Source organism: Brachionichthys hirsutus, chromosome 8 (assembly GCF_040956055.1).
Source record: "Brachionichthys hirsutus isolate HB-005 chromosome 8, CSIRO-AGI_Bhir_v1, whole genome shotgun sequence".
Classification (NCBI taxonomy): Eukaryota; Metazoa; Chordata; class Actinopteri; order Lophiiformes; family Brachionichthyidae; genus Brachionichthys; species Brachionichthys hirsutus.
The window spans coordinates 442,256-494,755 of record NC_090904.1 but is presented as its reverse complement, the minus strand read 5'-3'; the positions used below and the strand labels follow the sequence as shown (position 1 = coordinate 494,755).

The following is a 52,500-nucleotide window of genomic DNA, read 5'->3' as shown; positions in this document are numbered from 1 at the left end:
ACACGTACACACATTAACACATGCACACATGCACACATGCACACGTACACACATTAACACATGCACACGTGCACACGTGCACACATGCACACGTGCACACATTAACACATGCACACATGCACACTTACACACATACACACATGCACACGTGCACACATTTTCTGAATCTATGGTTTCTTTATTTATTTATCGATTTTTCTCACGCCTAAATGTTCCCAGGCATGATTTGACACTAAAATGATCATCTATATTTTTTGTTAGACGTTCCGGGAGTGACGGGCGTATCTCACTTCCCCGTGTAACGACTAACCGGTCACTTCCCCGTGTAACGACTAACCGGTCCTCCTCCCTCTCTCTGACAGTGGCACGCTTTTTCTGTCCCTGAGCTACAAAACTTCCTGGTAATCCTGGGGAAAGAGGAAGCGGAGCGTGTGCGGGCGGTGGAACAAAAATACACCATGTACCGACAGCAAGTACAACAGGCCCTACGACAACATGACCCCTGACCCCTCACCTGTTTCCTTATGACCTCAGCCCAGGGAAAGACTATACCCTTCAATCCCTAAGGACCTACAGTCTCTTCCAAGACCCGAGTACTTGTCCCCACGCTTGATATTTGCCCTAACATGCAGTACATTAACACCCAATCTCAGGACACCCCCCCCCCCAACCTATACACTTCCTGAGGAGAGACATGTGGAGTCTGGGCTTTTATTGTCGAGCACAAACAAACAGAAAGATCATAGCAAGATGTAAAACTCCAGCTCTCTTTTGGGTTGATACCATCCAGTGGTGAGTTTTTGGGTCGATACCATCCAGTGGTGAGTTTTTGGGTCGATACCATCCAGTGGTGATTTCAACCATCGCCCCCTCCTCTGCCGCCGCCGCCGCTACTGCAAGCGTTACTTCTGCTCATTCACATGCACACAGAGTTCGAAGTTCAGCACCTCCTTGGGACGGACAATCACACTGATTCTTGTTTTATACTTGGATGCGTGTATAAAGTACCGTACCTTTTGCTTTGGATGCAAGAACCAGACGGAATGGAGAGGCAAATGAAGTCAAGGGGAAACATTCACGAAACCCGGGTCGTGCTGGAGCCTATCCCAGCAGTGTACGAGTGAGAGCTGCCAGGTCATCGCAGGTCACACACAGACAGACAATCATTCACACACGCACACACACACACACACAAACACACACACACACCTACGGACAACTTAGTGTAACCAATTCACCTACTCTGGATATTTCTGGAGGTGGGAGGAAGCCGGAGAACCCGGAGAGAACCCACGCAGACACGGAGAGAACATCCTCACAGAAAGGCCCCAAGTTGGATTTGAACCCGTGACCTTCTAGGGCACCAGCGCTAACCACTGCGCCTTGCCTTCAGCGGAACATGAACTTGAATTACTCCCATCTGAGCGCACTTTGACCTAAATCTCAGCCTGTTTTTGAACATTCCATTTGCTTCCTGCGACGCCATGTGAAACTGTGTACCCCCCCCCCCCCCCCAGATCTAAACTTTCACCGACTTTAAATTCTATTCTCAGAGGGATCTTGCGTTTCTGTTTTTTATATATGGGATGCATTTGAATGTGAGATTATTACACCAAAGCTTAGAAAGACAGATCTATGGAGAGGATTTCAAAGGATTTAAAAAGTAACTCTCCTGTTTGAACACATTTAGCTTCAGCTCCCTGAATGGTCCCCCCCCCCCGTCCGTATGGTAATGGCCGTGATCTACCACAGACATGTTTGCAATGTATCACAAAGACACTGGAAACAGACGTGGACTTTGTTGTTCCATGAATTCTTTTGGTTTTCTACCTGCTGGTCGGTGTGCGTGTGCGTGTGCGTGTGCGTGAGGACAATGTGAGCAGTGATTTTTAACAAGTGTTTTATCAGCGCTCCCTCATTGGCCTCGCTTAACCAGTTTTGAGACATGCATGTCGTGCACATGTAATATAACACAACTGCTAATTAGGTTGTAAAAAATGTGCAGCATGCAGGACCTTAAGATGTGTTCAACCAAAGCTTCTCCATCGTCGCTTTCACTTTGATGTGACAGATAAATGAGGCCCGATGTCGATAAGCACATCTGTCCTCGTCGAGTCGCACCATTTCATCTCCAACGCCCCCACCTGACGTCCTAGCTGTCCCTGCTAGCAGTGCCTTTTGCTTTATGTGTGTCTGTGGCGTGTGTGTGTGGCGTGTGTCTGTGGCGTGTGTGCGTGGCGTGTGTCTGTGGCGTGTGTCTGTGGCGTGTGTCTGTGGCGTGTGTCTGTGGCGTGTGTCTGTGGCGTGTGTGCGTGGCGTGTGTCTGTGGTGTGTGTCTGTGGCGTGTGTCTGTGGCGTGTGTCTGTGGTGTGTGTCTGTGGCGTGTGTCTGTGGTGTGTGTCTGTGGCGTGTGTCTGTGGTGTGTGTCTGGCGTGTGTCTGTGGCGTGTGTCTGTGGCGTGTGTCTGTGGCGTGTGTCTGTGGCGTGTGTCTGTGGCGTGTCTGTGGCGTGTGTCTGTGGCGTGTGTCTGTGGCGTGTGTCTGTGGCGTGTCTGTGGCGTGTGTCTGTGGCGTGTGTCTGTGGCGTGTGTCTGTGGCGTGTGTCTGTGGCGTGTGTCTGTGGCGTGTGTCTGTGGCGTGTGTCTGTGGCGTGTGTCTGTGGCGTGTCTGTGGCGTGTGTCTGTGGCGTGTGTCTGTGGCGTGTGTCTGTGGCGTGTGTCTGTGGCGTGTGTCTGTGGCGTGTGTCTGTGGCGTGTGTCTGTGGTGTGTCTGCACACACGTGGCTGAGCGCATGTATGGATGGATATTATTCTGTCTTCTTCCCACCCTCAGCACATCGGTCTGTCTGACAGACACTGTGCGTGTGCGTGTGCATGTGCGTGTTTGTGTGTTATTTATTTCATGGTCCACTCCATCCATGCGATGCCATTTTAAGGAGGTTGAGACTTAATGCTGTTTTGCAATTTATTTTGTTTTAATTGAATATATCGGTAGAACTGTACAGAATATCAAAATGAAATAAATAAAAAAAGGTCATCCCTTTATTGAAATGTTCCTTTGACCTTGTGTCTCTCTCTCGCTTTGACGGCAGTATTAAAACAGCATTACAGCCGCTGCAAACATCCAGAGCGGAAAATCACTTCATATATCGCATGAACTATGTGCACGCACACACACACACCATCGTTCTATTATAAACCACACATTTAGTGCATCAGCGACTTGAACAGAAGCCGTGACCCAAACGCGTCTGGATAACGACACGTTGCTCTGCTGCTTGTTTGGGACTCAAAGCACCAGCAGGTGGCGATACCTCATCTGAGCTGCAGGTATGATCAAAGCTGCTGGCTGACGTGTGTTATGTGTGTCATTCAGTGTTTTTCATATGCTTGACGTGATAAACCGTTCGGGTTCTGATATAATCATTTTCAGGTTGATTCTCTTTCAATGGGATTTACAGACCTGTTCCTGTTGGGCCAGGTGTCAGTGTCTGTCACAAACGCAGGCCAAATACAGCCAGGACCCCCCCCCCCCCCCGGACCTAGAGGTAGCTTTGCTCCTGCTCCCGTTTCTAGAGCTCAGCTTGGTCCACAGACTCTCACCTGGAACGCTTTTGGGAGGAAAGCGCAATAAGCAGGTGAGTTTATAGCTTTTGCCTCCTTAGTCTCTCTCTCACCACCATCTATGAATAATCAGCATGCCCAGCTGGCCGGGGGGGGGGGGGGGGGGGGTGTCTGAAACTGTGTCAGGATGCTTATTTATAGACAGACCCTCTTCTCACCTCTGAGAAGGAGCTAAGATTAGCATCAACATGTATCACTGTCTGGATTCAGCTTGCCCCCCCCCCCGCTCACTCCTCTATATCGAGCCCTCTCGGGTTTCAGTCCAAAGCTCCGCCTTACCCAACAGGTCGACGAGGTGAATGGCCAAAGGTCGAGCCTTTGTGGCCTCCATTTGCAAATGGGGGTTATTATCGCTTCATTGACCCAAAGCTGCATTTACTGTCTCACAATGACTTCCTTCACCTTCACCTAATAAATATATTCATCATCATCATCATCAGAAACCCGAGACCACCGAGCGACCCGCCATCAAAGGTACATTCAGAAGAATTCTATTTTGCCACTTCACATCTCAAATATGTATTCACCCAAATGAACACACAGACGACCATTCACGCACACGCACACGCACGAGGAATACACACAAACTGGAAGCCGGTGCCTGCTGCTGTAAGGCGACAGCGCTAACCACTGCGCCACCGCGTGGGTTCTAGTACCTGAACTACACGCTGATCTCGGGTCCCACGCGGTGACATCGTTTGGCCGCTATGGGGCGCCTTCTCCCGCAGCTTTCTAAGCCCCGCCCCGCTCCTCCCCCCCCGCTCCTCCCCCCCTCCCTCCGGGCTCGGTGAAGCCGCCCTTAGCAACAGCGCTGCCGCTTTGCTCCGCTTTGCAGGTGAAGCTTCGCCGCGAGGACGACGCGCCGCTGTTCCGGGGCTCAATGCGGGGCTCAATGTGGGGCTTAAAATGGGGCTTAAAATGGGGCTTAAAATGGGGCTTGGCTACAGCTAGCGAGCTAGTCTGCGTCGGCTAGCCTCCCGGAAGACGAAGGAAACCGCCACAAGCTGTCCCGAAGGAAGGCAACATCCCGGGGGGGGGGGGGGTCGGCGAGTGTTCGCTCTCTACTCCCGACGAACCCGGAATAAGAACGGGAATGGTGCTGGGTCGGCTCACACCACCAAGCTGGACTAAACTAGTACCGGACTCTAAACTAGTACCCGGACTCTAAACTAGTACCGGACTCTAAACTAGTACCCGGACTCTAAACTAGTACCCGGACTCTAAACTAGTACCGGACTCTTATTCTTTTTCGTGTGTTTTTCGTGTGGCCGTGCGAGCTAGCTGCTAGCTGGCTAGCTTAGTTAGGGGAACGACCCCCAACGCTTGCTCAGGGTTTTCGAACCGCAGCCGGGGCTAATGATAGCCGGGGCTAATGATAGCCGGGGCTAATGATAGCCGGGGCTAATGATAGCCAGCCTGACTATACAGTAAATAAGGACCAATTACAGCGTGAAACCGGAGGAGGCCACTTTGTTCCTGTTGCTTTTAGAAGGATATAAATGCTGCTAGCGAGCCCGACGCCTTCTTTCTCACTTTTGTTAGAGGATCTTTTTTCACGTCGGATGCTGGAATCACGTATTAATATCAATCATGATGATTATAAGCAGGAAGCCGGAGGGCCCGATAGTCGCAGGTAAGCTGTCGCTGCATCGTTTCCGAAATGTTTCCTTGCTTTATTCTTATTTTTTTGTAGATCTAATGTCAAGGTGTGGATGGAGGACAGGTAGCTCTAATGTCAAGGTGTGTGGACGGAGGACAGGTAGCTCTAATGTCAAGGTGTGTGGACGGAGGACAGGTAGCTGTAATGTCAAGGTGTGTGGATGGAGGACAGGTAGCTGTAATGTCAAGGTGTGTGGATGGAGGGCGGGCAGGTAAACTTTGTTCTGTTGAGCTTTGTCTGAAGTAGAAATACTTTATTGCATAGTGGATACACAACGATATCAGGACGTGGTCGTATTTGTGGCAGGTACTTTTCCGAACGCGTGTTTCGCACCTTGTCACTGCTGTGGGTTCATTGGCCCGTCGGCCATCTTTGTTGTGTATTTAAGGAGTATTCTCTGGAGGGAGGACACAGAGCTCTGACTTTGCCCCACGAGCACGTTTTATGACCTGTGAGCTCGAACCCTGGTCCTCCTTTTGCTACCGCCGGATGCCGCTGCTCTTCTTCCAGGTCTCGTCTCTGGTAACTTGCGCCGTCCTGAGACGCACCTGAGCGATTAGGGATGTGCGTCTGTGCACGGAGCTAATGCTTCCGTTTGCTGTGCTGTGCAGGCAGCATGGCTAATCTGTCCCGGAGCCGTGACGCACCTGAGCGTGGCCACGATGCTCCCAGGAAGAGAACGCCAGCAAGCCACCGGTCTGTCCTGTTAGTGAGCTAACCCAGCGCACTGGTGGCTAATGCTAACTGGGGGCAAGCTAAATGACCGTCGAGGTGATGGGGTTTGTCATTTGAGTACCTCATCGGCTTCCGCCTGCAATCCCAAATGCTCCGCTCATTCGTCTCGCGTTATGTCTTTGGCTTGATGCCCAGGAGGCGAGGTCTATTGAACGACACGTGCCCTTCCCAGCGAGCACTATTTCTGAGCACACCTGGCGTGTGCGCTGCGTGACTCGGCCTGAACGGACAGATGGAAAGATGCTGTCGTCACAGAGGCGTCTGTTACCCCCATTAGGCCAATAATACCGCTGCAGCGCTAGCTAGCTAGCTCTCCGGACCCTAAGCCCCGTCTGAGCTGAGCAGGTCGGCGCTCTGGCCTGGGATCGAGCCGGTCCGGTAATAATGGTCTGATTGCAGGACGTGTGGCAGGCGAGGTGCCTTCCCACAGATTGATGGGGCTCCAGTGTGTTCTCATTGGAACCGGTAGATTGGTTGATCGCGTAACCAATGAGGAGATGGAGGGTTACACAGGAAGCACACCTGGAGCTGCGTGTCCAGGTGTGCCTCAGATGGAATGATGTTGTTTGTCTCTGCTTCAGCACGGCACGGTGATGGTCTCTACGACTCCTACATGAGGACAGACCACGTCCTGAAGGACGACGCTGGTACCAACAGCCCGTCTGGACTGCCCCCCATGCCCAAACACACTGTGAGTACACGGATCCCCGCAGCCCCCCCTTTCCCTCTCAGTCTTATTCCTGAGGCTGGGGAGCCCAGCGCTGGTTAGATCAGTCTCTGTACTTCAGTCGAGTTTCTGCACCATTCAGTGGAAGTAGTATGTGATCATGTGATGCGTATTACTCCAGTAGGCAGTTCTCAGTGGATTTTCAGCCGTTGAGCGTAGGCAGTGTTAACCTCTTGCATGCCGAGGGAACAGCACAAATGTCCGCTGCAGCCTCAGTGACGTACCGTCGTGGTAAGGCTGCTCCGCTTCAAAGCCCTTCGGCCAGGAAACGCACATGCGCAGACAAAAGGTCACCACCGGGGGGAAAAGGGCTACTTTGAATTGATTGTAAAGATTGATTGGGCTTGAAAACGTGACCCACAAACGGATTGACCAACCCGCCGTCAGCGGTCAGGCCGAGTTTCCTCTCCTAGCCTTGTTTCCTTTCCTTTCGTGCGTCGTGTCGTGTCGCTCTCCTCTGGTGCTCGGCCGGAGCTCGGCCGGAGCTCGGATCCTTTCCCTGTGGTCGGTTGGAGCAGGAGAAAGTCGGTTGTTGTTGTGGGACGTAATAAAAGGCTCGATGGGTGTGCGTCTCTGATCCGGCCCACGTTGCTGTGACTGATTGGGCTCTCCGCCCACGCTGCAGCCTGCTGGTGAATTAGAACCAGAACCAGAATTAGAACCGCTGTCTGCTGCACAGGACCCCAGGTCAGCAGCAGGGCTAGACCCTTGCATGTACGGGAACCCGTCCAGCATTCCAGCTCTATTTTAGGACTCGAGCCCAATACACAAACAGCCCATCCTCTTTCATTGGAACGTGTAAACACGTACTTGTATTGTGCGTTTCCTTGTTGCATTGTCGTCATCGGCGGACATTGTTTTAGAGCTGTGCGGCGTAGCGACCTGACGGGACAAAAGGAGAAACCCCCCCACCTTTGAAACAATGTCCCAGACACTGCCCCTCAGTGTGTGCTGAGTTCTTATTGGGAGCCATGCTGCTTCTGGAGTGTGCTCTACATTTAATGACTGCTGTTTCCCTCCGAGGTTTGTGTGGCTTTTTCTGTGAGAAGAGGAGGGCTGAATTCCTGGGGTTGAGGGAGGATGGCTTTGCTGAAACTGTTTGAGGGAGAATGTGAATAAAAGAGATCCCAAAACGAACGGCTGCATACATTCTAATCCGGAACAAAGGAGGTAAAGCGTCCGACGGACGCACTGCTGCCGCTAGCCGTGCGGGGGTCATCTCGCTTTGGTTGTGCGTGCGCTGATCCGGTTGCTCTCCTACCGGTCCTGCCACATTGGCTCCAGATCGTGTTGTACTGGTTCGGCGGCTGCCCGAGGGCTCATCGCCGTGCCGGTCATGTGTCAGGCGACACCCAGTGACAGTGCACGTTGTTAAACTCATGATGTCATCTGCAGCCTCTCTGTGCACGCTTCTGATGCCGTAGTCTGCAAATGTCTGGATACCCAAAGGGAGCCGGTCGTTACCTGTAGCCTCACAGCAAAGCCTGATGGCTCGAGTCTCAGCCGTTGTCTTTGTGTCCCCCAATAGGCTGTCAGTAACAAGACAGTAATGAGGGATCAGGTGAGTGTCCGAGGTGGCCAGCTGAAGGTCAAATACCTGTATGAGGACTCCACCAACAACCGAAAGGTGAATGCCATACCGACGGCGAGCACGCTGAACAGCGGGACCGCTGGTCAGACACCCACCAAACCTGCCCTCGTGTCCAGCCTGTCCAAGGAGCGCAGCGTCGACAGGTGAGACGGACACGCCCACCCAAAAGCAGCTGCTCATCATTCACCATGAATGAATCCATCCGCAGCACGGAATCCGGTGGGAAACTGTGTGGCCCCCTCAGCCCAGACCAGGCTGTGAGGCTGTACCAATCACAGCTGACCCCCCTGGAGCAGACGGAGATCCACTCCTACCCAGACGTCTACTTTGTGGGACCCGGTGCTAAGAAGAGGCCCGCCGTAGCAGGAGGCAGCAACAACTGTGGCTACGATGATGAGCAGGGGGGTTATGTTCACGTCCCCCACGACCACCTGGCGTACCGCTACGAGTTCCTCAAGGTCAGAGCGATGCGGCCGAGTGCCGCTAGGAACCCTGCTTCCGTCTCGTCTGTATCTGACCTGCTCGTGTCCCCCCCCTCTCGTCTTCAGATTATAGGTAAAGGTAGCTTTGGCCAGGTGGCTAAGGTGTACGACCACAAGCTGCAGCAGCACCTGGCTCTGAAGATGGTGCGCAACGAGAAGCGCTTCCACCGGCAGGCGCAGGAGGAGATCCGCATCCTGGAGCACCTGCGGAAGCAGGATCGCAGCGGCACCATGAACGCCGTGCACATGCTGGAGAACTTCACCTTCCGCAGCCACATCTGCATGACCTTTGAGCTGCTGAGCATGAACCTGTACGAGCTCATCAAGCGCAACAAGTTCCAGGGCTTCAGCCTGCCGCTGGTCAGGAAGTTTGCACACTCCATCCTGCAGTGCCTGGAGGCCCTGAGCCGGCACAGGATCATCCACTGTGACCTCAAGCCGGAGAACATCCTGCTCAAGCAGCAGGGCCGCAGCGGCATCAAGGTAGGACCCCCGCCGGCCTGCGCCTTGGAACGTCCGCTCACGGCCTGTTCTCCTGCCCCCCCCCCCCCCCCTCCAGGTGATTGACTTTGGCTCCAGCTGTTTCGAGCACCAGCGGGTCTACACCTACATCCAGTCCCGGTTCTACCGCGCTCCAGAGGTGATCCTGGGCTCGCGCTACGGCCTCGCCATTGACATGTGGAGCTTTGGCTGCATACTGGCGGAGCTGCTGACCGGCTACCCCCTGTTCCCTGGGGAGGACGAGGGAGACCAGCTGGCCTGTGTCATGGAGCTGTTGGGTATGCCCCCCCAGAAGGTCCTGGAGCAGGCCAAGAGGGCGAAGAACTTCATCAACTCCAAGGGCCACCCTCGATACTGCGGAGCCAACATCCTCCCTACGGGGGCTACTGTTCTGACGGGGTCTCGTTCTCGTCGTGGTAAGATGAGAGGCCCCCCCGGCAGCAAGGAGTGGACCGCGGCGCTCAAGGGCTGTGAGGACCCCACCTTTACTGACTTCATAAAGAGGTGTTTGGACTGGGATCCCTCGTCCCGTCTCACCCCCAGCCAGGCCCTCAGACACCCTTGGCTGTATCGACGCCTGCCCAAGCCCCTCCCTGGGACTGATAAGAGCCCGGGGGCCACGGTGAAACGGCTCTCTGAGCACCACAGCACCTCCTTCCCCTCCATCCTGGCCAAGGGCGGGGGCTTAGGCTCCACTGTGGCCAGCAGCAAACTGAGGAGTAACATGATGGGAGATTCTGGGGAGGCCGTAGCGCTGCGTACCGTCCTCCCCAAACTCGTCTCTTAGAGAGAGAGAGAGAGAGAGAGACCTCCTCTCAGCTCCTCGGGAGGAGTCGGACTGGGTTTTAAAACTCATCGGTTGTTCTGTTACTTGTTTTTTACTTAGAGGTTTCCTGGTTTTTAATATTAGCTGAAGACGCTTTTATACAGAGACTGTCCTTGTAGCCGTGGCGCTGCTACGTACAGCCAGGTGTTTGATCTGTGTGTGTTTTAGGAGAACACACTCGGGCGCACCTGCTCGCCCCCCCACACGCTTTCTTAACGGCACACTTTCTTGGGACTGTTTGAGTGAAACTTAAAGGGCTACAGAGGATTGGGATTAGAACACACTGTAGTTTCAGAGGAGCATGGATCACGCTCCAGCGTTTGGGCCCTGAACACACAAAGTTCAAACACGGAGCCTTTTTACGGGTGTGAGGTATCGTCAATGCACAGTGAAAAAGCATCTTTTTAGCAATAAGAGTTTTCTTTTTTCTTTTTTCTGACCGTGGTGGAAGAATGTCGCGAGCTGAGCGGTGGGATGCTTGATGTAAGTCAGGGGCGTGTCGAAGAGGCAGGATGGGCCAATGACGGAGAAGCGTTTCTCAGGGAGTCGTATCTTAGTCTCATATCACCTGTCCCCGCCTCCCGCCTCCCGAGGACGGAGGTGTGTGCGTGCAGCTCCGCTGGGGGCGAGCGAGAGAACGCGTATACGAGGGCCTGACCTAGATCTCCCCCCCCCCCCCCCCCCCCATCGCAGTCTCATGTAGGGCAGGGAACCTCTTCAACTCGCACACGTAATGATGGTGCTGTCCAAATCACACGCACACACACACACACACACACACACACACAGACGTGTCGGGTGCATGTTGTATGGACCACGCCTCTCACTTCTTTTCTCATCCCTCGTTTCTGAAGTGAAAACGTCAGGGATTTCTACGACTCTGTCTCGGTTGTTTTTAAAATAGAAGTGGTTTCTGCTGCGATTCGTTAAATAGAGCGTGAGAGGAAGGATTTCGTCGTCTTGGTTACTAGTCGTGTGCGTTAGGAGTGTTTGGTGTTCCAGCATGAAACAAACTGTACAATAACCAAATTAACTTGTGATAGTTTCTTTTTTAAATGAAATAAAATGTTATAAACTTGTACGTGCTGCTGTGGACTGATTTCCCATCACGCGCACACACACACACACACACACACACACACACAGGTGAGGTTGCACTAAAAGTCCAAGCCAGATTGAGATTTCATCATAACCGAACGTTCCTCGTTGGTTGCACAGCCGCCAGCCTCGGGTTCTTGCTGTTGGGCGCCGGGGGCGTGTGCTAAGACGCCCTCCTGCGTTTCACGCGTGTGATGAATCACGATAAAACGAGTTCTGGTTCATCCGGTCAGACACGGATGAGTCGGACTCCTCGATGGTGGCGTGTATTAAAAAACCCTCAAAGGCCGAGTGCAGTCTGAGGGGGCCGGTCCGGACCTCCAGAAAGGCCTCTAGCGTCCCAACGACGCCGTCTCTCAGGCGCTGCTCCGGACGTGGCGCTGGTGCAGACGTTGCGTTCTCTTTATAGGGATTAGCTTTTGTCCAGTCTAAATCGTCTGAAATCTCCAGAGTGAATATATTTGCTTGCGCTTGAACCGACTGGACTTCCTTTCCCACGTCTGTCTGGGGCGGGCTCAGGCTCGTTTCTCCTGCTGTTGGGTGAGTCATGGTCCCAGGAAGTGAGACCAGGTGTCACAACATTGTCAAGTCTGGCATCGACTGACAGTTCTGCTCCCTGAACGCTTCCTCAATGCGTCAACGATGAGCATGCAGGGAATGGAACCTCAAACGGCGGTTTCACCTCCCTCCTCCGCGTTCTGTCACATCCTCGTCCTGTGCTGGACTTATCTCGCTTGTTTACATGTGTCTATGAAAATAGGCGGTTCTGCCCTTCCTACCTTCCTACCTCAGTCAGGTTAAGGGTAGACTGGTCATCTCCCGTTTCACCGATGACTCATTGATGTTTGCATGTGGAGAGGGAAGGGAATGTCACGCATCCAGAGGGGAACCAGCAACCGGTTTTGGGGGGGTGTCTGGAGAAGGTCTGAGTATGCGACAGCTGATGTGAGAACTTAACGGACGTCTGGGTGACGTGGAAATAACGACTTTCTTACCTGCACCAAGGAGGCACACTCGCGTTATCCTCCGCTGACTGTTGGGTGTTGTAATCGAGAGAACGGGGTCATATTTCATTACATCATCGTGTTTGTGGCGTGACTGTGAGAACCATCTTCAGCCTTATGACGCTCAATTAGCTTTAAATTTGTTCCCCTGAAAGGAACAGCCGATTCTTCCGTTTATAAAATCTACATTTGAAATCACAATTTTTTTCTTTTAAGAAAATTAATTTTTTGCTTCTGGAGGGACGTAGAAAAATGTCACCTGAAAAGTAGCCTACAAAAGCAGGAGAGTACCGGTTCCTCCTTTAAGCACTGAGATGTAGTGAATCATCTTAAAACTTTCAGGTGTTTTTTACTCAACAATGTCGTCACTATTTTATAATCCCAGAACACGCTTATTTTCTTTCCTAACTTCTGACAAAGCAGGTAAACCCGAACGACAGAAGACGCCGTTTAAATCTAAATGAAGGCGTGTCTTTGTCTCCCTTTCTATTAATGTCCAAGCAGATTACATCAATCCCATTAGACAGCAATCCAGTTACCTACTGGCCATATGGCGCATGCCCCCCCCCCCCCCCCCCCCGGAGTGAGCAGCTAAATCTTCAGGCCGATCAAGCTGAACGGAAACATTTCCTGCAGACCTGCTCAGCCTGTCGTTTAGCATTTGACTACTGACAACCTCTTCCTGGCTTGTTCAAATATTTGCACGACATAAGAATATTTTTGCGTTTCTAATGTCAGTACGAACTCTGTTGTGATCCAGCGGTGGCCTGAAGCATCACGGGGGGGGGGGGCATCACGTCTATAAACAGGCTGGCTGAAACTTGATCTGCCCGTCTCTTCCTGCTGCCGCCTCAGTTTCTGTCACATGATTTGTCTGAGCATGAATTTTAATTTGCAGCTTGTGTCATTTATCAGGAACTAAGATTTTCACGTCATCAGCAGTTAGCGCTACTTTTTGGTAAACAGTGTATTTATAGTTGATCACATACCGTCCTCGTTCTCTGGGTATTTGGTAAATCAATTGATCGGGTTTGAAGTTGCAACACTGCGTCCATTGAAGTGTTCCCTCAGATTATTCAACAATATATTATGAGGTGATGTTTGCAGGCCACGCTGGCAGCAGCAGAGTACACAGCCAGTGTCTCTGTACTGTGTATATGTATATGGTGTGTAGGGACAGCCCCACTGGCCTCGGCCTCGACAACGTCCTCTTCCTCTCACCCAGCCCGGTCTGAGGTCTCCTGTTTGTCCCAGCTGCTGCTGTCCTAAGTGCTTTTTCCGTCTGCTTCTGACGGGAAACACGTCGGCCTGCCCTGGAGAGGAGACTTTCCTTTGGCGACCCAAATGGCGATCACACTTGGTTTCCTGAACACTTCCACATATCCACGGAAGGAGACGGAGGAAATGTCTGAGCACAGCCCCCCCCTACGCATCAATTATTCAGTCGTCCTGCTCCGTGTTAATGCTTGTGTTTCGCTGAACACGGAGACTCTGGACTATATTAAGACTTGGATCCCTTTGAAAACATCACAGAACTACTGAGAATATTACATCTCTTCTATCTCTTTCTCTCTCTCTGAGACGAGGTTGGGAGAACAGTACGAACGGCTGTAATTGTGGTACAATACGGTGTTTCTTTTGTTTACTTTCAGGACTCTAATGTGAAAGTAATACTTTGGAGAGTCTTGTCTGTTAGTGAAATGTACATGCAGAAATATACAAATAAATACAGTGTGCTGTGCAGCAGGAGAGACTGGGGTCCATTAGGGCATCTATATACGTTTCTCATGTCCTGCGGAGCAGCAGCCACCTGCGTCCTGCATGTCCATGTGGACATACTGTATATGGCTACTGGACATGCAGGACATGATATTGTGAGGAGTGAGATCCAGCAGGGGAAATCCACACCAGTGGGGCATGCTGGTCTGTGGGTCACACAACCGTACAAGGGCAAAGGAGAGGCAGAGGACCATCGTACTAACCGCCTGCGTGTGTGTGTGTGTGCGTGTGTGTGTGTGTGTGTGTGTGTGTGTCTGTGTGTGCGGGAGTGTGGCACTGCCAGCTGGAGATTTAAATATAGAGCAGAGTGGACTCGAGGAACACGAGTGCACTAGTAGATCTCAGCAGATTTCTCTCAGCTTTGTGATGACAGATGAGCCTGGAGAGGATGAGGATGAGGATGAGGATGATGATTAAAGTTGGGTTGATCTTTGTAAAGATGAGACTGGTGCTCGACAATCCTCCACAATCATTTTGCTGTTTGCAGATTAGGCACGATGTCACAGGTTTGATGGACATGGCTGTGCTGCAGGTAAGGTGCAGGGGCAGTGGGGCAGTAGGCTGTGTGCAGGCGGGGTTAAAGGGCATTCTAGACGCACGCTTTGGACTCTCGCCCCGCCGTGCGCTGAAACAGAAACATGCCGGTGCACATTCCACATGCATGCACATTAACTGCAGTGACGTGGTTCTTTCACCTCCTGTAATCTCAGTTTGGATTGAGATGGATTATTGGATTACCTTCCACAAGGAGAAGGACAGACTACCAGAGAGAAAGAACCAATAAAGACGATATATTATCACGTATTATTACGCACCCTTCCTCTTGTCATCTGGGATGGTTGGAATATTCAAATTACTCTGAGTTTCTCGTGCTTTTGTGTTTTTTGTCGCTTTTTTTGTTTCCCAGTTACTCCTTGTTGTAAAGTGTGTGAACCCGTGTCTTTTCATCGAGCTCAGAAACCTCTCAAGCTTTCATCGAGCTTATCGAAAGGATTCTTTGTTACGTTTTTGTGGACTTTCTCCTGCTGCACGAGGTAAAGAAAGACCAGGACTGTCCACGGCAGAAGCTGATAAAGAAATGACAGGATGACGTCCAGAGAGGGACCGGCTTCGCGTGCACAAAGGAACACGCCATCGTCATGTCTGAGAGGAAGCAGCAAAAACTACAGGCTCGTTCTGTGTGAGAGAACGGGAGCTTCCTCAAGAGAGAGAGAGAGAGAGAGCGAGAGAGAGACATGTTGTTTGTTGGGTTGAATGCAGATTCATTTAGGGCATTCAGACGATGAGCTGGCAACAGAAGTAGGCTAAATAACCCCCCCCCCCGTCAAACGGCCTCTTGTCCATCGGGCAGCATGAGGGGGACGAGGAATGTCCACGGGACTAAAACGTGAACTAAAAGTTGTCGCCCCACTGACAAAGACCAGAAGAACCTTGCGTCCCGGTGTTTGTAGGTTTCCTTTCTTTCTCTCTTTTTAACCCAATTTACAGATTACCCGGTTACCCGGTTACCTGGTTACCCGGTTACCCGCTTAGGGTTAGGGTTTGTGCATCATTGTGCATCTCTCCTGTTAAATGCAACTCATGCACAACACATTCCTTTGTACGTTTGGATACACATGAGCAGGTGTTTATTTCTGTGTGTGTGTGTGTGTGTGTGTCTCACACACACACACACACACACAAACCTACAATGGTTGTGCACCTCCACCTGCAGAGGCCGAGCTGGAATCAGAAGCGTCTCAGCAGCAGGACTTTAGGAATGTGTGCGACTGAAAATCAGAAATCGGGAGCTCAGCCTGCTGCTGCCCATTTTCTCTATGATCCATCTCCAACGCCGATCCAACGGGGCCGCCGCCCCGTTTGCCCTCAGAGAATTGTATCAGGACTGGGCTGAACCGGGCCAAAAGCCAATCACGACACGAGTCGACTGGCGGACAGACGGCTTTATGGACAAAGATTCCAGTTCCTGCAGAATCAAAGTGTTGCAGATGCAGCAGAATAATGTTGAAGTGACAATTAAAGAGACCAAGAATAAATTGAGTGAGACACTATACAGGGGAGGGTGTGTGTGTGTGTGTGTGTGTGTGTGTGCATTCGTCAGAGGGGTGACTAGGTTCAGCAGGTCCCATGTTGGATGCGAGGCTTGCGAGTGTTCAGGCGCTAGAATCCTGACCATCGTCTATATCAAGCGCCGGCTCGGGTTTCAGCCCCGCCCGGCGATGAAGGATTATTCTGACAAAGACGCATTCTGGCCAGCCTGAAATAACTCATCCATCGTTGCTCCGACTTCTGTACACTAATGAAGAGCAAAGGGAGGGAGAGAGGGGGGGGGGGGGTGCACCCCTTGCCCCCCAGGGTCGGCTAAGCGAAGCTAAGTAACCGTAGCGTGAGCTAATTCATCAACACAAGGCTGTAAAGCTGTTCAGGCAACAGTTTCCTGTTTCACACACAGACCTTTGAATCGGCGTTTCAAAGAGGTGCACCTCTGAGGTCATGACCTCCTCTTACATAATGAGGGTCACTGCTCCGTACGCCAACAGTAAATCTGACCAGGCAGCCGTTGAGCCAAAGAGTTGATCAGATTTAGTCTGTAAATCAAGGTTGGCAGCATATTTAATTTTAGATCAAGTTCTGCGTCAAGCCGAATATTATTATCCCGGCAGACGCAGGCTCTGCTTTGGCATCGGGTTCGATTTACTCGCTGCACACGCTGGAAATGTAAACGCTAACACGATGACTTACGTCTGGGCTAAAGGGTTCCGGTAACTCTCAGGACTCACACGTGACAATAAGATAGAAGATTCATGAAGGAAGCGTTCCGCCAAGTCGAGCGCAGAGCTTCCGGGAAGCGAGGCGCTACGGTGAACAGGTCCGATCTCAGCTCGGGCTCTCAGCAGCCACGGTTCCCGGAGGATGATCAATATTTGAGGATCAATGTCTGAATGTTTTTACATGCTTTTTTGTCACTGGAATGGAACCAGCAGCTTTTAAACGCGCTTCCCTCACCGGCACTTTGGCTGCGCTGCGGTGTTCATATACATTTATACGTTCAATACATTTATCCAATAGCAACGTTGTTTCTGCATTTTAAAGGGCTCTGAGATTTACGTGAACTGATCAAGCACTGGTGTTGGAGTGAAGCGTGTCGCCTGAGCAAGCGGAGTCGAAGAGGCAGCCCACAGTCCTATTTATAGCCTGGCCTCTCAAAACCAGAATGTAATGGTTGCACATGAGTTATAAACTGCTAAACATTCGCTTGTTCTTTCAAAAACCTATTTTTATTAGTGCCTGATATGAAGCTTCTTACTATACATTAATGAGAGTCCTGCTTTTGGGGCAACAAACTCAAAGCAAAGCGTCGCGAAATGTGACCTTCAAACATTCCCACACTGCGCCGAGGCATCGACAATGAACCATTTAAACCCTCAAAGCAGTGAGGCTTGATCTACACAATATCCATATGCTTCAATACCAGCTGAGAGCTGATCTCAGGGTCTGGTGCGCCATCTACTGGCTGTAAGAGGCGCTGCAAAGAACGGTACTAATTCTTCAGTGAGTAAAAATGACTCATAAAACATGATGAAACTGCAGTGATGACTGCCACAATTAATAATGATATACCTAATATTTAATAATAAACGATTGTGAAGTAATAATCTAATATTATAATCATCTTATATTTATTAAGAATGTTAAACCAGAGGCCAATTCAACTTCTGGAGGAAATTATATTAATTTACAACCAGGTATATTTATTTTATATTTTCCATCTGAAAATTCAACTATTGTAAAGCCTGAGGCTAACATGTAGTCACGTAAAAATGCCATATTGAATTTGTATTCTATGTAATTGATTACATTTGCACTTTTATTTCAGTGCTTCTTTTCAGAAACATGAAGACACAGAGTGTAAGTCTCGATGTTCCGAAAGTCTGAATGAGCATGATTGGTTGCTCGTCTGTGATCGATTGGTCTGTTTCTCTCCCCCCATGCCCCTGTCTGTCTCTCCCCTCCTGTCTCTCTCCCCCCATGCCCTGTCTAATCTCTCCCCTCCTGGCTGTCTCCCCCATGCCCTGTCTGTCTCCCCCCATGCCCTGTCTAATCTCTCCCCTCCTGGCTGTCTCCCCCATGCCCCTGTCTGTCTCTATTTTTCTTTTAGTAAACCTGTTTGCTTTCTTGATCCTGGCTCCTGTGCCTCAGATCGAATCGTTCCGATTCTGTCATGACCCAAACATTTGTCTGTTTTTGGTGAACGGTTACTCGTGACTGAAGATATTCACCTCCGGTCACCATAATATTGTTCTACAGAGAAGACGGCAGTCAAGAGTCCCATGAGACAGCTCCGCTGGAAAACCACCATACTTTCAATAAAAGACATCCTTCACAGTTCTGATGGGTCCGATGAACTCCAGAAGGTCCTCTCGGCTCGATAGGAAGTTAATTGTTCTACACTGTAGAACTTGCTCACGTACCAAAGCTTGGTTTTACGACACAACGCACCGGACAGCACATAAAAGCTGTGAGATCGAGCTGCAGCAGTCGTGACTTTCCTGCAGTGACACTTAGCAGCAGTCGAGCTCCGCGGACAGCTCAACGAGCCACATGCCCTTCGCCACTCCCACGTGAGACGTTCGAGTCCGACTTGGAAATAAATACACCGGCTGGCAGATCCATCGGGGCATTTTAATTCATGACATTCCATAGGGCGGTATCAGAGCGAGCCAACACATTAAAGTTGTAAGAATATTTAAATATGAAAAATAAGAATAAATTCGTGAACTTCTGACGAAGTTCCGAACCGGTCGCGCGTCTCCTTTAAGCGGCCATGACGTCATCTGTAAAGCCTGCTTCTCTGTGATCGTCGGAAAGTGAGCTGGCTTCGGTGAGCCGCCGGAGTTCCTCCTTCCTTCTTTTATTTGTTTTCAGTTCAGGGTTCCGTCTTTTCACACAGACGGTTCAACGTTACCGATTCAGAAGCTCCGGGGACGGTTTAATGGATGTTTTAAAAAAAGAAAGTTCCTGAACTGCTCTGTGAGGAACCGGCGGTCGGTGGCGATGGATAAGCTAAACGATAGCTGAGTTGTTAGCCGAGGATCATAGGTCAAGAATAGGATCAAGCTAGCATGCTAACGTTTAGCTAGATTAGCAGTTAGCCGCTAACTAAGTGACTTTCACGTTCAGCGTCAGAACTACTGGCGGTGCTGCCTCGGGCCTGGCTAACTTTAGCCGGTGAGTTTAGCGCAGGCCAGCTAGCCCAGCTAGCCCAGCTAAAAACGGATCGTTGGGCTCCTAGCGCAGACCAGGAGCATGCTACCCAACACGCAGAACCAGCCACTGTTTCCGAACCCGGCGGGGCAGCAGAACCCGACCGGTCAACAGAACCCTGGCGGTCAGTACCTCGCCTTTCATGCCAGACCCAACTTACAGATAAAGAAGAACGCCATCACAGATGACTACAAGGTAACCAGCCAGGTGTTGGGGCTGGGCATCAATGGCAAGGTGCTTGAAATCTTCCAGAAAAGGACTGGAGACAAGTATGCGCTGAAGGTAAGTTCTAGTCCTAGAACTAACCAGAGACCTGGAAGAGTTCAGCCTCGTTGTGTTTCCACAAGTCTCATTAAGACCAGTGTTAATTCAGGATGTCCTGCTGTGAGACGGGGAGTCCGGTTCCAGGTTCTCAATGTGCTGACATGATGGACTGTTGACGTTGAGCTACACATGAAGTCCATGTGGATCACCCAGCCGGTGTCGGACACGCATCATCATCATCAGGATGAACGGTCGACATAACCGATTTGCTGATCCACATGCGAGCGTCACTAACGGTGGCGTTTAGAGCTCGCTGCTGGACGGGCGTCGGTGTTGACATCAAAGCTGTCAATCAGTTTATTGTCAGTGAGGGATTGTCCTCGGTGAAGTCGGGCTACGTCTTAGGGAAGCCATCAATGACTGAATACTATTTCAGTCATTTCTGCGGGTCACAGTGGAAAGCTTTTACAAAATAGTGTTCCATCAGTGCTCTCCTTTCCTTAAACCGGAAATGCCTATTTTCCTGATCTCGTACTGGCGATAATTTGAAAAAATAGCAAGCTCTCCAACCAACGATGTCTCGCGCCACAAGACTGTCCACGATGATCCTGTGCTGTAAAGGCAACAGGTGGCGCGACGTTTGCTGACTTTGCAGCGCTGCTCGAGCGTACCACAAGGACGACTTCCCAAAACGATAACGGCCGTTCTCACAGCAGGATGTGAGCGAGGACTCTCAGTCCAAGATGAAATCCTGACAAAGAGGAACTGCCTGAACGTGACGACACAAGTTAAGCAAGATCCCTCAGCATCGGAAAAGCCGTCTGTTTGGAGGGCAGCGAATCCAGGAATCCAGATCCATTTTATTGGTTAAGTGATGTGTTTGAAAGGAGGGACTTTATTTATATGAAGCTAGCATGTACGTAGCGTTAGCTGATTATATTGATTTAGCATTGTTCCTGATTGTTTGCTTCCTGTAAATGCTGCAACATCGATGTAGTTCTGTTGTGATACGCCAGCTCTGTTTGACAGCGCTAACATTGCACCACGTTCGCTTGAACCTTTGGACAGTTTGTGGTTTTCTTTGGACTCCTTCCTCCTCTGCTCCTCCATTGTTGTGCTCTTCTCCATCTTTCTCTGTGTTCGCTCTGCTTGCTCTGCGGCGCTTGGCTTTCCCCTGGACATGCTCGGGCCGCTTCCCCTAGGGTGCGGGAACAAGCCTCACTTAAAGTTCTTCAGCACTTTATGGCTGATATTAATACGCTATTTTTTTATGCCCCCGATTATCTCAGTGAACCAATGAACATCCTCGTTGTTCCAGTCCTGACTTCAGCTCCATCTCATTTATTGTATCAATGGGGTTTAGATTAGAGATCCTCAATCCTTCAACGCCAGCGTTTATTAGAATACACGGTTCTGTTGGGGAAGAGAGGTCTGCATATAAATCTGTGAATGTCCTACACAGTATTGTGAATGTCCTACACAGTATTGTGATTGTCCTACACAGTATTGTGAATGCCCTACACAGTATTGTGATTGTCCTACACAGTATTGTGAATGCCCTACGCAGTATTGTGAATGCCCTACACAGTATTGTGAATGTCCTACACAGTATTGTGAATGTCCTTCGCAGTATTGTGAATGCCCTACACAGTATTGTGATTGTCCTACACAGTATTGTGATTGTCCTACGCAGTATTGTGAATGTCCTTCGCAGTATTGTGAATGTCCTACACAGTATTGTGATTGTCCTACACAGTATTGTGAATGTCCTACACAGTATTGTGATTGTCCTACACAGTATTGTGAATGTCCTACACAGTATTGTGAATGCCCTTCGCAGTATTGTGAATGCCCTTCGCAGTATTGTGAATGTCCTTTGCAGTATTGTGATAGTCCTACACAGTATTGTGATTGTCCTACACAGTATTGTGATTGTCCTACGCAGTATTGTGATTGTCCTTCGCAGTATTGTGAATGTCCTACACAGTATTGTGATTGTCCTACACGGTATTGTGAATGTCCTACACAGTATTGTGATTGTCCTACGCAGTATTGTGAATGTCCTACGCAGTATTGTGAATGTCCTACGCAGTATTGTGAATGTCCTACGCAGTATTGTGAATGTCCTACGCAGTATTGTGACTGTCCTACGCAGTATTGGGTGAGCATGTGATGTGTTGTCCTCGTCCTAGCCTGCCTCGGGGAATCGACACCCTTTGACATTGTGGCTTGTGCCAGAGACAGAGCTCTATGCCCTGTGCTGATTTATCTTCCTTTATAAGTATCCTGCCTCGTGCCCGTTGTCAAAGAGTGTTAGGCATCTGCAGATATCAAATTACACGTGCTGCATAGACACACAGGACGCAAGGTTATTAGGAACAATCAAGTTAAGGACACATTTTGAATAAAAATAGCATCCAATGGTTTGAGAACGCTAAAGGAACGCTTGTGTGGCTCTGTGGGTCCAGTTTGGTTTATGCATCTATTCGGCACACTTGACTTTAGGGGACGCTCACCCAAGCATGGGGTCGGCTTGTCTTTGTTTTTGCTTACTAACCCTAACTCCATCAGATCACCCTTCACTGCTGCCTGCTGGAGTTTCATAGAGCTTCACCTGAAAAGGAGCCAGTAGAGGTGATATAATGACACGGTGACTAAATATTTTCCCCACACTTGAGTGAGTCGTTGACATTGCGTTTTCTGAAATGTGGAAGTCACTGCAGTGAAGCAAACGCACCTGCCGAGGGTTAGCCGAGAGAAGAGGAACTGGAAGCATGGGGTCGTTCTCATTTATGGATTTTGCTTTTCTGAATTAATACTACTTGAACAAAGTAAGACGATGCTCAAATTCTTTGTGCCCACCACACACTAAATATAAGTGCGTCGGCGTCCACACCTTTCAGCACGTCTGATTAATGAGAGCCAAGTCTCATCTTCAGTCGTGAGATTATGACTCAGTTTCTCCCAGAAATGTTATTAGGCCATTTGGCAAGTGTCTTCTGATCAGGTTTAGCAGCCTCTCAGGTGAGTGACGAATGCTGAATGAAATGCACTAGTTTCACTCTTTGGTCCGTTGCGCACCATAAGCTACCAATCCACTACTTTTACTGCACAGTTAGATCCACACTAAAACAGAGGAAGGAATAAACGGAATATCCTGAATGTAGAGAAGTTACCTTTGTGGTGACCTGCTTTCAGTTATTTATTTTTCTAACCACACCCTGATGAGAACTGCGTCTCATTTCAGGAAGAGCAACACATCATCCTACTATTCTACCCAGAAACCAGTCGAGCTTGATCAACATGATATGTAATTAATTTATCTTTGCCTGCAGCAGTTTTCTGACAGATACACAGGGGGTCGTCGACCACAACCACAATTGGTTCCGAGGGTTTTGTAGTAAGCCCACTTGGTTGTAGATCGGCCCATGTTAAATTACCGTTAAATGTATTAGGCTGTGTCGTGTAATGGGGAGTAGAAAGAGACATTTTCCTCTTGGTAGACGTCGTGAGTGAGACCCCAGAAACCCCAGAAACTGTCACGCATTCGAGTTGCTCGCTTTCTGGTGTGTCGTAAGTTGGCGAACCCCTGTATCAAATGTATTTATTTTTTTACATTATTTTTGGGACAACTTTTGAGTTGGCGAGAATTATACTAAAATAGTTGGGGGTTTGACTTATTGGTTTGGGATGCGCCATGTTTGTTCGTACTTTGCCAGCAGGAAACACCTTAATGTTGAGGTGGATACAGGTACACTCTGATTGGTTAATTATTTTCAGGTTGTAAAATGCCAGACAGTGGCAGCTCACTTGGTTGTCCATGGCCTATGGACCATTGGATCTGGTTCCGGATCATTATCTGGATCTGTGAGATAAATATATTGAACAACATTTATGCTAATCATAAAGAAATCTATCGAACAAGTAATACTTCTTTTTAGCTGGGTGGTGGATTTGCCTCTGTTACGGTATTCATATAATTTTGTATGTTTATAGTATGAAGGCTCCATAACAGGAATCACAAACTAGGTATAGTGACTATGTATTAAGAAAATGTGCAATTGTTCTTGAAGCATCTTTGTTGCCTGTGGAGCTGTAGGCTAGAGGGCCATGTTGATTGGTTTGCTGTCATGCAACCCTGTGTTTGTGTCTTTCTGTGTAGAAGTAAGTGCCCTTATCTTCAGGGAGTGGAATATTTGCCATTTGGTTCGCTGTTACACAGAAATGGACCCAGGGTCTTGTAAAATTACACCTGGTGAAAGAAGTGTTCTCCCCTTTCTGTATTATTTTCCTCTTGTTGGACTGATGAACTGTTGAACTGATACTGTTTACACCATTAAAAGATGTTTTTCTCCCTTCTGATCATGTCTGTGGGACATTTTTCACAAACCGATTAGTTAAAGCTCTGCTAAATGTCTACCTTTGGTAATTATTGACCTTTGTGTTGTAAGATCCTCTGTCATCATATGATTTACTGGATTGCAGTTAATGTAGGCTGTGATTGGGAGCCGATAACTCATCCCTACCTTGACCTCGTAAAAAAAGGTACCGGTACTTCCCTTTTTGTTGGGCTGAATGTGGTTGAAAGGATGTGGTTTTGTAGTTGTGATAGATAACCTAGAGATATCTTATAACCTGTGATGCGCAGTACTTTCCAATGAACTTAATGGGCTACCAAGAGACATCATTGCTAACTTTAAACATGCAGGACTGGTTATCGCCGAACCCTTCTTTCTTTTTTCATTTTTCTACTTGGTTCTCATTAGTTCTGAATAAGGTAGCAAAATGTTTGAAGAATGTTCTTCATAAATCAGAATTCTTATTCATGGTGATGTCTCAACTCGACCCAACTCTGCTCACCTTTTCTGATTTCTGTCTTCATTAATACATCGACATAAAAGTACACAATCCTGGGGGTTGTGGTACTGTGAATATCAAAGACACACAGTACTGCATATAAATGACAGAAGACTAAAGTAGTGCAGTGACAGTATTGGTAACAGCCATCCCATGTTTAGATGTTGCTTTTTCACTGTGGTACAAAGATAAGGAAGCCAGCTGGTTAGTTGTGCACCGGTAACAAGTTGCTTGTGGAAAGGTAACAAAACCTTTAGTGCCAGCATCTATAAAAGTGACTAATGTTTAATCGGGGCAAACAGAAGCGCCAGAATGACTTTGATGGGGCTGCTGACGGAGTCTGGGATGTTACCGGTAGCTCGGACTCACTGGACTGTGTTCACTCGGCTTGCTCTGCAGCTCTTGGCTTCCCCTCTTGTGCAGAAACATGCCTTGCTTAAAGTTCTGGGCGCTGCGCGGCAGAACTTTATAAATCGTTTTAATACGCAACACTAAACGAATCCTCAAGGCAACAGATTGTAATTCAAAGCTTTTCTTGAAGCGAATTATTCGATTTAATCGATGAATCGTCAGCTCTGGTGGATTGTTTGAAGCTGGATAGATGTGTCGGTACGCTGTCAGAAGATTTAAGAAAGAAATGTGTGCTTAAACACGGAGGCCTGTGCTCTACATTCGATTGAAAGAGCTTCTTCACTGAGATTCATTTATCAGTTACTTTGGCTTTCTGAGCACTCGTTGCTCTGTGGAATGAAAAGTGTCTGAAAAATGTAATTGAACCACAAATGTGAGGAAAGGAGTTTGAGAAACATTTCTCTGGTTTGGACTGTCAAAACTCCATATCATATTTAGACTCTTGTCCAGCAGAGGGCAGCACTTCACCACTTTAATCTTCACTTCCTTCGCTGTGACCGATTTCTCAATTTAATTTTGGGTAACACATGCTGACCAGGAACGATGTCAACAGATGATCGACCTCTGCCAAATGTTACGTGAAGAAAAAGAACCATTAAAGTGTCATTGTAACATCACCCTGTCCTTCTGTCCAGATGCTGCAGGACTGTGCCAAAGCCCGTCGGGAAGTGGAACTCCACTGGAGGGCGTCGCCTTGTGCCAACATCGTGCGCATCGTTGATGTGTATGAGAACCTGTACCAGGGAAGGAAATGTCTGCTTATTGTTATGGAGTGGTGAGTACGTGCACACATGCAAGCACACAGCGGGCTACACCCCGGACCCATCGCCAGCGGGCCACACGTAGAGACAACCATTCACGCTCACATTCACACTTATGGACAATTTAGTGTAACCAATACGCCTGAGTTGCATGCTTGGAGCATTTCATTCACAAATTCACAGCAACCACCAGAAGGAATTGAAGAGGAATGCAGTGCAGACGTTGGCAGAAATACTAATTGTGAACTGTAAATAGTGTGAATATGAAGATGACCTGGAGCTAGAAAAAGCAGTTTTGTCAGTTGAACTTGCTGTAAAGCTCAAGTCATTCCATGGCTGGTGTAATTCTACTTGAGTCTGATATTCTGGCTAAACGCCTGTAGGTTTTAGACGGGAGAAGAGTCTGGGTTTCTCTATGTAGAGGTGAAGTTACTTGTTCTAGGCACATTTCAGCCCTGTTAATTATTGTAAATGGCTACATGACCTTGTGATCGACTCATTTCTTCTAAATGAGTTTAGTATCTCTTCCTCGCCGCTTTATTTCCATGTCGCAGCATTTTAAACCACCGAGTTGTCACACGTGCACTCCTTAGGCTTGTGGTTACCGTTGTGGTGCAGAGAGACGCACTCAAATGTAAAAGGACAGCATCTGATGAGAAAACAAGTTCAGTGTGAATAGAATAAAGCACAAAGGAAAATGTGGCACATGTGATTATGAGCGATTCATATCTTCTGCAGGCTGTAAAGTTTACAATGATGGGACAGATTTTGAGGAATAATATTGTGACGTGCCCGTTCCACGTGCGTCACCCTGACTGGACATTTTGCTGCTCTGTTCCCACGCTGCTCTTAGAGATCCAGTTGTAGCAGTCGTTGTGTTGTCTGCATTAAAAGCACCATATCAAGATATTTAGATTTACACAGAACACCTTTACTCCTGCTTTTAACCAGTCACTTCATTGTAGAAATATTCTAGTTGGATGGTAGCAATACTTCAAATGTCATAATGGAGAGAACTAAACAGTTAAATGCATCACGTTGTGCCGGTGTCTCTGGAACACGATGAGGAACGCAAACACTGCCAGAGTCAGACTGAGCGCTGAAATGAGTAATAGTGTACCCTTTCTTATAAGGACAAACCTTACTTTCATTAAATTGGTTTAAAAGCACGTTAAAGAACAAGGGCTTATCAGTTTATTTAAATAAGTGATCCATTTTGTGCACTTTCAACCCATAAAAATCATTTATTTTTATACTTAGTTCTGGTGTGTCTTTCTATTCACTTCTTAAAGATTGTCTGTAAAATAATAGCTTCTGTATCGGGTAACGTGCTAATGTTGTCCTCTACAGACTGTTTTCTCAAGCATTTATATTTAATCCTTTAATGTTTCTGCTTTGATGGCGTCAGAAGTGCAACACACATAAGTTGAGCATCTATTCCGCCAAACACTCACGCCTCAACTCGAGACGTTTTCGGAGAGGCAGAGACCGAATGTTTATCCCACAAGCACAAAAGAAAAAGTGCCTGACTGGCAAGAAAAGCCTCAGCAGGGCTGAGAAAGTGCCTTTCTGTTTCTCACATTGCACCTCAGTGTTAGGGCACGGTGGCTCCAGGTATTGCCCTCGTCTCAATATGCAAAATGTGAGAAGATGCTGATTGATTTGGAGAGGTGTGAGGCACGCTGTGGTTTGGCAGGGCTCGTCGCTCTTCCAGGTCCGCCGTTCCTGCCGTCTTGTTTTGCATCGGCGTGTACTCCAACTCTTACACAAGCACACAAATGAGCCAAATGATTAAACCTGAAACTCACTCAGTCATGATGAGAAAACAACTAAACGAAACTTACAGAATGCATTGAGGGTGAATTCTTCCTTGGGCGTTTGAGCTGGGGCTACTGAGGCTAGTGGCGGCTAGTGGCGGCTAGTGGCGGCTAGCGTTGGGGTTGATTTGGCTGTTTGACCCTGTCGATGGAAAAGCTGAGTGTAATAATTCATCATCCTTAATCACAAACGGAGAAGACGCATCTTCGTTCTCTTGAAACCGTGGCATGATCAACTCCCGTGTAACAGAATGGTAGTATCACAGGCTCGTCATATTAAGCTTGTACCACATGTTTTGAGTGTACTTTTTGTGGTTTTCACTGTTTCAGCCATTAAATTACTCGCCAGGAAAAAGCTGTCATATCTGGTTTAATTTTTCTCTGTAGCATTTTGTATATGGAAAAGATTACTCACCTGACCTCTAACGTAGTTGTGTTACGCGCACGCACACGCACACACACACACACACAAATGCTGAAATCACTGTAGATCGATCGCATTGGGCGGTTCGTCCAGTCCAGGCTTGTTTCATTGATTTAGATCTTGGCTTTTCTGTTTCGGGGTTGATTTTCTACGTTGTTTATTGCAGCATGGACGGCGGCGAGCTTTTTAGTCGAATCCAAGACCGAGGCGACCAGGCCTTCACAGAGAGAGGTAATATTCATTCATCTTACTCACTTTGACATGTGCAATATTACGTAACATTATTGTTGATTATTACTTCTGCTGCTGCCATAGAATAATTGACCTTTCCGTCAGACACGCCCACATGACTTGGTAGACCAATCATGACGCTACACGTGCATCTGTTTCTGTTCGCCTCCCGTGCTTGGGTTTGCATGTTACTTAACTTAACTTAATTCAGTGACGCCGCGCCTTTTAAAAGACCTCGTCTCTTTTCTTCAGAGGCTTCTGACATCATGAAGAGCATCGGCGAGGCCATCCAGTTCCTGCATGCCATCAATATTGCACACCGAGACGTTAAGGTTTGGCTCAACATTTTAAGTGCTCTTTATTTTTGTTGAGTAATAAAGACCTTGCCGTAACATTCTGGATGACCTTTGTAGTTTTAGCTAATGTCTTGTGCCCTTGTGTCTGGCTTCCTGAACCCCCCCTGCAGCCCGAGAATTTACTCTATTCCACCAAGAGGCCCAACGCACTGCTCAAACTCACAGACTTTGGCTTTGCCAAGGAGACCACCTCACATAACTCTCTGGCCACGCCCTGCTACACGCCTTACTATGTTGGTAAGTACCTGCCTTTTCATATCTTACATTCTCTGCACTCATTGCTTATAAATAAAATGAACAAAGTATTTCTCTACCCCTTTGTCCCTCGCTTTGTCTGCAGCACCAGAAGTCCTTGGCCCAGAGAAATATGACAAGTCATGTGACATGTGGTCGTTGGGTGTCATTATGTATATCCTGTAAGTAAAATCAGAATCCTTCATCACATAGCATTACCAATCGATTGTTGTAGCTAAAGCTGCACTTTGAAACCGTTAACAGGCTGTGTGGATACCCTCCATTTTATTCTAACCACGGTTTAGCCATCTCTCCTGGAATGAAGAAGAGAATCAGGATGGGCCAGTACGAGTTCCCCAACCCTGAGTGGTCTGACGTGTCAGAGGAAGGTCAGACTCGACGGCTTCACTAAACCTGACCAAAAGCCAGTTGTGTTGTTTGTAGAAAGATAGCATTCCTTAAAGTAATATTGAATTTATTTTATATAGATATATAGCACCTGCTATTTACTGTTCTGATGGTAAAAACACTGTCATAAGCAAGAAATAATGTTGTATAACAATAGAATAGTTTAGCAGGAATGCTAACGCAAGTGTTACGTTAGCTTGACTTGGTTTGACCTGGGGGTTCACCCGGCCTGCATCTCCAGGTTGTAACTACCGCTCAGAGGAGTGCGTTTCAATGGGCTGATAATCAATTCTGCTTGTACTTTTCCTCCTTGCAGTATTTGAAATAACGAATGAACTGCCCTGCTAATTATACACGCTAAAAACGACTTTCAATATGTAGCAGACAAACAAGGAAATGTTTGGTTTTCATCAGCCACAACTTAAAGGCGTTGAATCACACGCACCTCCTAACTTTATATTATGTATGCTTAATGTATAGAAACTAAAATATGTCATTCAGTCTAAACCTAATAAAAGTAGAGAACAAGGGATAGCCGGTGTTTCTTTAGCCTTTTTATATTTTTGCAGCTAAACAGCTAATTCGGACCCTCCTTAAGACTGAGCCGACACAAAGAATGACCATCACAGAGTTCATGAATCATCCGTGGATCAACGTAAGTGCCCCCCCCCCTCCCCCCCGTCGATATGTGTCCGTCTCCACAGTGAAGTGAGATCTGGATGTCTTTCTGCATTTCTTTCAAGCAATCAATGGAGGTGCCCCAGACCCCGCTTCACACCAGTCGGGTGCTGAAGGAAGAGAAGGACGCGTGGGAAGATGTCAAGGTGAGGAGCCCGGTTCTCTGCATCCCTCGTGGATTCATCAGCGATCAGAATGGCTCGATGTGGGTCGAAAGCAGGACGGGGTGTCTTTGTGTTCAGAGTGAGGTGGAGGAGGCAGTGAAGGAGCAGCTGCTTGCTGCCTTTCCCATAGTAGTTAAGGGAGGGGGGCTGAAACCCTTTTGACTTTGTGGATTTCAGGAGGAGATGACCAGCGCCTTGGCGACAATGAGGGTCGACTATGAGCAGATCAAGATCAAGACCATCGAAGACTCGACCAATCCACTGTTAACGAAGCGGAGGAAGAAAGCTAACACCATGGTGGAGCCGCCGTCTGCTGCCCGCTGAGCGTGCACGTGGGCATGCACGTCAAACTCGTTGTAAAAAGGAAGCAATAATCTGTCGAGCGGTGAGTCGCGTTTTGCATGGTGTTTTATTTTTCCTAATGTTTTTATTACTCTGCTCGGGCAGAAAGGGTCTTTAACCGTTTCACACCGGGAAGAGATTATGAATTCTACAAAAAGAGAGGGGGGGGGGGGGCAATGAGATCTCCCGCCCCTCCTTTCCCCAACTGTTCTCAGAGATGCTTGAAAGTCTGACTAGGATATGAAGCCTTAGCATTAGCATTAGTTAGCAGCCATTCTGTTTCACCTCGAGCCCCAAACCTGTGAATGTCAAATCAAACGGCTAAATCCCAAAAATACTCAAACTACGGAACGGTTATTGGTTCTAGCAGACATGGAAAGTAACCGATGGTCTTTTGAACTGACAAGTGGAATGTAAGGACTCTGTCCCTGACAGTTAGCCTCTCGGACTGTGAGTTTCTGTCGGCTCCAGCTCCTCGTTGTGAATGCTGCTCTCACACGGGGGCCGGAGGCCGGGGGCCATTCGGGCAGAGACCTCCGCCTTGGCTCCTCTCTCCTACCTCCATCTACGCTTGTTTTGTAGACGGGAGGGGGCCGCGGTGGCTTTTCTCCTGCATGTAGCTCCCCGGGGAGCTGGAGCCACATGAGAAAAGGCCTTACTGTGTGTTGCTAAAGCAGCAAATGACTCTGAACATGTAGCTCCTTTTAATTCAGGCTTTTACCGATGTTATGCTGCAGAGTTTATAACATTACCAGATTAGATTTCAGGCTCACGCTATGCAGACGTTTGTCGTTGTGAAATATTCCTCGGACCTTTCTCTTAGTGTTGGCGTTTGTTTCTCAGAGGGACGACAATGGGTAGCATTTGTACGTGTTTTATGCAAGCGGTGTCACCTCTTTAGGGAACGCCCGGCTCGGACTGGTGTTGATACCCTCATTGATTAGGAGGTTCAGTGCAAATAACCTGTTGCCATGTCAGTGTTCCTGAAGCTCACTAAGGATTAGAAAGTATTGAAGAGCTGCTCCTCGTCCTCGGAGCAGAATGTGATGTCATCAGACGGTCCCGGGTGTGATGGCTGCCTTCTCATTTGGGATTATGGGATGTGATCTTTGTTCAGTTTATCAGTTTGATTCACCCCAATTTGTAAAATCACGACTGTATCACTGGCACCTACAAATCTCTCACTGTAAAGATGTTCATTGAGTGTGTGTTACCATGCCCCCCCCCCCCCCCCCCCCCAACACTTTTCTAGTAGTGGAAGCACAGATGTCTTTTTCTTTTTCTTTTTTTCCTGTTCAGCTCCACCTGCTGTACTTTTGTCTGCTTCAGTTTCAGATTAAAAAACACATAAAAAAAACATAAAACTTTATCGTGTCTTTGTCTCAAAGTGATATTAAGTTAACTTGTACATGCTCGGAGTTTTTGGGTAACAGTAACGAGTATTCTGAGTGATATTAAATTCACTTGTACATGCTCAGAGTTTTTGGGGAACAGTAACGAGTATTCTGAGTGATATTAAATTCACTTGTACATGCTCTGAGTTTTTGGGTAACAGTAACGAGTATTCTGAGTGATATTAAATTCACTTGTACATGCTCTGAGTTTTTGGGTAACAGTAACGAGTATTCTGAGTGATAAGTTTTAGTGATTTAACTGTTTGAGATCTGTGTTGACAGAAAACATGTTATTACAGTTGTGTGTGATCCAGGCGCTTGTTATACACGCCATGTCCATGTGTTACACGTCTATTACCTCTTTTACTGAAATGTATTGACGCACATATTTCCTTCATATTTGAACTCTGCCTTTTCGTCTCGGTCACGTGTCCAGCGGTCCCTTTCGGAGAACCCAGGCGCGGCTCGTGATGCTCGCCTTGTATCACGAGTGAGTACTGGAATGTACACATTTGCGTAGCGAAACGGTTTGGTGGCATTGAGTCAGCGCAGATGTTTGCCAACACCGGGGAGTTGAGAGCAGTTTAGCTTCCCGCTAATGCAGAAGGTGCAGCTTTGAGTCATCTGGCAGGTGAATGAGGCGCTGACAGTGGCTCAACGAGAGTGGGGGGGTGGGGGGGTTGGACCCTGCGATACAGCCCTCAGGTTTTATTACCCCCGAAGCTGCAGCTATCGAGCAACACGAGTGGAAACCACGAAGAACCACAGAAGAACATCTGAAATCCCAAAACAAGAAAGGTGAAGACTGAACATGTAATCTTCGCGGAGCAGCCCTTTAAAAAGGGGGGGAGACGCATCATGATTCTCACCCAAACACATCCTCCCTGGCGAAGAGATGGCCCGTTACCGCGGTAACAAACCCCAGCTCAGACTGAACCGTCGAGGTGTTCACACGTCTTCTCACCAACACGGGACAACCGGATCATTCCGGCTGCCTCTGTGTAGAAACGCGTTTAAATATTTGAATGTCGTCGTTTACAGCGACTTCCGGGCTGATTTGGTATTCATGTGCTGCATATAAATATAAATGATATCTGTTAACACGTTTCATCCCAGAGGAGAGCTGCTTTTGGTCGAAAATCAAGTCGACCCCCCCCCCCCCCCCCCCCAATGTTTTCAATGAGAATGGCTGAAGAGACAAAACGTAATCGAGTAATTTCGCTGAGTCGCGTCGGGAACCTTTCAGAGCCACGAGGCGCTTGAAGGTAACGCGTGCCTTAAAGTACTTCATACTTTACTACTACTCTGTTAAGTGTGTGTGCAGTTACTGTAACTGGGTCAGAGGTTAGTGCTGCCTGTAGCACGTCCCACATGGAGGCACGCAGGTTAGCATAGCAGATGTTTTAGCTTGTGAAATAATACACACATTCATTTTCAAAAATAGATTCTTTTTATTCGTAACGGCTCCAGTTAGTTAAAATAAATAGTTTCACAGGTTTGGGTTGCAACAATGTAGGACGCAATGTGGTCTGGGGACTTGTCCTCGGGACAAAACTGAAGTCTCATGAAGGGAACATCTGGCAGCATCGTCTCCCACGCCAACGGAACGTGCACGGTGCACGTGGGTGAAGGTCGGCAGGTGCTCATCGGGCCGCGGGGCTTCGGCGCCTTGCAGAACTGAGATATCGCTCGATGTAGTTGAACAGGAGGTCCAGATCGCTCATGGCTTCGTACGGACCTTTGCTCTCCAGCTGCAGACAGACACGGTTCAGTTCAGGAGCGGGTCCGGCAGGACACCACAGGTGATGCTCGGCTGAGGCGGCTCTCACCTGAGCGTAGGTCGAGTTCAGCTTCAGGATGTCGAACTGATTCCTGCAGGAGAAGTAATGTCTCTGTAGGAACAAGAGAAGTGAGGGGGGGGGGGGGGGGGTTATCGATACCGATCAGGTCCATCAGGGTTAATTAAAGAACCTCCGGAAACACTGGCCTGAGAACAGAACGTTTTCAGCCCGTGCGTAACTGCGCAGCCGGTGCGTAACTGCGCAGCCACGTCTCCGCTGGAGAAGTGGCGCATTGATCAGCTACTCACGTGACGCATTGATCAGCTACTCACGCATTTCGTGACGTCCTTTTTGAGCTGATCAAAGATCAGCTGGATGGACTCCATGTGAGGCTGGAAGTCCCGCCTGTCCTCCGTCGCTGCGGCCGCGGCCGCGGGCAGAACCGTGTCCAGATAAAACTCCAGGATGTTGTTCATGGCGTGGCAGGCGAACGGGCTCTGGGGGGGGGGGGTTACATTTCCTCTGTCGATCAATACGCTTCATGGATTGAAATGAAACTTACTTTGAAAGATTCCTCGACGGTCTGGTCGAGAAGCGAAACGTCGAGGTCATCGTTCGCTTCCTGCAAAGAGAGATGCTCAGAGTGGAGGCGGCTTCACGAGAGGCAGGTGAGACGGGTGAGACGGGTGAGACAGGTGAGGCAGGTGATGCAGGTGAGGCAGGTGAGACAGGTGAGACGGGTGAGACGGGTGAGACAGGTGAGGCAGGTGAGACAGTGGCGCGGAGCGTCGCCAAGGTGCACTCACGTAGAACCCGCGGATGTGCGCGTAGTTTTCTCTGAGCGTCTTTAGCCTGGACGAGAAGTTGTGCGCGAAATGGCAGCACCGGCTGGTGCACGCGGAGCCGCGCGCGGAGCCGCACCACACCGTGCACACCGAACACACGAGCGGGAGGACGAACAGGAGGAGAGACCGGGGACGCATGCTGCTGGATCACTGGACGGGACGGCTCCGTGACGTCAGACAGGTGAGCTCTGCGTGACCTGGACGAGTGAAAAGTGCACATCAATGGGTTCATGCCTAATTTATAGGCAAAGCCGGGACAGAGGGCGGGGCCTAACAGTTAACATGTTTCATACATGAGGGGATTTCTTTTGTGTTAAAACTTAATCCTGAAGCTGTTGATAAGGGAACGTAAACTTTAGGAGAGAAATCAATGGTGATATGAAACATTCTCATCTATCATCTATCATCTGTCTATCATCTATTATCCATCTATCTATCATCTATCAATCTATTATCTATCAATAATCTATCATCTATCATCTATCAATCATCTATATATCATCTATCATCTATCAATCATCTATCATCTATCATCTATTATCCATCTATCTATTATCTATCAATCATCTATATATCATCTATTATCTATCAATCATCTATTATCCATCTATCTATCATCTATCAATCATCTATCAATCATCTATATATCATCTATTATCCATCTATCTATTATCTATCTATCTATTATCTATCAATAATCTATCTATCATCTATCATCTATCAATCATCTATTATCCATCTATCTATCATCTATCTATCTATCAATCATCTATCTATCATCTATCATCTATCAATCATCTATTATCCATCTATCTATCATCTATCTATCTATCAATCATCTATCTATCATCTATCACAGGGGTGGGCAAACCTTTTGACTCGCGGGCCACAATAGGTTCTAAAATTTGACAGAGGGGCCGGACCAAGAACAGATGGATGGAGTATTTCTGTGAACTAATATAAATGACACATGAAAGCTATTGCATGAAAGGATTTGGCCTTTTACAGGTAGCATTACAGGGAAAAGGTCAAATGAATGAGCTTTAATTATAATACAATTTTATTTAATGATATAATTTGGACAAGTTTGGCGGGCCGGATTAAAAAGACCAACGGGCCGCATATGGCCCCCGGGCCTGGGTTTGCCCATGCCTGATCTATCATCTATCAATCATCTATATATCATCTATCATCTATCAATCATCTATCATCTATTATCCATCTATCTATTATCTATCAATCATCTATATATCATCTATTATCTATCAATCATCTATTATCCATCTATCTATTATCTATCATCTATCAATCATCTATCATCTATCATCTATTATCCAACATTAATCAATCGCTGGCTGGTGAGCCCATCAGAACTTCAGAACTTTATTCTGCTGTTGTATCTAATGAATTGTAAAGAATAATATTTGTTCCTTCTTGCTAACGTTTGACAGGAAATAAAACGACCGTCTAAAAGAGGAAATGTCTTTAGATCGTTGCAACATGGTGACAAAGGAATGGGCGGATGCTCATTGGGGGGGGGGGGCAGCAAAATCTTGGAGTTTCGTCTGTGTTTCCTGCGAGTGACCAACAAAGCCCCCCCCCCCCCCCCCCTCTGGACTCCGTGGTGCCATTCATTTTTGCCGTCGCCGTGTGAACGCTGGCGGTAGATCCCGCCCCTCCGTGTTTGACAGCATCCAGCGTGAACTGGAATGTTGACAGAACTTCCTCAGAAGCATCGTCGAGCATGAATCGCTGTAACCTTCACGCGGAGCAAATGGGTTTCAGGAAGAGACGAAACCAGAGTTTCACCGGAACCTACTCAGCATATATATTTATATCCCAAAGGATGAATATTTCTATCTTCAATGTGAAAGGCACCAAAAGAAAATCATTCAGAATGTACACAAACAAACAAAGATGGCGGCTCACCTGGTCGCCTCGACCGCTCATTGGACAGGAACAGACCGGTCTCAGAACGAGTATTCCTCCTTGCCGATCTTACCGTTGCCCTTTTACGTGCGGTAAGTCGGGTGTTGAACGCAGCACGTTGTTTATGACTGACCTCCTGACCTCCAGGCCACGGAGGGCATTGGGATGTCGGTGATGTAGGCCCAGAATAGAGCAGAGAGTCTATTTTGGAGACGTGACTCTCCTGTCCGGGAATTAAAATGGAATTAAAGCCAAAGCTGCTGACGGCGTTCCTCACGACGCCGTGCACGGAGAGCGACTCCGTAGACGTCATCAAAAGTACATTCAAGCATCAAAATGAAAGAATTTCGACCTTTTATCTTTGGTTGAAGTTACATTTATTTCAGTGCCACTAGTTTGGGTTCACTGAATAAAGGAATTGTGGTTCCAGACAAACATCAGTGGGATTAAACTTTATTCGTTAGAAGTGATCAGTATTAAAGTGAACAAAAGGTCTTCTCACAAATATGTGGTACATTTCTTAATTAGCTTTAAGGCATCATACTATTCAAAATACAGCAAAGTAACAAAAATGAACAGTAGACAATGCATTTATGTACTTTATATATAAAAAACGAAATAGAGAACAGCTTTCAGAAAAAGTGACATAACATAAATAGTACTTAAAGTAACTAACAGTAAATAATGTAGCTGTGAAGTATAATAATACCAATAACAAGATATAAAACTAATCATTTTCAAAAACTGTGTAATGATGTACAAAATAAATTAGTAATATTCCAACGTGCTACTCATGTCTGATCAGAGGGAGCTGTAAGTGCTCTTCAGCTCCCCCTGCTGGTCAGTCCTTCAGGCGCACAGCAAGCAAACAGATAGACGCTCACACACAATACAAAACCTTAACAACTTTATATTGTTCATAAATATGATCACCCTTATTGTATAAAAATATGGATCACAAACACATTCAGGTAATTCAAGTAGAAAACAGAGAAACGTTTCTGTGTTTGTTAAATCAAGCCTGTCATCGTAAGTTTGGGGACACAACGACGGTTTGTGATTGATCATCCGATCATTCGAGTGATCGGCTGCCCAGCCGCTCCAGCCACTCCAGCACGGTGCCCAGTTCTCCCACAGCCTTCTGCGCTGCCCGGCGTATTTCCATCTGGTCAGAGTAAAAGTGAAAGAGAATAGAATTCAGGCGTGTGCAGAAGGGTTTCAGGTTTACGGGTCAGGTAGCGTCTGCGTGGCGCCGTGTCCACGGGGGCCGTCTTTGAGTCCTGGGTTCTACACGTACCCGATTGAACGCAGCATGCAGGGAGTCGACGCTTCTTTGGGTTCCCTCTGTACAGTTACACTGCTGAGCAGAACAAAACACATTTATGAACACGAATAATTAATGAGTGCCTTTCATCCGTGAGCAGCCGGCGTACGCATTTAAGGATATCCTTCCTGATGGTCAGGAACGCGTTGGCCAGCGAGCTGCAGCGGCGCTGGCTCTCCGCCTGCGGGGCGGCGTAGTTGTTGAACACCCGCTCGATGTAGAAGCGTAGCACGAGATGGATCAAACAACACTTCTGACCGTCCTGACGGAGACACGGAGAGCAGTGGTCGACACTCGTATTACACGCTTGTGTACTGTCCAATAACGTGTGTGTGTGAGATGGAAAACTCACCTGAGTACTCCTAGCCAATGAGCTGTCTAGAAGTTTCACTCCAATCTCACCGTCTCCCATTACCTGGAATGGCGAGACCACAAACGAGTGTGAACTTCCCATCATGCAGCAGGAGCGTTCTCCGGCTGCAGGCGATGGGCGCCGCTCACCGCGTCCGACCGGACGATGGAGAGGTGTCTGCGTAGCTCCTGCGTGTGCACGTTGATGGTGCAGCTGTCCAGGTCCAGAGGCCGACCCGTCACCAGCGCAGACAGGCCGCCGAGGACGATGAGGGTGAGCAGCATCTTCATCACTGCAGTCGATTCGCTAGAAGGCTAGCGGGAATATCTTGATCGTTAAACACGATGTCCGATTCTAAATGATTTTGCGTAGGTCGGGTTCGATTAAGGCCCAACCCCCATCACCAAAGGTCACACCTGCTGCTCAGACTCACCTTTGAGTGCGATCCCGAGGAAGCGCCCTGAGAACGATGCTGCTGCGTCTCCACAGTCGCCTCTTATAGGGGAACGAGGGGGAGGTGGCACAGGTATGGCACAGGTACACACACACACACACACACACACACATGCACGTTTTACAGGATGAGGAAGTTTGGGATTGCCAGATGATGTCTCAACACCTTATTGAAAGAAAAGGAATGATTGAACTGTTCCTCCTTCCTAATGTGGGAAGCTCGTTGTGGAGAAATGCCTGAGGCACGGCCGACGCCCACTAATCCAGAAGTTCATTCAATTACCGGTAGGTGTTCCTTACGGAAACGTTCTCACTGAGATATTTGCCGAATTGTATTGATCTATTGTTTCAGACAACAACAACAACAACATTTCTCATATATTTGTGATTTATTAGATAGTAGATAGTAGATAGTAGATAGTTAGATAGTAGATAGTTAGATAGTTAGATAGTAGATAGTAGATAATAGATAGTTAGATAGTAGTTAGATAGTTAGATAGTTAGATAGTTAGATAATAGATAGTTAGATAGTAGATAGTTAAATAGTAGATAGTTAGATAGTAGATAGTAGATAATAGATAGTTAGATAGTTAGATAGTTAGATAGTAGATAATAGATAGTTAGATAGTAGATAGTAGATAGTTAGATAGTAGATAGTAGATAGTTAGATGGTAGATAGATAGTTAGATAGTAGATAGATAGTTAGATAGTAGATAGTTAGATAGTAGATAGTAGATAGTTAGATGGTAGATAGATAGTTAGATAGTAGATAGTTAGATAGTAGATAGATAGTTAGATAGTAGATAGTTAGATAGTAGATAGATAGTTAGATAGTAGATAGTTAGATAGTAGATAGATAGTTAGATAGTAGATAGATAGATAGTAGATAGATAGTTAGATAGTAGATAGATAGTTAGATAGTAGATAGTTAGATAGTAGATAGATAGTTAGATAGTAGATAGTTAGATAGTAGATAGATAGTTAGATAGTAGATAGTTAGATAGTAGATAGATAGTTAGATAGTAGATAGATAGATAGGTTACAAAGTTGCAAATTCTACCAGTAAATGTAAAGTGATGAGCACCAAGTCTACCAGAAATAAAGCTAACGTCGTTTTCCTCGGGGAACGCTCTGACAGGCAATGACATCATCCCTGTCAGGTCCTGATTGGAATCCCCAACCGGACCTGCCCATCTTCTCGTCTTGCCATTCTAAGAAGGGCTTTAAAGGAAACACAGGCTAAAGGAAAATACTTGAGCTGTAAATAAAGGAAGTGCAAAATCTCCTGAACTTCCCTCTCGGAAGAGCACGCGTCTGCGCCTGCGGTGAAAACAGCTGACGGCACGCCCCAGCCCGGTTACGCTTGTTCCTCACCACTGGAGGGCATCCCGAAGCTTGTTGCACGTGGGAAGCCTTTTTATGACCCGCGTCACAAGACACAAATCATAGCCTTACACAAGATAGGTGGCTAAAAGGCCGACAGATTTCATTCACGTTCTCTGGATACTTTCAAAAGAATTAAACTATCTGCTTATTGCCAACGTGGTCCTTTTCTGATGCACTCACTTTTGTCTTTCTTTTTCCACGCGTCAGCATTTCCCTCAGCACATATCACAATGGTGTCGTTTTTGTATTTAATTAAGAGTTTGATATTCTTTACATTGCGAGTTTCAGGCGAAACCATGTCAGAATTAAACCTGAGAATGACGTCGAACCCAGAATCAATATGACCGAATGATCAAAGAACATTTTTATTTTCCATTATTTGTACATAACTTTTTATACAGAAGAAAAAGAAGAAAATGGAGTACCTTGAAAATCACAGGCACGTATGGGACCGTTTTAACGACATGGTGCCTTCTAGTGGACCTCCTGGGGGGCTCCACGGTTGTGTTTGTTGCCCTCTGGGGGCTCCACGGTTCTGTTTGTTGCCCTCTGCTCGCTCATCCACCAGGGAACATAACTACCCTCTGACTCTGCAGCTTGTCTGTCATCGTGCCTGCGTTTCCTTCACTCGTTTCTTTTACACTGTAAATTACGAAGCAAAAATAAATCCTAACAAACACCTTTAAATGTCGGCGTATCCGCTCCTGTGCTGATTCATGCTGGAACTTAAACTTAAGAAGCTTCAAACATTAAGTGTTTGTATGTTTCGATATGTCTTTGCTGAGAATGTTTTGGTGTCAGATTGTGCTGTGTGTGTGTGTGTGTGTGTGCGCGTGTGTGCGCGCGTGTGTGCGCGCCCTCAAAGCATTCGGGCATGGTTTTCCTACAAGACAATGGAGCGCAGATGTCTGAAGCACATGATGACCTCCAGAGGAATGGGTGGGCTCAGGTGATTTCCATCCAAACGCAGGTACCTGGCGAGACAGAGGAACACGGTGACTTAGACGAATGTCGTTCCCCTTCCTGTGCCTCCGAACATTTGTGGTGCCGAGAGGCAACAAAGGCTGTCGTGATGCACCTTAGTCTCGGCGCCAGGCTTTCATCCCGAGATCCAGCATCCAGGCTGGTGGGACACATCAGGGTACCGTTGATGCCTGGGAGGAAGCAGTAATCATTTCATCTTCATTTGTTTTATTCAATCTTTAATATTCCTGTTCTTAAAAAAAGGTATAATAAAAAGGATGTAATATTTGGTACCAAACACCAGGGAAGGGGAATAAGGGTAAATACGTTTAAGACAGCAGGAGGACAATTTCTTTAACGCTAAAAGCCACAATAAGCAGCATGTTTTCATGCATGAACCAGCGCGATCCTGATCCTGGTCCGATCCTGATCCTGATCCTGATCCTGATCCGATCCTGATCCTGATCCTGATCCTGGTCCAATCCTAATCCTGATCCTGATCCGATCCTGATCCTGTCCACCTTCATCAAGCTAATCCTCAGCATCCCCAGCTACGCCACCTTGAACTCTGAAGTGAGGTCCTTTCATCTCGTTGTCTTGGTGACCACCTAGAACTCATGAACATTTCGATATGCCCACTGGAATGCATATCCTGATCCCTCTAAGATTAGACTGTAGATCTTAAGAAAAGTTCCACAATGGGGTGAAATTCAAGACACAGACTATGTTTTGGGCCGAACAGATTTGACTTTGAAGTAGCTGCAATATTTTGACAGGAACATGAAAACATTGCAGCTACTTTTTCCTCACTAAAACGCCGTGGTGATTCGGCTGGGCCGTGAGTTCTTCAAAGCTGTGTTATCTAAGCAATGATAGTTTAATGTATTCCTTTATCTCTAACATGCTAGCAATCAGAGGAACCAACGATAGAACCCTGAGGTGCACCACTCGATCGCGAGCTCACTGTACTAGGAGGGGTACAACGAGATGTACTTGTACTTCCTTTCAACCCTTAAGCTGGCGCTGACTGTTTGGAAGACGACTCACGCTCAAGGCTGTTGTGGTTGAGGTGCAGGTGCTCCAGGTGGGCGTTGAACAGAGGAACCGAGGAGAGCTGATTGTGGGCCAGCTGCAAGTCCAACAGGGTGGACACGTTGAAAACCGCCTTGGGAACGCCTTTATCACTCAGCTGGTTACGATTCAGCCTCACAAACGACAGGTGAGTGAAGTCTTTGAAGTAGTCTCTGAACACATGACCAGCAGATGAGAGGCGCACCGGCACAAGCGTGAGTCATGCACGGTGATCAATGCTCGGTATACTTGCTTTGGGATGCCGTCTATACTGTTTCTGTCCAGGAAGAGTTGGACGACGCCCTTGGGCACCCCGGCAGGCATCTTGCTTAAGATGTTGCGAGCCAGATTGAGCTGGATGAGGCCTGTCAGGTCCTTAAACGTGTTTGCTGTCAGGTCGCTGTCACTCAGCTAAAAGAGAAGTCGTTGCAGCAACGCGTGAGACGTGCTCGACACGGATCACGTGCAAGCGGACTTGACCCGATGCTTACCTGGTTGTTGTACAGGTCAAGCAGAGTCAGGTTCCCCAGCTTGTTGAAGACACCTGCAGGAATCTTAGAAATGCGGTTCTTGCTGAGGCGGAGCTGTTCTAGGTTGGCTGGGAGACCTGCTGGAACCTCTTTCAGCTGGTTTTCCTGAGCATAGAGGTACAGCAGTCCCGGGACCTTCTCAAACACCTGCATAAGACAGAGGCGCAAGCATCAGGTTTCACGCGGCTTTATGTTCTCACACCGTGAACACCAATGGAGGAAGCTTCCTCACCTGCTTGTCTATTCGATGGATGCGGTTATTGGCCAGGTTGATCCAGCGGACCTCCGTGGCGTTGAGGAAAGACTCTGCTGTCACCTCTGAGATGTAGTTGTTTTGTAAGTACAGGTAGTGGGCTCTAAGTGGGATTGCAGGGATCACACGGATGTTCCGGTTCTCACAGTTGAGGGAATTAGGATAGCTTGGGGAGCAGAGACACTCTCTGGGACAGTCGGGAAACACGGAGGGCGGGCCTAGGATGGCGGGGGGGAAGTCTGTAGGCTCTTGTGGTTCTGGCTGTTCTGGTGCAGCAGGCTGGATGACAGAAGGCTTTTTGGTGACGGCTGGGCGCTTTGTGGGCTTCTTTGGCCGAATTCTCTGGGGTAATACTGCCCCCACCAGGAGGAACAGAGCCAGCGCAGAGACGAGTCCCCGGCCAGCCTTCATGGTCCTGCACAAAACACAGGTGGGTTGTGTAAAGACGCAGCGTGCTCTGCTTAGCCAGCCTTGCCCTTCTCTTGGTCACGGAGGCAGACGCTTCAGACTAACAGTCGCCTCCGAGTTCACTGAACCCCCCCCCCCCCCCAAACTGTTTAAACAGCTCAGCCAGAAAAGCCCAAAGCAACCGATGCTCAATCTCATGCCCTGTCCTCAATCAAAAGTATATTCATGCCATCTTCAAATGTGTCTGTATCTGCTTTTTGCTGTGATGATGACCATGTGCTGTTATAATATTGTAATATATATATATATATAAGAGCAAGTATTGAACAGGCCAATACCTGATGGTATGTAGATAAACATGAAGTCTGTCTTTTGCACCTAAAACTGTAAAGGGACACGTCCAGCTCTGCTGCATGAACGTTTATTGTGTTTATTCCAACGCCAGATGTGCGATGTTTGCTGCATTGGGTTCTATGGACACTGAGAGAGCAGTAAGCTTCTACCAAGAGGAGAAAATAAAACACTGCCATGTATTATGTTATTCCCCCCACAGTCAATAGAAGTGAGAAAAGTGAGTAGCCATTTTTAAAATCCAATTCATTTCAAGTGGCAAAACAGGAAATGTGTACTTGGGAGAGAGAGGACAGGAAAGATTCTGGGATAAAGGCTCTTTTGTTAGCGCCGGCCTGGGGGGGGGGGGGGGGGGGCTGCGGAGGGGAAAGCCACAAGCCTGGGAGGGTAAGGCTCTTTGACCCCAGAGGGGCTGAAAGGCTTCCATCAGACCCTGATGGAGGCAGCATGTTTCACACAATGGTGCATATGAGAACGATGAGAACGATGAGAACTGAGATAAATGCATGATTGTTTTATTCTGCTTAAAAGGAGAGGTTCCCCTCACAAATCTAAAACACACATTGTTCCTCTGGAGACTCTCGATAATCTGTTTTCCTTCTGCTGAACTACTCCACAGTTTATTCAGCTTGGTCACCCAGCTTTTCATCCATTCATCCATTCATCAATTCATCATTCCTATGGAAACTGTGGTTTATCTTGGGCTAATGATTTCTGATCGGGGGCACTGCTGCTGATTTATCAAAGTGGGATTTATCCAAGTGTGGACCTCAAGCCGAGTTCTACACAATTCCATGCTATTTGTTTGAAAGCAAACATCTCCACTGTTCATCTGCCCCAAACCCGAGAACTCAAGTAGATCTCTGGAGACAAACGGAGCTCCAGCTGAGAGGAAAGGTGTGTTCCCCGTCACCCGTCACCTGTCACCTGTCCTTTCCTTCCTTGCTGCAGAGCCTCCCAGCCCCTCCTACAGAACCGACTCCCCTTTCTCCCGGAGTTTTCATCTGCTGATGGACGGAACACATTGATTGACAGAAAGGTTTTCTTAACCTCTTAACTTTTCAGACTGTCATCTCATTGAAACAGGATATTTTCACCTGCAGATATTTTTTCAGTATCTTTACTTCGACTATGACACATCGAAGTAAAGATGCTGAAAAGCGTTATTAATGTATTCATTTAACAGCACCGTTGAATATCCAGACGGTTTCTGTCCGTTTGCTGTCCAGCTGAAGCCACGTCACGCCTGATTCTGATTGGTCCTGATCACCAGCCAGGCGCCGACATCTTATTGGACACTGAGCGATTGAAACTGAAGATTCACCACCGATGGAAAAACTGAAATCAAGTCAAGGTGAGGAGAAAGCCTGTCGAGTCATGTGAGGACAGTGCACCTCTCTGTATGGCACTGTGTTTCTATAGAAACGCACTAACATGGTTCGGCTGCGCCAGGATCTACGCACGCACACGCACACGCACACACACACGCACACACGCACACACACGCACTGCTCTCATCCATCGCCCCGGGAAACAACAATGACTGTTTCTTACCTGCCTCTGCCTGTTTTGTAAAGTCACAGCTTGTGTCTTCTGTCTCTGTCCCTGTTTGCCTTCCTCGCTCGCCCCCCTCTCTCTCTTCCTCTGTCCTTAACTCTCCCCTCCCTCTTCTTGCTCTCTCTTTTTCCTCCTTTTCGGTGGACATGCCTCCCTGTTGGGTTTGTTCCCTGGCTCTTTTCCCTCTGAAGGTCACAGAGCCCCCCCCCCCCCCCCTGCCGCTCTGCTGAAGGCCCCCTAATCTAATCCCCCCCCCCCCGGTCTGTGTCATGAAGATGGTTGTCACAGAAAAGAGCTTGTGTTTCTGCAGATTCTTTAATTCTGCCCTGCCCCCCCCCAGCTGTCAGTGCATGTGCCCTCTGGCCCCCACTCGCCCTGCTATTGTTTAGAGGACTGCATGTGGTTTTCATTAGCAGCATCTTTTCGAGCTAAATGCTCTGGAGGAGCTCCAGCAGGCTGATTTCTGAGGTCCAGCTGACGTGGGCTGGGCTGGGGTCGAGGAAGTACGACCTTGAGGACAAAAGTGTCCACAGCTGTACGTCTGTGTATTTCTGCGTCGGCGGGGCTTGGACATTGGACATATGTTCGCGGACTGAGCTGCAGTTTGGGGACAACAAGGCGAACACGTGGGAACAGCATTGATTACTGCACTTCTATCCTGATGATTGGAACGGACTCCACTCCAACCGAGGGTGTTCTCAGAGCAGAGAATGGCAGGTCATGCCAAAATAAACCCGATGTAGAAGCCAAATGCAACTGATGGAGTGCGGTTCCTATTTTGTGCACTGTGTGGCGCTGTGGCCATGTGGGGTATATAAGGCAGGGCCAATCAGGGGGTGAATAGGTGTTGACCCGGAAGGGCACATAGGGTTTGACCGCTCTGGCGGGATCGCTGCACCCAGATGATCGGGATTATTGAATATTATAAGTTGCTGTACTTTGTAATAAATTAGTGACATGTTATTCTCTTAAACCCGCTTCTGGACTCTCCTTTTCTTTGGATACGGCGAAACCAAGACGTAGCCACAGAGCGCGTCGAACCGAGAACGACCGGCAACACTCCAATAGCCCAGCATTGGGCTGGCTATTATACTGTCAAAACCTGCCCGATTGGAGTAAACTCGGAACCTCAGGAGACCTGTCTTTGGGAGACAGCCAGTGATGATCGTGTGAGCTGCGGCGTGGAGAAGTGGTCCACGAAGATAGATTTGACAGCAGTCAGCTGTTCCTGGGGAGCGCTGTGGACCGGAGCTGGATTACGGAGCTGGACTGGAGCGCTGAACACCATCGCGTGGATTTACAATAAAGGCGCCCGACGGGAGGTACGTGTAGCGCTCCACCACCAAAGGCCTATTGTGCGCGCACATTAAATCCAACGCATTGATGAACATTGAGCGCGTTTTACGCATTGAAGCGTTGCGCTTTCGCAGATTGCGCTGGATCACGTGACTCGTTGACCTACTTTCCTTTGCGCTCACTTGAGCTGAATCTCGCGATACGAACTATGGAGGCGTGCGCTTTGGACGTGGACCCAAATGCTGGAAATGAACAACTTGCTAATGGTGTAACTCAGAAACGTGTTGTGAAATTAACAGAAAAGGCTTTAGCTGAGAAGTTTGAGAAGTTACAACATATTAGAAAGTCCAAGTTAAATAAGGCATCTAACATTAGAAGGGAGTTGGATGATTTAATGTCTGATGTTGATAAAACAAAGGTGATAAATGCTTTTGATGAATTGAAATTGATTTGTGATGATGCTAAAGGTGTACATGAGTCATTTATGGGTTTACTGCCGGCTGAAGAGGCTGAAAAGCATGAAATATGGTTTAAGGCAAAAATGATCCCAAACAATGAGTGTTTTGCCAATGTCAGTTTATGGCTTTCTCAAACTGTAACCCAACCTCAGCCAAATATGAATGAAAAGGGTGACAACGATGAACTCTCTCCTGAAGACAGCATCTCAAATATAAGTCGCAGAAGCAGTCAAAGGAGCTACACGTCTAGTGCTGCATCTGCTAGATTACAGGCAGCAGCAGATAGAGCTGCAGTTTTGGCTCGAGTTAAAATATTGAAGGAGCGACATGTTATTGAAGAAGAGGAAGCAAAATTGAGAAGAAGAAAGGAGATGCTTGATTTGGAGGCTGAACTGGCGGCATCTGAAGCAAGGTTGGAAATTTATGATGCCGAAGAAAAGTGTCAGTCACAAGCGTACTCAAATACGAAGGGTATATGCAATAGAAACAGGATGGCAACAAATGATCGATTTACACAAAATGAAACACAACGTCAGTCGCTCACCGCTATGCAGACACCTGGAGACCTTCTAACGATCATGAGCAGACAAACTGAGATTATAGCAGCTTTAATGAACCAGCAGCGGTCAATGACGCTCCCACCAAGAGACATTCCAATCTTTGACGGCGATCCCTTGCATTACAGGACCTTTATAAAAACATTTGAGCAAGGAGTGGAAAGTAAAGCAACCGCAGCAGACTGTTTGTACTATTTGGAGCAATTCACCAGAGGCCCGCCTCTCGAACTGGTGCGGAGTTGTCAACATATGGACCCAGATCGTGGCTACGTGGTGGCCAAGGCTCTACTGCAAGATCAATTTGGAAATCCTTACAAAACAGCTACTGCATACATCAGCAAGGCTTTGTCATGGCAGACTATAAGAGCAGACGACACCAGGGCACTTCAGAGCTATGCACTATTTCTGCGTGGCTGCTGCAACATCATGGAGGAGCTGGAATATGTGCAGGAACTGGACATGCCTGTGAATATGAGGGCAATCCTTGCAAAGCTCCCGTATAGGATGAAAGAACGCTGGCAGAGCAGGGCTCATGACATCATGGAGTCTACTGGCCACAGAGCTAGATTTAATGATCTGGTGGGATTCATGGAGCGTCATGTGAGGATCCGTTCAGATCCCTTTTTTGGAGATCTGCAAGAATACAGTTCTAATACAACATTAAACCAGCCAAAGTCACAACCCAGCCATAGAGAGAAGGGGCATGTGGTCGCCAGCACAGTGACCGCTATGGGCTCTCACAACGAAGTTAAGCCGTCACGCTCAATCAAGGAGAACGAACGCTGTGTTTGCTGCTCTATGGAACACGCACTGGAAAACTGTCAGCAGTTTAAGGAGAAGAGACACACGGACAAAGTGTTCATATTGAGGAAAGGGGGAGTGTGTTTTGGATGCCTTCATCGAGGCCATGTCAGCCGTAACTGTGAAGCAAGATTGCAATGTGAGATCTGTAATCAATATCATCCGACTGTGTTGCACATAGATCGACAGATCACTGGTTTAGAAGATGGACTGGAATCACCAGAACCCACCTCAGTCTTTCATACGACTTATGGACATACAGGGGCCGGCAGAGGTCGCACCACGCTGTCAGTGCTTCCTGTTAGGGATGGGAATGATGAGCTGGACACTGGAACGATGTCAGCCAGAGGAGAGACCAATTTCCAAGCTGTGTCCGGTGTATGAGGTCTAGTTATTGTTGTGACGCTCCAATATTTGTTGTATTTTGTGAAATGTTGAGAATTGCCATGTGTGATACCACGCCAATTAGGGGCCGGTGTGTAGAAGCCAAATGCAACTGATGGAGTGCGGTTCCTATTTTGTGCACTGTGTGGCGCTGTGGCCATGTGGGGTATATAAGGCAGGGCCAATCAGGGGGTGAATAGGTGTTGACCCGGAAGGGCACATAGGGTTTGACCGCTCTGGCGGGATCGCTGCACCCAGATGATCGGGATTATTGAATATTATAAGTTGCTGTACTTTGTAATAAATTAGTGACATGTTATTCTCTTAAACCCGCTTCTGGACTCTCCTTTTCTTTGGATACGGCGAAACCAAGACGTAGCCACAGAGCGCGTCGAACCGAGAACGACCGGCAACACTCCAATAGCCCAGCATTGGGCTGGCTATTATACCCGACGTTCATTTTGATGATGAATTAGAGTCACTCACGCACGTTTCAGGTTCCAATACAAGTTGGCAGAGGTGATTACAAAGATTGCACTTCAAACATGACGACGTGTGCAGGACAGTCGGCACGCCTTTGACAGCACCACATTTGGCTCTGTGATTTTACCGTTCTGTAAATCTGCCCATAACGGCCTTAGAATTAATTTCCGTCTTGTTATTCCATATTGTATTTATCATGTTGTCTCTATTCCAGCATCGTGTCTTGGCTTGTCTTCGTATTAATCACAGTTTGTCACCTGTCCCTTGAGGCAGGACAGCTCGGCTGATCTGTGTTTGCACGGGGACGAGGTGCGAGGCGAGTCCGTTCTCAGACGCATTCGATCCAGGAAGTTTGGTGAGACTTTTAGTTCATTTAACTACGAATGAAACAAACAAACTCACATCCAATATACTCAAAGCATGTAAGTTCAGGTCAGCACACAAACTGTAACCGTAGCAACAGCGACACTGGCTCACGTCAGCAGCTGCACAGATTGTGAAGTATTACATCATACATGAATCACCACGCTCAGCGAGTGATTGATCGGATTCATCTGAACTGCAGCTCACACGGTTTACACACCTCAGACAAGAAGAGCCAGATCAGTTCCTGATTCCATGTTTAATCAGGAGTAGACGTTAATTAAAAGGCTTTGCTGTTCTGTTGGGTGGACTTTAATGCGGGGGGGTCTCTATCCGGCCACTGAATGGATTATTGTCTTGAACCCGTTACACAAAGCCTTGCCAAAGGGCCACCCCGCAGAGGTCAGCGTCTCGGCTACAGGTTAATGAAGACGCTGCTATCAGTGCTTCTTCTTCTTGTGAGATTGACTTTATCACCCGTCTGATTATTAACGGACGGCTGCAGACATTTTGACTTGTCACTGTAACACATAGATTGACTTTTAACTGAAGCAGCATGCTGGGCCGGGGGCCCCGCCTTTTGTGGAATGTAGCACTCGTTAATACAACCGAGACTTTCCCGCTGCAGCGTGCCAGAATTTCTGCCGTGCAATCGATGCGTTGAAAATAAAAGCAGCCGTTTCCAGATTAAAAACAGCTTCTGCTGCCGTGGAGAAGGAGCCGCTCAGCAACGTTTCTGCTTCCTTCCATGCTGGAGTTCACCTTAGTATCAGGTGTTGGTACACCTGTCAGCTTTCTGCTCTTCACTGGCATACAGCTAAAGTATTTAAACTCATGACAGAGCAGGGCGTGGCTGCACACGAGGCTCCAGGGATAGAACCAAACCATGGACCGTCTAAGGGACAAAATGGTGGGAAATTAACCCCATCAATCATATTGATGACTATATATATATCAGAAGTGAAGTGAGTTTAACAAATATGTGTTGGTCCAGGAAGGGTACAGATATGAACGATGTCGTGTTTTTTAATCACATCCACATTAGAGCCTCTGTTTCCATCTGATTTTAGACGTCACCATTATCATTAAATGAAAAAGAAAGATGACCGAGTCATTTTATTCTGTGCAGTCAGAAATGGACGAGGTTCCCATTCAGTAACAACACACAGATGTTTAACCCTAGTGGGGCAGGCAGAGAGAGAGAGAGAGAGAGAGAGACATCAGACCGTCACACGAGCTGATCCTGTTTTTAATCCTGTTTTTAATCCGGTTCAGAAGGCTGCTCAGGTGTAAATGCTCTCATGCTCTCAGCACTCGCAGACAGAAGCCAGAGGAGACCCGGTCACGGGGCAGCTGTCGGTGAGACGCCTTGTTTCTGTCCAGCCGTAGCGACTTCATGCTGGAGGAGGACAGAAGCCTCCCCCCCCGCAGAAACTAGTCATGTTGAAGTCTTGAAGACAGACACCAAACATCAGCGACCACATGTTGTTGGATTCCTCACTGCACCGTTTCTCATCCCACACCAATGATCATGATGGAGCCGCTAATGAGAGGCAAATGGAGAATGAGAAAAACCTCAAGTCCCCTTCTTGCTTTCTGACCGTGGCGTTTGGCAGCTGTCGGGCCGTGAGTAATGTCGTTGGTTCGCAGCCCCTCGCTCTGCTGCAGGGTGCCGTGAGAAACCACAGACGCTATCGGGTCACCGAGTCCTGCTACTGGTGGGTCGGGCAGGAAGAGGAACGAAGACACCGACAGGAAGAACAGCCTGTGCTTCAGGCACATCTGGCGCTCTTGCCTCTGAATCCATCCCAGATGTTTTCCTCTCTTCTCTGCTAGCCCACTTCCCTTTATTCAACACCCCAACATTCCCCCCTCTCTAGCCCAACCCCTCCCATGTGACGAGGGCCAGCTGTGAGCTGCTGTCACATTTTCCACATTCTCTTCTTCCCGCTCACAGCAGGGTTTGGCCGTCGTGCCGACCCAGATGCTTCGCTATACACAACTCACCGCCGCGGGAAGTGAACGCGCTGCGTTGTAGAACATGAAATCAGGGACACCTCTGGATTTAACATGTGGTTTAACATCTGCGGCTCACCTTGCAGCTCATTGGCCTCTCGGTAGAGCTGCTGCAGGGTGGTGGGCATATTGGTCAGTTCGTTGTAAGACGGGTCCAAGCTGAAGACCGGTGGGTGAAGCCGCTGCTCTGGAGACCATCGCGCTGAGAGAAAGATAAAGATCTGGGGACGGATGAGAACAGGTTCCCTCTGAGCTCCAGCAAATTCAGGCCGATCAGACCTGCAGGAAACACGGAAGACACTCACGCATATGCAAAGACGTAATCTTTGCTATGAGTGTGAACTGCGACGCTTTTCCATCCGTACATTGTCTTCCTATTTTCTGCTTTCGGGTCAAGGAAGTTGCTGGAGCCAATCCAAGCTTGCTATGGGCAAGAGGCGGGGCCACACAGAGACACACAAACTATGGAGTAATCAATTCACCTAAATTGCATGTTTTTGGAGGTGGGAGGAAACCGGCGAGTAGACACGGAGAGAACATACAAACGCCGCAGATGGGATTCGAACCCGTCGCCCTGAAGTTTGTTCATTATCAATAATATCGTACGGTAACCCTGACCCAAAGAAGACGAGGCAACCTTTGAGGTCTCCCTCGGTGATTCTGCAGCAGCAGCAGCGTCAGGTTGTGCGTGTTCTGGAAGGACCCAGGGCTGATGCTGCTGATCCGGTTCTGGGCCAGACGCAGCACCGATGTTAGCTGGTTGTAGCTGGGTCTGGTTCTGCAGGGCAGTCTGGTCCAGCTGCTTGTGGTCCAGGATGAGCCAGCGTAGTGCAGCAGCAGCCGAGGCAGCTGAGCAGCTTCCGTCCATCTGGTTGGGCTACGAAGGCCACAAAACGCAGCCGTCTATGTTCAGAGTTTAACAGAAGTGATCTGATCCAAGCTGTTTGCCTCTACGACCGACCGACCAACCGACCGACGACCGACCGACCGACCGACCGACAACCGACGACCGACCGACGACCGACCGACCGACCGACGGCCGACGACCGACCGACGGCCGACGACCGACCGACAACCGACGACCGACCGACGACCGACCGACCGACCGACCGACAACCGACCAACCGACCGACGACCGACCGACGACCGACCGACCGACCGACGGCCGACGACCGACCGACGACCGACCGACAACCGACGACCGACCGACCGACCAACCGACCGACGACCGACCGACCGACCGACCGACCGACCGACAACCAACCAACCGACCGACCGACCGACCGACGGCCGACGACCGACCGACGG

The 52,500-nt window shown here is 48.1% G+C and overlaps 6 protein-coding genes across 7 annotated transcripts in view; 3 read left to right on the top strand and 3 right to left on the bottom strand.

The window, feature by feature from the left end:
• Nucleotides 1-506, top strand: part of rassf5 (Ras association domain family member 5) — a 21,488-nt gene extending 20,982 nt beyond the window's left edge. The window contains exon 6 of the mRNA XM_068741977.1: nucleotides 363-506. Within this exon, the coding sequence (XP_068598078.1) occupies nucleotides 363-506 (144 nt within the window). The remainder of the gene's footprint in view (nucleotides 1-362) is intronic.
• A 4,265-nt stretch (nucleotides 507-4,771) lies between these two features.
• Nucleotides 4,772-11,223, top strand: dyrk3 (dual specificity tyrosine phosphorylation regulated kinase 3). Of its 2 annotated transcripts, none has more exons than XM_068742249.1 (6): nucleotides 4,772-5,255; nucleotides 6,599-6,708; nucleotides 8,273-8,475; nucleotides 8,523-8,793; nucleotides 8,884-9,300; nucleotides 9,377-11,223. In XM_068742249.1, the coding sequence occupies exons 1-6, from the start codon at nucleotides 5,213-5,215 to the stop codon at nucleotides 10,103-10,105; spliced, it is 1,773 nt and encodes a 590-aa protein (XP_068598350.1). In that variant the 5' UTR covers nucleotides 4,772-5,212; the 3' UTR covers nucleotides 10,106-11,223. The 2 variants fall into 2 exon arrangements, with proteins under 2 accessions (XP_068598350.1, XP_068598349.1); XM_068742248.1 differs by having other exon boundaries at nucleotides 8,273-8,478; nucleotides 8,544-8,793.
• A 7,681-nt stretch (nucleotides 11,224-18,904) lies between these two features.
• Nucleotides 18,905-31,587, top strand: mapkapk2a (MAPK activated protein kinase 2a). The gene is made up of 10 exons (XM_068742843.1): nucleotides 18,905-19,572; nucleotides 25,458-25,597; nucleotides 27,991-28,055; nucleotides 28,308-28,387; nucleotides 28,522-28,648; nucleotides 28,752-28,827; nucleotides 28,910-29,034; nucleotides 29,623-29,708; nucleotides 29,797-29,877; nucleotides 30,073-31,587. Exons 1-10 carry the CDS (start codon nucleotides 19,333-19,335, stop codon nucleotides 30,217-30,219), a joined length of 1,167 nt encoding a protein of 388 aa, XP_068598944.1. The 5' UTR covers nucleotides 18,905-19,332; the 3' UTR covers nucleotides 30,220-31,587.
• A 1,687-nt stretch (nucleotides 31,588-33,274) lies between these two features.
• il10 (interleukin 10) lies at nucleotides 33,275-34,395 on the bottom strand. Its single transcript, XM_068741976.1, has 5 exons — nucleotides 34,219-34,395; nucleotides 33,975-34,034; nucleotides 33,745-33,909; nucleotides 33,461-33,523; nucleotides 33,275-33,382 (listed from the first exon to the last, which is right to left on the bottom strand). Exons 1-5 carry the CDS (start codon nucleotides 34,393-34,395, stop codon nucleotides 33,275-33,277), a joined length of 573 nt encoding a protein of 190 aa, XP_068598077.1.
• Nucleotides 34,396-37,258: 2,863 nt separating this feature from the next.
• Nucleotides 37,259-38,152, bottom strand: il19l (interleukin 19 like). Its single transcript, XM_068741975.1, has 5 exons — nucleotides 38,012-38,152; nucleotides 37,863-37,925; nucleotides 37,620-37,772; nucleotides 37,484-37,546; nucleotides 37,259-37,351 (listed from the first exon to the last, which is right to left on the bottom strand). Exons 1-5 carry the CDS (start codon nucleotides 38,150-38,152, stop codon nucleotides 37,259-37,261), a joined length of 513 nt encoding a protein of 170 aa, XP_068598076.1.
• Nucleotides 38,153-40,101: 1,949 nt separating this feature from the next.
• prelp (proline/arginine-rich end leucine-rich repeat protein) lies at nucleotides 40,102-44,927 on the bottom strand. Its single transcript, XM_068742456.1, has 7 exons — nucleotides 44,832-44,927; nucleotides 42,498-42,933; nucleotides 42,227-42,412; nucleotides 41,989-42,146; nucleotides 41,712-41,908; nucleotides 40,780-40,855; nucleotides 40,102-40,675 (listed from the first exon to the last, which is right to left on the bottom strand). The coding sequence occupies exons 2-7, from the start codon at nucleotides 42,927-42,929 to the stop codon at nucleotides 40,585-40,587; spliced, it is 1,140 nt and encodes a 379-aa protein (XP_068598557.1). The 5' UTR covers nucleotides 42,930-42,933; nucleotides 44,832-44,927; the 3' UTR covers nucleotides 40,102-40,584.
• Nucleotides 44,928-52,500: the final 7,573 nt, after the last annotated feature.

Excerpts from the sequence above, each read along its gene's own strand:
- dyrk3 (XM_068742249.1), top strand. The coding sequence starts at position 5,213 with ATGATGATTATAAGCAGGAAGCCGGAGGGCCCGATAGTCGCAG. Across the intron at positions 8,476-8,522 it reads TCCAAGGAGCGCAGCGTCGA|CATGAATGAATCCATCCGCA; the intron begins CAGGTGAGACGG and ends CTCATCATTCAC. Across the intron at positions 8,794-8,883 it reads ACCGCTACGAGTTCCTCAAG|ATTATAGGTAAAGGTAGCTT; the intron begins GTCAGAGCGATG and ends TCTCGTCTTCAG.
- mapkapk2a (XM_068742843.1), top strand. The coding sequence starts at position 19,333 with ATGCTACCCAACACGCAGAACCAGCCACTGTTTCCGAACCCGGCGGGG. Across the intron at positions 28,828-28,909 it reads GGTGTCATTATGTATATCCT|GCTGTGTGGATACCCTCCAT; the intron begins GTAAGTAAAATC and ends AACCGTTAACAG. Across the intron at positions 29,709-29,796 it reads TGAATCATCCGTGGATCAAC|CAATCAATGGAGGTGCCCCA; the intron begins GTAAGTGCCCCC and ends ATTTCTTTCAAG.
- il10 (XM_068741976.1), bottom strand. The coding sequence starts at position 34,395 with ATGCGTCCCCGGTCTCTCCTCCTGTTCGTCCTCCCGCTCGTGTGTTCG. Across the intron at positions 34,035-34,218 it reads CGCACATCCGCGGGTTCTAC|GAAGCGAACGATGACCTCGA; the intron begins GTGAGTGCACCT and ends CTCTCTTTGCAG. Across the intron at positions 33,524-33,744 it reads AAAAGGACGTCACGAAATGC|AGACATTACTTCTCCTGCAG; the intron begins GTGAGTAGCTGA and ends TTGTTCCTACAG.
- il19l (XM_068741975.1), bottom strand. The coding sequence starts at position 38,152 with ATGAAGATGCTGCTCACCCTCATCGTCCTCGGCGGCCTGTCTGCGCTG. Across the intron at positions 37,773-37,862 it reads CATTGGCTAGGAGTACTCAG|GACGGTCAGAAGTGTTGTTT; the intron begins GTGAGTTTTCCA and ends TGTCTCCGTCAG. Across the intron at positions 37,352-37,483 it reads TGCATGCTGCGTTCAATCGG|ATGGAAATACGCCGGGCAGC; the intron begins GTACGTGTAGAA and ends TACTCTGACCAG.
- prelp (XM_068742456.1), bottom strand. The coding sequence starts at position 42,929 with ATGAAGGCTGGCCGGGGACTCGTCTCTGCGCTGGCTCTGTTCCTCCTG. Across the intron at positions 42,147-42,226 it reads TTGACCTGTACAACAACCAG|CTGAGTGACAGCGACCTGAC; the intron begins GTAAGCATCGGG and ends CTTCTCTTTTAG. Across the intron at positions 40,856-41,711 it reads CAACCACAACAGCCTTGAGC|GCATCAACGGTACCCTGATG; the intron begins GTGAGTCGTCTT and ends GCTTCCTCCCAG.